The sequence below is a fragment of a genome, unplaced genomic scaffold, assembly GCF_019419815.1.
Source record: "Pyrus x bretschneideri cultivar Hongxiangsu unplaced genomic scaffold, Pyrus_bretschneideri_v1 Contig34, whole genome shotgun sequence".
NCBI classification, from domain to species: domain Eukaryota; kingdom Viridiplantae; phylum Streptophyta; class Magnoliopsida; order Rosales; family Rosaceae; genus Pyrus; species Pyrus x bretschneideri.
The window spans coordinates 1,768,322-1,840,410 of record NW_025999657.1 but is presented as its reverse complement, the minus strand read 5'-3'; the positions used below and the strand labels follow the sequence as shown (position 1 = coordinate 1,840,410).

Genomic DNA, 72,089 nt, shown 5'->3' with positions numbered 1-72,089 from the left:
GCCTGAATGATCAATCATGGAGGCATGGGTCGCATTTGAGTCACTTAAATTTTTTGCAATGTACCTACAAGACGTTAAGATTACGTTCAACCAACAACAACACAATAATGACGGTGGTGTGAGAAGTGAAAAACTTTCTGTTTTTGCCCAAATTGCACGATCCTTTGACGAACCAATCAGAGGAAAGTCTTTTAACAAAATGGACATGGAGGTAGCAAATTGGTTTGTACTTAACAATTGTGACAAGACAATTACCTACCTAGATGAGTATGAAGAGTTGATGAAGCGGGATCATCCATCACATTTATATGCTAAGAAGCACCATAAATTGTTTCCTCGTTGATTTCGTGAAAATGTAAGTGGGTCGTGTTTTGGGTTATTTGCATAATTGTAAATGGTAAACTAACACGTCAACTTTTTATCATTAATTTAGGTGAAGAAATTGAAGGACATGAATTCGCTTGCTTACACTGAAGAATTGTACAACTTGGCTATTGGGCCCCTAAGCATAGAATTGTACTCCGGTCATCATGTAAATGGCATCAAGTTCTTGGCAATTGATCACGATGACAAGTTGTGTACGCAAAATAGTGGGGTATATGTCCCGGGTACGAGCGACATTGCAGACATTGATTTCTATTAAAAACTGACAAGTGTTGTGCAATTGCTTTACAAAGACCACTGTCAATTTATCCTGTTTAAGAGTCACTGGTTGGATACAAACCCAAGTGATAGGAGCATATTCATGCGACTTAATTAGCTTGTTCTCGTGCATTTATGTTGTGTTTACTTAGTTATTTTAGTGTTTAAGGCCACTTTTGTGTATTTTCAGATTATAAGGCCAAAGTGTGCAAGAATATGCAAATTGGAGTCTTTTGGAGCGAAAGAGGAATGAATGAGTTGAAGACTTGAAGAAACGACGAATTCCTACTCAAACAAGGATTCCTACTTGAAGTAGGAAGGTTAACCCTAGGTTTCCCGTTTTGGTAACCTTTCCTAAACTTAAACGTCCGTATTTTCTAGCCACTTTGAAGGCCTTGTAGGCACTTTAGGACACAAAACAATGGCCCTAGCCCAATTACACAACCTTGCCGTGGGTTTTTCCCTTCTCCCCTTCCCTTGCCGTGCAAGGGGGGGTATTTTAGGCCCATTCTATGCACCTAGACCCTAATATTTTTCCTTGCAGCCACCTTGCCCTTTTATTTGTGAATTAAACCTATTTCCTTCCCCTAATTCCAGCCATCTTCCACACCTTTCCAACCTAGCCGCACCCTACATGCATTAATTAGTCATTCTTTTCATATTGCAGCCACCATCATACATATTCCCCTTCCATTCCATACACTTTCCACCAACCTAGCCGCACCCTTTAATCATTCACCCTAGCTGTTACTCCCATTCTCTCCCATTAATTAATTCAGCCACCATCATACGTATATTCTCCCATTCACTCTTCATGAGTGACACAACCATCACAAAAGAACCATTCAATCCGTGCATTCCCCTTTCATTCCAGCCATCTTCCACACCTTTTCCACCATTGCCGCAGCCATCCCCACCCTTCCATCCACCATACAAACCTTCCTCCATCACTCCACCACCTTGCCGCACCACCACACTTCCATAAATCCATCCCAAAACCAGAAAATCATCCAAAAACACCATTTAACCTCACTGCCGCAGCAAGGAGAAGAAGAAAGAGGGACTTAGACGCGCAGAAATTCAAGTGGATTCGTTGGGCATTCTAGGTGTAATCAATCCTTTGTGCTTTATGTTTAAATTCAATTGTATTTCTCTTTCTGTGAACATGAGAGGCTAAATCCCTAATTAGCTAGGGGGTGATTCGAAACCATGTTTATGCTTGCAATATGAATTGATTACCTTTGGTTGGAATTTCATGAATGGTGAATTCAATTTGTTTAACTGCTTGATCGATAACTTATTTGTGTATGTTTGTTGAGAGTGCACGCTTAATTTTCATGCATGAATATGACGCTAGAATATAAGTGAATTTCACCTTATAGTTATGAACTTATATTCACAAGTAGTGGAGGTTGCTTATAAACAATCGCGTTAAATGAATTCCTGGTAAGAGTATCATGCTTTTCATAGTTACAAATGCCTTGTCGATGCTTCTGATTTCCAAAGAACGTAATGATTCTAACTTGTATCTTTATCATGTTGTTCATATAGAGAACTTGTTAGGAATAATTTGGTTGCGATGCATATTCATCTAATTCAATGATTCTAGGGAAATCTGAAGGTTAATTTAAGCGGACCTAATTAACTTGGAGTGTCGAGGTTCATAATTCATCGAAAGACCAACTGAAAATCAAATTGTATGCAAGTGTGACATGTGTGGAGAAGAACCTTCTAGCTAGCATTCATCCATATTTTCATCACATTCATATTTACATTCTGCCTTTAAATTACAATCTGTGCATTTTTTTAATTTCGTCAAAAACTCAATTCCCCTTTACTTTGGTGTCCAATTTAGTTAGAAAGTGTCTTAGTTTGTGTTTTTAAGTGTTTTGATTCAAGTTTTTACCCAAATTCGTCCAAATTCACCAAAGTGCTCAAAACTGCCCAGAAAGTGTTTTTAAGGCAGTTTTGAGTGTTTTGGTGCTGTTTTGAGTCTTTTGATTTGTTTTAGTGTTTTTATTGTTTAGTTTTGCATTCTTTGAGTCTAGTTTAGTGTTTTAACCTTTGTTTTACGTTTTTGAGTCAGTTTCCAAGTGATTTTGCAATCCCTCCTAATCCCCGGTTAAGAACGATCCCTACTTATACTTATACCACAATTGTCACAAGAGGGTTTTAATTTGTGTGCTTATTTAATTCGCATCACCAAGTAGGTTGGAGATGTTAAGAGAGACGATGGTTTGCTATCGGTCAACACTAACAGATGTTGGTATAACGACAACCCCTACATTTTGGAAACGATGGCCAAACAAATTTTCTATACAGATGACCCTAAAGGTTGGAGAGGATGGAAAGTAGTTCAAAAGATTGAGTACAGAGGGCTGTATGATATTCCAAATTGAGATCCTGCTGACGATGACAATTATGGTGATGTTGCTGACGAACAACTGGAGACGTCAACGGAACTTGGTGTAAATACACTGTGGGATATGACTATTGTACAAGAACCGTATCAAGTAGCTGGAGATCCTGAAATTGAAATACCGATCGACTCCATTATGATTGACCTCAGGGATCTACCGCGATACAATGCACGTGCGAACGACGATGTTAACGTGCTTACAAATGAGGAGGAATGAGAGACTGAATCTGATGAAAATGATGATATTTATTCTAGTTCAGACAAGGATTAATGATAATTTGTGATGTAAATGTAATGATATTTATTGAATGGTATTTATTTTATATACAAACAAAAGTTTTCTTCAAAATTTGTAAAAAAATTAATTAAACAAAAAAATTAATTAAATTTACAAATATGCACGACGACATTTTGGAAGTGTTTATCATGCAAACATGTTAAAATTTGGTTTTTTTTTTTTTTTTTTTTTTTTACCAAAATTGGGCTCGTTTTTATTTTGGCGCCTTCACTCTTCTATCTATCTCTCTCTCATTCTCTGCATGCGAAGCTCAATCTTATCTCTCTCTTTCTCTCAATTATGTTCGAACTCACTTTCCTCTCTCTTTCTCTCGATTCTCTCCAGTCTCTCCCTCTCTCACTCTCATCATTCACTATCTCAGTCTCTCCCTCTCTCCCTCTCTCCCTTTCTCACTCTCTCTCGGTTTCTCTATCTCTCTATCACTCTCCCTCCCGCATCCGCCGCACTCCAACGCCACACCATATCCCCGCCGCCGCAACATTACTAGGTAAGTACCCAGTATCTCTTAATTCACTCTCCCTTAATTCAATTATTTAGTAGTGCACTTTTTCATTTTTTTTCTGTTGAATTGTTTTAATTAGAACATTTAGGGATTTAGGGTTCGAATTGGGAATCCCGGGGATTAGAGATTTAGGGTTCAAATTGGGAATCTTGGGTTAGGGTTTTTTAATTGAGAATATTGGGTTATGGTTTTTGAATTGACAATATTGGGTGATGGTTTTCGAATTGGGCAGGATGCAGGGTAAATCTAGTTGCTTTTTATGGAAGTAGGTCTAATATGTAAAATATATGGAGTTTATATATATGTGCATGATATACACGAAACTACCACCTACAGCCTTGAAATTCAGATATTTGGTAACATCAGTGTGAATGAATTTTCCATTGAAGCTAAGAGAAATCGAAGGCTACAAGTTTTTCATCCAGCTTATGAGTCACTTGTATCCTTACTAAGTTCTTTTTCTTAGAAGCTTTAAAAATTGTAATTCGTGACATCAATTTCAAACACCTATTAATAATATCTGCATGTAATGTGTGTTGTTTTCTGAATGTAATGGTACCACTACATATTGAATTGTTCTCATGATAATTAAGTGATTTTACCAAGCTAATAGTTTAGTTTGTTAACCTAGGATTCATCTAAAGAGAATCACATTCGTTCTTTAGGGTTGTTGATATTTGTATATGTGTTCTGCTTAGTGGTTCTCCAGAGAAATGATTATCTGATATAGGATGATTACCGTTTGTAACATAAATTAAATGGGTGTGCAGATATTGGGGAATTAAGATTCTCATATATCATAAAAAATACATTATTATGGGGAAATGGTCAATTATCCTAAAACTAAGCTTCAACTTAATGAAATACCATATCACATGCATTTTTACATTCTTTTATTGTACTAAACTTTGAGAAACTGAAACTATTGATAGGTAAGCTTTCGGATTCAATATCCTCAAGATTATTAGGTAAACTGAAATTATGTTGAATTGTTCGCATGATAATTAAGTGAAAATATGCACAGAGGTTGTAAAGAATCAAACTATCAGAACGACATAGAGATGCAAGTATTATGCAGAATAACATCATGAAATTACTCTCATTCGTAAAGTTCCTTGTGTTTACCACAACACGGTATTCATAAGTTTCTCATTACTTGAACACACTAGGATTAGATTTATTTCCATTTTCATTCCCTAATTCATGACTTTTCTTGTTCCAAGTAAGAAAGCATGCCATAAAAAACATGTAAAGAGTTAAAGCACAAGATATGCATGTATGCTACCCTTTATTGATTCGAAGATGCCCAAAATCGACCATTTATGAACAATATACACGGCCTTGAATCAAAAGTCCAATTACAACCCCACGCCACCCCCCCCCCCCCCCCCCCCCCCACACACACACATACATATATATTCATCATTACCTTCAGCCAGAATAAGTACATGTTTGCCTTCTTCCATCATCATCGATTCCTTGCAAGTTGCATGGCATGTTCCATAAGCATGATGGGGAAGGTGGCAGTGCCTATTCTTCTTTGTTCTCTCGTGTGGTTGATGTTGTTTCAAATCCTAGGACTTATGTCAACCAAGAATGTATCCAAACCAAATTAACTAATTAATCTATGGGTGAAAAGATATATCTTATTTTGCTTCAAGGTAGGATATTTTTTAGTATATCCAAACCAGATTAATTAGTTAATGTTAATCATTATTGACTTCCTATAGATGTCAGTTTCTCATTTTCTATATGATGGTAACTCTCTGGTATTCATGATTTCTGCCACTTTTCTTAGCCATAATTTGTTTTCTTTAGCTTCTTGGCTATTAGTAGGTCAAAGTAGTGGAATGTAACTTTTTTATTTATTGTTTTTATAGATGTCAAACTTAATTTTAAATTGCCGAGCAGCTAGTAGGGTCAATCAAACACCTTCTCTAGTAAGTAGTGCTGTTGCCACCTTCCCACCTGATATGGGCACGATGAGTGTCCCTCCGGTCATGCCTTTGGGTCCAACGGTGTGTATGGGTCATGCATCATTGACTTCTTTGGTGACGCATCCTGTACTGATCGCCTGGAGGACTCATCGGCAGCCTTGGAGTTCTGAGGAGCCTGAGCAATATGGTGAGGCTTCCTCTGTCCATAGAAAGGGGTCCTAGACAGGTAATGCATCTTTCTCACAGTATAATCGAAATTTTGAAAGTTTTTTTGTTGTTGTGAAAAACGAACTTTTAAATTATTTGGTTTTTCATGTAGGTTCATAAAAAGTCATTAGTTCCAAAATACTGTCAAGGAGGATACTGAAATCTGTTAGTGGATGACAAAAGAAGATCCCCAATCTTCTTTAGAAAAAGTTGGTTGATAAATTCTTTGGTTACACCTCTTAAAAAGTTATCTTTCTTATTCTTTTCTTTTCTCTTTAGTGAAAATATTTAGTATATTTTTCAAGTTACGAATATGGTGTATTAAAATTTCAAAGGGATGAGACTACTCACATCCATATTTTTCTCAACTTACTTAATTACATGTGCAGTCCAATATGTGTGTAGTTTCTTCACAAATTCACGGCCAGTGTTTCAATTAGAAGTGAAAACACTTGATACAAGTTATAGATTTTGTTTTAAAGGTCCCTAATTGGTATAAATTGTTTGAATTATTGGGTGGATGTGTTGTTTTTGTTTTTATATTGTCTGTAGGTTTTAGGAAATGTTATAGTTTTAGGGGAGGTTCTGCCAATTTTCGATGTAAAATAGAATTCATCTAATGTTTACTTTGTTTATTTGGTAGTTCAAAAAAAAATAAAAATAAAAAATAAAAACCCAGGGTCCCATGCAGACTTCTTAAGACATCACAGATCACTCGCACCACGACTGAGAAGATCACCATTACGTGGGATCCTTGACATCATGCGGCTACAACAAAGGAGCAGCACAGTGCGTTGGCCAGCGACATTGGCTCAGTTATTAAGAATCATTACCCCTTCCTGTGGGAATCATGGAAAGTTGTCCCACCTGAAGTCAAAGAAGTCGTTCTTCATGAATTATCGGTAAGTATTTTCAACCTTAAATACTAAATTTTTATTAAAGTATACAACTTATTATAAATTTTAACTATTATTTATTTGTTAAGTTTTGCAGCATCACTATGAGCTCACGAACCTCGATGTCAATAAAAACCAGTACATCAACGACCTTTGCTCTGGTAGGTTCACTCAATGGAAGAGCTACCTCCACAAGCTTATGAGAAATATGATGGTCCGGAGGTCGCTCTAGCAGTTGGGTGCCCTATAAAGTTAGTGGACCGTCGGGATGAATGAGAGTGGCTCTGCGGCCATTTTCAAGACAAGAAATACCTCGTAAGTATAATATGTATTTTAATAATATTTAATCAAATTTTTTATATTTTTAAATAATATTTTAATATTTTCATTAATTTGTTATAAATATCTAAACTAATACGTTTTTGTTAATTCAACAGAAAAAAGCGCAAGCAAACTCGATCAATCGGTCGAAAAAGAAACTTCTTCACTGCTCCAGCTCACTGACGCTTCTCTTATAGGTTGGAGGAGCGACGTAAGGTAACCATATATTTATTTTAAGTTTTCATTCTTTTTACTCTCTATTACACAATTGGTAATCTATGTGTTTATATCTTTCTTTTTTTTTTTTATTCAAGGGGTCAAAGTTTCCTGAGATTGACATGTTCAAAGAGGTGTACGGTCGGCCTAGGGATAAGCTGACAAAGCAACTTCATGTAAGTTATTCCAATTTTTTAATATTCAATTAGTATTAATATTAATTACATGTTTATTAAAATTAATTTGTTTATTTCATTTTTCTAGTCCACTATAGTGGAGAAGGGCTAGACCGTTCTGGAGAAGGTGGTTTTCCAGCTTCCCCTAGAGACCCCGATCGTAGAGGTGCTTCCCCTAGAGACCTCAAATCATGACGGACACACTTGATCATACCCTACGTCGTAGGCATGGGAATGTTCACCGGGGGCTTGGGAAAGCCTGTCTTCGTGACCTATCCGCTTCATCCTCCAGGCAGAGATTAGAAGAGGTCGAATCGCTGACATCTGAAGTGGTGGACCTAAAGGAGCAAATTGCAGCCCAGTAGTCACAGCTTGCAACCCAAAGCAGTTTGATGAACCAAATTCGCCTCGCCCTTCAAATCTCTAGCATTTGGTTCCTCGACGTTGAACCACTTCCAGCAACGACCTCTCAGCCCCCGCCGCAGCAGCTATGGCCTCCCAACCCCCTAACGCAGCAACAACACCACCAGCAGGCGATTGTGATGTGGACAACTACATATTCTAGTTTTTTTTTTTTTTAAATTGTTTTCAAATTTTAAAATATTTCTTTTCGTTGTATGTGCATTTTCAATAATTTTTTAACTCAATATTCTTCTTTACATTTTTTGTTTTTAATTTCATTAAATTAATTTATACATAAAACAATATTATCAACATTTAAAAGGGAAAAATAAATAAAATTTATTTAAAAAAATTAATTTTAATATCTTACTGCGATGCCCTTATGTCCGTCGCGCAAGGGTCTGGGGGTCGAACCTCAGTTTCATCACTTGAAGTATCACACACAACGAATACTCATTCATCGCTCTATGTTTCACGCAATGACCACCAAATCCGTCGCACAACATTCATTTCGCACGACAAAGCACTTTCCTCCGTCACGCAATGTCTAATGTCACGACTTTTGCACGATAGAATTTGCGCTACGTCTTCTTTGTCACCCAATGTTTCCGACGACCGTATTTGCCTTTGCGCAATGGATGTCCCTTCGTCGTCCAAGGAGTTATGCTTAGTAGTGGTGGTTGATGTGCTGGTGAAAACAATGGTGGTGGTAATGGCGATAGTGATGTAAGGTTAGCAGTTCTAGTGGCAGATGTTCATGGTCACTTTGTTCCCCATGGATAAAATGTTTGTAGAAGGATAAATAGTGTCAAAATTAATGAGGGTATTACATGAATTATAAATATTCATTAAGGGCTAAACTTTGCTTTTTATAAAAGGAAAACTAATGAAAAGGACTTCAAAACTTTGAGTTTTAACCAAAAACCACCAACTAACTTTATTTAATGATAAGGACAAGAGAAAAAAAAATACCTAACAAAAGCACGTGCACGCCCTGCATCTTTGTCAATATGTGATCCACCACTTACAGAGAAGAACAATACGAGGAAGGATTTTTTTTCAAACCGTTAGTCGGTAGTCTTTTTCCAATCAAAGGTCCATCTCTCTTCAAATCTCTTAGAATTCAACTCTATTTCAATCCCCAATTTCCAAACATCCAAATGGACCTCAAGGTCTTATTGATTCAAGCAAATGAAGTTAAAGTAACAAAGCATGCGATTTCCATACACCTATGTCAATACGTGATCCGTCACCATGACAATGATGATAATGATCTTCCTGCTCATTAGACATATCTGAATGGATGGATCCCATCATTCGCATCCCCATGTTGTAGTTAGACATTATCTCCACCATTCGCATCCCCATGTTGTAGTTAGACATTATCATCTAGTGTTGGTGGGGCTATTCGGGTAGTGCTAGTAAACTCTTGTGATGTCCTCTTCATCCTCCATGATTTAATAAGAATTACCTGCTCCTAACTCCAACCACTATGTTGATGGTATGATGGAAATTCTGATCCCAAGAGGAAAGCTGCTACTACCTACTGACCTTCAACTTCTTTTATGTGGATGTCTTTGTGGCAGTTGTAGGCAAAGCAGTTGAGGCCCTTGAGGGCTTCGATGGTGCCTGCTTCTCCATTAGGCATGAATTCGCCACATCCATCTGTAGTAGTCCCTCTTATGGTTGCTGCATGGTTCTCGAGGCACTCCTTGTACCTCATGCCATTGTTCCCAACTATTTTATTATTAAAAGTATTGTGTTTGTAGGGCACAACATTTGCATTTGGTTGAGGAGAAGAGGAAGCCGCAGATGGGTGGACAATAGAAGAAAATTAAATAATTGGTGTAGAAAGTTAAGAAATTGAAGAGATATAGAGAAAATTTGATGAGTATCGAAGAAAATAAGGTGAGAATGTGCCGAGAAAATTCAAGAAGATGAGAGAGAAGAATGTAGTACTGTTAAGTTTCATAAATAGTGTAGTATCGTTAAGTTTCCTAAACAGTGTAGCACTATTAAATTGCATAAACAGTGTAGTACTGTTAAGTTTCATAAACAGTGTAGTTAGTTTTATAAACAGTGTAGTAAGTTTCATAAACAATCTAGTATCGTTATATTTCATAAACAGTGTAGAAAGTTTCATAAACAGTTTGTGTGAGGACACGTGGGTGCACACGTCAGATTTTTTTTAAATTCTTTTAATATTAAAATTATGTCTTTTTCATTAAAATTTAAGTTCTTTTGTCCCTTTTATTAACATTTAAGGGTTTGTCATTGAAATTTAAGTCTTTTTAATTAAATAAAGTTATAGCATGGTTTTTTATTAAAATAAACTTAGCCCAAGTTCTTTTCATGAAAGTTCTCTTTCACAAAAGTTGTTGTCTAGATGTCATTTAAAAATGAGCAAGATATTTTAATTTTATTAAACATTTTTTTTATTGCTTACAAATAATAGTTAGATTACGTGCTAATCTACATTTAAATAAAATAAAATTTTTATTTTTATTGATCAAACGATATTATCTACAGTATGGGAGTAGGGAAATATGCTAAGTCTCACAATGGGCTAACAATAATATGGCTTAAATTCGCCTTTGGTGAGAACTGAACCATACTACTAAGTGGCATATAAAATTTAAATTAAAATAGAAAATAAACAATTTGTTTTTGTTTTCTTGTTAATAAATTAAATCACAATATAAATAGTTGTAGCCAATATTATTCCTCCCCTAATGTCCCTAAATTAATGCAGGCAATTTAATCTGCCCCTATTTTGTATGTAATCCACCCCTATGCTTTTTCACTAAATCCGCATCTAATATAAACTACTTTTTAATAGAACTTTCTTTGTCAACCAAATAAGAGTGAAAAGACTATTTAGTCTTTTATAACAGGAAAATGATGGGTAATAATGTAATTTCATAAAACCAAATTTTACTGTTTTTTATTGAAAATTCACATACATGTGATTTTAGCATATCTAATATTAAAAATTAAACCCCCACCCCTTGTGTAGATACTATCGTTATTCAAAAAATAAAATAAAATAAATAAAAACCTTTCTTACCACTCCCGCTCCCACGTTCTCTCTCCCCCTCTCTCCTTCCCATTTAAAAAAATATATATATATATATATTCACACACAAAATAGGTAGGCATATGCTAATGTAAATTAATGGGGGCAATGATTTTCTTTTGCCCCTAATATTCTGCCTCTAATCATCACTTTTCCTTAATTTAGAACCTAATTAATATCTCATAGCCAATAAGCTTCAACCCTAAGCAATTCAAGAATGGAAGTTAACTTCCATTATGTTGTTGAAGAATTCTAAATATTGCATGTCAATATTGATAGGGTGGTGATTTTCAAACACTTTTAATTAAATTTTTACACACTTCTTTCTCTATACTTTTAATCATTAGATTGAATAAATTAAACAAAAATAAATAACAATATTAAGCATGGATGTGTGAGAGACGGTCTCTCCTATATATTTGACCACCCCTAAGGGTAGTGTTGTGAGCAGAGGCGGATGGAAGTAGGGACCAAGGTGGTCCCAGGACCACTCGAAGTCCGAAAAATATACATGTGATCTTTCAAGGATCTTCTGAATATTTGGTATGGGTCCCTTTTGTGCTTACTAAATGTTTGTTGTAATACATGCTAGGCATATCTCGACAGGTTATATCAACAACACTCGACAAATTCTCTCTATATCATCATTAGATTCCTTCGGCATATGCCGCATTTGTCGATATGTGTGCAACATGGTTTGGCTGAATTTTTTTGCGCACTTTTCGCTCTGTTTCTAACTAAAAAACTTGTATTTAACAGTGCAACTCTCCAAAGTTCAAATCTTGGATCCGCAACTGGTTATGAGTGCGTTGAGAAATTATGTAAAATGAAACATATCTTGGCATTGCTACTATGTAAGCAAGTCCTACTAATGCGAAGATCTTTACGTGATCTAGGGCTGAGCCCAACCAAGTATTACCGTCCTCAAGTTTGACCTATTTAATATTTTTGGCTTGCTTTTTGTACATTCAATATTAGACTAAACCCTAAAAAAACCATTATTCTTACAACACATTTAATCATGAGTTGAGGACATGTATTTTTTTATAAATATTTTTACGTGTCAATGAACGATCGAGCCAAGCTCAACGTATTTTGAGCTATCTTACAAAAAACATTTAACTGCTCACGATCTTTATGAGTTGAACATATCAATGTTCAATCTTGACTTGTTTTAAAATCGAGCCAAACTAGGTTTGACTTGGTTCTTTCAAGTGCTAAGCTTTGACGAGCCAAACACGAGCCGCATTGCAAGCTCGAACTGTTTGGAGCCGATATATAATTCTAATGTGGACTCTGACTACGGCTATATATGTATTCAACCTGAATACTCATGGTACCCATAAACCCTCCTTTTTTTCTCTTCCTATATATTCAGCTTTGCTAATTAATAGCCTTGCGAGATCTCAAGTACTGGAGTTTGTGGGTCTTCAATCTTTGCTTAATAGCTTTAAGACCATTGGACGAAGGTCACTTTTCTCCAGACCATGATAACCCTAGTTCAACTATCAAATTATTACAACAACGATCTAAAATAATAATAAAATAAAATAAAATAAAACAAATCCGAAAGAAGTACAACATTACTCTACTGCCACTGTTAAAATGATAACTTACTGGATAAAGTCCACAATTTGGTTCAACAACCAAAAACCCTAGTTGGGGGAGTCAATCCCTATTTTCATTGTTAATATGGTAAGGAGTGAGCATCTGGTCAATGAGTTATGAGAATTTTTATTTGTACCTATATAATTTCACTCCATATTCAACTTAAACTCTAAATGTGAATTGCTTTTTTTACTCTATTATGTAATTAGCATAATGTACAAGATGAATTAACAATTAAACTAAAATTTATCAATAAACCTCTACCCAATAATCAAACCTTATCATTACCCAAGCTTTCTCTTGCGTTCTATTCTAGCTAAAACCTAAGACGTTCTGATAGAGAGAAACAAGCTCTTTTTGACAGATGGATGGTAATTTGGAAGTTTTGGATCCTTCAACTAATTAATGTATGGATCGATTTATGCAAGTTTTTTGTTTGATTTCAATTATTTTTGTTTAGGGTTTAGGAGTGTACTGCCTGCAAAAAATTAATTCGTTAGCCCAAGTTTGTGTTATGCCCTACCTTTTGACGTGAGAAAGAGGAGAAATTTTTCATTGTGATGGGAACATGGGTGGTACACCACGTGTTTTTATGTAAGTGGTGGGAAATTTTATTTTTTAAGTTATTAAGTTTTTAACACACATATCCCACCATTTGTACAGTGACACGTGATGTACCACCTCGTATGCCGGTCACACTAAAAAATATTTCGAGACAGAGGGAGAGTTGTAAAGGAAAATGGTCTTTGATTGGTGGGATTTATTCTAAAATTAAGGTTGCAGCTATGTTATTTTCCATGGAGCGCATGCTTCATTCTAACGTGTTTTTGTTTTGTAAATGAAAAAGGGTCTTTGATTGGCGGGATTAATTCTCACCAATTCTTATTTATTTCAATTTTAATTTCGATTAAATCATGAAGAATAAATATGACGAACTTGTTAAAAGGAGAAAATGCCAGAAAAGAGAGCGTATGCCTTGATTTTGAGTTTTTATATTTTAAATGGGTATAAAAATAAATTTACATATTGATTTGGGTTTGTGAGGGTAATTTAGGAAGTAAGTTTGTGTATAAAAAAATATTGACTGTTTAAATAAAAATAATATGGGTATAGAAAGTAAGTTAGGTGTAGAACGATGTTTTACGGGTTTAAATAAAATTTGTGATGAGTTATCATATCTCTAGCTTATAGGATGGACAAAACGGCCTCAAAAATACATTATATAACCTTTTTTTTTTTAGTATATCGACATTTTTACACTAAGGAGAGGTTGAGTTCAGCTAAGCCACATCATGGACAACTTAATTTAGTATCGAATTCACCATCCACGAGATTCGAACCTAAGACCTCTGTTGTGTTCCTTCCTAGTGCAAAAATATGGTTAGTATAATGGCACAAGTACATGGACTGATTAGACCTTTATAAATTACTAACTTTGAAAGAACCCTAACTAAAGAATGAAAGTAACCAATTGAGAGTAGTTTTTGTGCTGTAAACTTAAATAACTTAAAATGTAAGAAGAATGTAGCAACGAATAATATAGTGATGTAGAAACAATGGAGATGAGGCCAAGGATTCGAATTCACCATTACAAAACTGATTCCATGTTTATAAAGTTATGCCGCATTCAACTACCAACCTGTTTTCTGAGTTCATTTTACATATATATGATCAGCCATATGATGTGTGGTTTTGATCAAATTCTCCTAATTTGGAACCTAATTGGGATGTTCAACTTCGGTTCCTAATTAAGAGTCTTTAGCATGCAACAAAACGTTAAAGAACCAGAGAAAATATATGGCAAGATGTTTGCATAGCATTCTCTTGATTCATTCACATGTCTACCAAGATTAAGCATGATGTTTACTATAATCTTGATTAAATGATTTGTAGTTAACGCTAATGGTGATCAAACATTAAAATCAACAAACAAATTAACATTAGATTTAGTGAATGAAACAAGAAGCAGATTGATAAACTGAATACTTTAACTTAAAAACATGGATCAATTTCGCAAGGCTACATCGAAATCCCTAGCTATGAACTTACACATCATGTTCAAGGAAATTAAAACAAAAATACACAACATGAGTGTAAATAGATTCAGGAGAGAGGAAACCCTTGAAGCAATTCTGATGTTGAACTTCTTCAAGAATATCTTGTCAGAATGAGTCTTCGGTGATGTTCGAGTGTATAGAATGGGTGGAGTTTTGAGTGTGGATGAAAAGAGAGAAAAATAGTGACTAGAGTTGTGAAATTCGCTCAGAATGAAAGGTGTGTGTAAAAGTGGTTGAAAGGCTAGGTTTTATGATGTTAAAGAGGCTGTTATAGATTGCCAAAACATCCCACTAATTGGGCATTTAATTCCCACCTTTTTTTGCTGTTATTGGTCTTATAAAGAGCCATATTCATCGCCTTATTCAGTTTTCACTTTTAATTCTTTGTCTACATCAGCATCCCTATTCAATTCTCCACTTTTAACACCAATTTGCCTTATTTGTCCTCAATTGAGCTCCAAAATACGATTAGTTGCACACTAACACAAAAGAGGGTAAAATGCAACTAATTTAACTCAAAAACATCACAAAGGGACTTGGAATGGATGGTATAAATGTATGAAATATATGAGTTATCAACTTCTCACTTCCAAGTGAAGAGGAATACCACCAGACCATAGTACTAAGTGGCATTATATAACTTTTCAAATAACAAAATTTTTAGGTAATATTTTCAACGGGCTAGAAATTCTCATAAAACAATGGAACAAAAACTAGGTAAGACTTCAAATTAGTCATGCATAGAAAACATATTTTTAAAAATGGGTTAGGAGAATTATTTTTTCATGAATCATATAACATTTTTTTATAGCTTGGGCTATTTGGTTTCTTTTTTAAATTTAATTTTTATGTTTAAAAAAATGATGAATATAACTAAATTAGTTGATTTATTAGTTTCAAAAACAAAAAATTAGATTCAAGAAGGTTACCAAACAAAGAAAAGATGTGGTTTTTTGAATTTGGTTGTCCCGACGGCTTCAATGATTAACTTTTAGAAATTTTGTAAACCATATGACATGATTGTTGATAATTAGATTATTATATAAGTGTTGATTAACGTGTTTATATTATATTAGTGATACGTCATATGATTTGTAAATTTAATTTAAAAAGTTAGTATACCTAGCATTACTCTTAACTTTTTATCCTTTTTCAATTGAATATCGGTGTTTGATGCTTGAAAATGAACAGAGGTGGCTAGGTAATAATGCGCTTTTAATCATATCTCAAACAAATTAATGCTTTAATTTCCTTTCATGTGGCTTAATAACCCCCAACCACACTGGCGGCTGGCCATATAATGTAAACTTTTGCTTTCCATATGTGAATCCTAGCAAGATCTAATTATCAAAAAGAGGAAACCTTTTTCGTTGAAGGGAAACCTAGTTTAGGAAATCAAATCTTTCTTCTTAGTCGCTAATGATATATGTTAAGCTACCTAATGATTTGTTGGAGACTAAAAACATGAGAGACGAGTTGGTTTAATTAGTTAACTAACCTAGTTTAGAAAACCAAAGCTTTGTTCTTAGTCACTAATGATATATGTTAAGCTACCTAATGACTTCATGGAGACTAAAATCATGAGAGACAAGTTGGGTTCAATTTAATTAACATATAAAGTGAAATCAACACATCTCTTATCTATTTAGTGGCAACAAATTGCAAGTGCAGTTGCTAGTCCCCATTAGAAAAAGTACAGGGTCATGTTACTTCGTCCCTTCCTCCCTAAAAAGTACTGGTTGCTACGATGCTCTCTCTCTCTCTCTCTCTGTAGGCAACAAAATTTTCTCTATCGTTCATGATCATAATGTTTGGCTACTAAAAGAATAACAACAAATCCTACTGAAATGAATAATGTCTAATTACAAATGGACACGTGACAAAATAATTAAAGAATAGAAAACTAGAACCAACATTACTCTAGAAATAGACACGTGTCTATTTTCAATTGGATTTTCAACAAGATTTGCTACTTTTCTTTCAATGACCAAGCATTATTCTTTGTTCATCTTCTCATGTAATGATCATTGTAAACCAATGGGCTAAAGAAGTCTAGCTATAGGGTTGGCATGTTGAAATCAACCAAATAATAATGAAACTCACCTTCTTAATCATATCCTACGTCTCAAATTCTCAATCATAACCTACGTCTAGTAGCCAACTGGTCTCCATAGAAAATGAAGATCTCTCTCTTTCTCTCCCTCCCTTTCCTTAATATTGATGGATTTTCTACTTTATCTGCATTAGTTGGTGCTTTAATACTTATCATAGTTAATTAAAGGGACTTTTAGATTTAGGGCTTAAATAAGATTATTTTTAGATTTAACTTGAATAGGTTTCTAAATTTAATTTGTCCTTAATTTTAAAACTTACCATATTTAAGTAATTATATCACATTTATGCTTTTAAACTTACCATCTGCAATTTAATCAAAATTCAAATTCTTATATTAAAAAATAGTCAACAACAAAACAAAAAACAATTAATATTTAAAATAAAATTAAAAAAAAAACTCATAGGTACGGAAGTATTCGTACATAAGTTTCGGTACATATGTATCGATACATAAGTTTCGGTATGGAAGTATTGGTACACAAGTATTGATAAGTAAGTTTCGGTACGAATGTGTTGGTACATAAGTTTTGGTACGAATGTTTTTGTATGTAACTATAGTAAATAAACATACATAGATACGTAAAATGGCATATACATATATATAGAGAACTTCATGTACAATGAAAAGAGGCTCACTAGGATGGCTCGGGAAGAATACTAGGTAACACGCCAAACATCGATATCCAAACCAAACCATTTTAACAAATCACCACCAGAAAAATTCAGGTTTAGCTTTTCTATTTTTCACAAGTTTTATTAAAATAGATCACTAGTATTTTCAATGAATATCCTGAAATAGGTTATATGTTTCCAGTTAATTAAAATAGGCTCACTAGTATTTTCTATGGAATAATACTAATTAACACTCACATATATATATCCAAACCAAACATTTTAACAAATCACCACCAGAAAATTCAGGTTTTTAAAAAAAAAAAAAATCAGCTAAAATCCTTATTTTCACCATCTCTTTTTCATACTTCTTTGAGTAATTTAATACTCCTCCATTCTAACCAAATTTATTCAACTCAAAAGGAATACATGAGAGTGAAAGAGAATAAAGTAATAAAGGGGCACTTTAATTAAGGATTTTTTTTTTTTTTTGTAGTATTTGTGCACGGTTAATATATATATTCTGCAACGGAAAACATTGAAGGGGGTATGCGGGGTGCTCCTTCGGCATACCCTAGCTCCATCTTTGATTGTGGATGCAAATTTCATCAAGGATAAATTGAAGATCACACCAGCAAAATAATTACGATTGTTAGGCTAATTGACAAACTCCTAAAAAATGAGGAAGGTGTTCATCAAAGGGCCTTGGATTCCTAAAGCCAAAATAAGTTGTGAAAGAAATTGAACTTGAGAGAGGTCTGAGTAGTACGTTGTGCTTACTGATGTCTCTTTGTTTGACTTAGCTATTTATAGGAGAGATTCCTCGTAGGCAACCCGATAGTAGGGTTGCATGCCATATGCTAGGCAGACCTTACTAAGCATACCACTTGAGCAGATCTCTAGTGGTAGGCAGTCTTCAGTAGATGGGCTCGCCATACCAAGGGACACCCAAAGGAAATTCTGAAGAGTCAACCTTTGCCTCCTTGAGCCCGTATAGAGCACAACAAGGAGGCAGGGGTAGGGATATCATGGTCCTAAAAATGACACTTTGATAAGTGTTGGAACCTGAAGAGTCAACCACTCCTCTTAGGATTTTGTGTATAGACGCTCACGACGTCAAGGATAAATATGTTATGTTGAGCTAATAGTTTATGTGTTGTTCTCCTATTGAATGTGCTTAATTCATATATATCCCCACATTAGTTATATAGCAACTGTATTGGTTCAGATTCATTGTTACCTGACCAGAAGTACGTATTGAGTAATCATCAAGAATACTTCATATACCTTAAAAATATACAAGCTATACTAAAAGTACCCAAAAGGCACTATACAATTAAGGGTTATCCAAGCTGATTCCTTCCCTCTAACAAAGGCATTTTGTTCCTCCACAGGCGACTCTATACTATTCTTTTTCTCCACCATTTTGTTACTATTATATTGTCTCTTATGATGTGTATAAATTAAAGACTTGTCACATATACAGGACCCAATATATGAAGGTTTCTTTGGCATCAGAACCCTGAGCATTAACAAGGTCAGAAATGAGGTCAATGAAAACATGGGTGACCCACTTACGAAAATAATCAAAAGCAAAAAGCTTGATCCCACTGCGTCCTACCGCCCTTCTGAGTGCAACTGAACTGCCAATCACAATGAAAAGCATAAGAAAATTTCCATTGTCGAAATGCTCTTCTTATTTTAATTAGTTGTGTGAATATGCCTACAACAGTGTGATATGTTATTATAATATCCAATTACTCTTAGTGCCACAAATTGTATCTTATCTCTCTTTCATCTCAGTTCGTACTCACTAGTAAAAAAAAATCCTTGCGCAACGAAAAACACATCGTCACTCAAAGTCACTTTGCGCGACGAAATTCTAATCTTCGTTATGCAAAGTCTTGCGCAAAGAAAACATCGTCGTGCAAAGTGACTTTGCACGACGAAATTCTAAACTTGCATGACAAAAAATATATCATCGTGCAAAGTCTTTACAAAAATAAATAAAATAAAATAAATTATTTTTTTAAATCTTTGCGCGACGTAATTCAAATATTTCTTTGCCTAAACCAATGTATTTTTGTTTTTTATTTTGTACGCATAACACTTAAGAAATTGAACTGTATATATATTTATTAAGTAGCTTTAAAGTTATTGTTGTTCAGATCAGGTTTTTGTTAGAAAAATATATTATTGTAGTTCGGATCGATTTTTGTTAGAAAAATATATTTTAAATTGACGATCGAATTAGTTCATTATATTCATATAGGGTCAAGGAGTGTAGCTGTAAAAATCATCAAAATCGGAGTTGAAATAATCGTTAAATAGTGATTTTTCGTTTATAACCAGTCGAAAAGTTTTGTCCCGTTACTTGATTTCTGAATGTTTATTTTTTGTGATTTTTGGTGTATATGATCTCGAAGTATATACAAACAAGTTTGACAGTTGAATCGTTAAAACTAGTTTCGTAGAATGCGTATTCCATCAAAACAATAGATTCACTAATACTTACAGTTTATTTATATTTAGTGTAAATATTTTAAATTGAAGATCGAATTTAGTCATTGTATTCATATAGGGTCAAGAAGTGTAGCTGTAAAAAATCATCAAAATCGAAGTTAATAACCGTTAAATAGTGATTTTTCGTTTATAACCGTCGAAAAGTTTTGTCCCGTTACTTGAGCTCTGAATGTTTGTTTTCTATGATTTTTGGTGTATACGATCTCAAAATATATACAAATAAGTTTGACGATTGATCGTTGAAACTATTTTCGTAGAATGCATATCCTATCAAAACAATAGATTCACTAACACTTAAAAGAGTTTATTTATATTTTCATTAAGTATAACATAAGATTCACTAGTGTAAATACTTTAAATTTAAGATCGAATTCAATCATTGTATTCATATAGGGTCAAGGAGTGTAGCTGTAAAACATCATCAAAACGGAGTTCAAATAACCATTAAATCATGATTTTTCGTTTATAACCATCGAAAAGTTTTGTCCAGTTACTTGATCTCTAAATGTTTGTTTTTTGTGATTTTTGGTGTATGCGATCTCGAAATATATACAAACAAGTTTGACGGTTAGATCGTTGAAACCAGTTTCGTAGAATGCGTATCCCATCAAAACAATAGATTCATTTACACTTATAGTTTATTTATACTACTTTCATTAAATATAACATAAGATTTTGTGGTATCCACTAGTGTAAATATTTTAAATTGAAGATCGAATTCAGTCATTGTATTCATATAGGATCAAGGAGTTTAGCTATAAAAAATCATCAAAATCGGAGTTAAAATAACCGTTATATCGTGATTTTTCGTTTAAAACCGTCGAAAAGTTTTGTCATGTTACTTGAACTCTGAATATTTGTTTTTTTTTTTGCAATTTTTGGCGTATATGATCTCGAAGTATATACAAACAAGTTTGATAGTTGGATCATTGAATGCTGTGTGTGTGTGTGTGTGTATTAAGTAGCTTTAAATTTATTTATTTTGTACGTACAACACTTAAGACATTGAATGGTATATATATTTATTATGTAGCTTTAAATTTATTATTGTAGTCTGGATCGGGTTTTTGTTAGAAAAATATATTATTGTGGGTTTTATGTAAAAAAAAAAAATAAAAAAATAAAATAAAAATTGAAGGGAGTAAAGTCACATTTTCAGTAAATTTTATTATTTTCTTTTTTCCTTGAATTTGGACGGGAGCCAAAAATGGGACGTGGGATTTTTTTTTTTAAGACTTTCCGCGACCAATTTTTCGTCACGCAAAACTTTGCGCGACCAAACTCTAAAAATTTGGACGGGCACCAAAAATGGGCCATGGGAATTTTTAAAAATTTTTGTTTTAGTGGTCGCACAAAACTTTGCGTGACCAATTTTTCGTCGCTCAAAACTTTGCACGACCAACACTTCGTCGCGCAAAACTCTAAAAATTTGGGCGGACAAAAACATGGGACGCGGGAATTGTGCGACCAATATTTCGTCGCACAAACTCATATCCTTCGTCACGCAAAGTGATACCGTTTTTAAAACCAAAATAACTCCTCCATAATTTTCTCAATGTCCTTCTCTACTCTTACCTCTCCTCTCTCTTTCCCTCTCCCCAAATCCTACCCTCTTTCTCACACTCACTCCTCTCACTTAATCTCTCTTCTCTCTCTTCACTGTCTCTCACTCTCACTCTCACTCACTCTCACTCACTCTCTCATCTCTCTCTCACTATCTCCTCTAATTCTCTCACACTCACTTCTCCCTGTCATTCTCACTCACTCTCAATCTTGCCAAAAGGTATATTCTCCCCAAATTTTAATTTTTATCATTAGTATGTGTTTTTGGAGTTAGTTTTGAGTTTGGTGCAGGGTTTGGGGTCGAGTATAGGATAAGGAGTGGAGTTTGGGGTCGGATTTGGGGTACACCAATTTTAGGGGAGATTACGCCAATTTTTTGTTATTTTTTTGTTATTTGACCATACATTTTTTTTTTTTGTAGGGAATTGTTTAGACTTTGACAGCTAAAGTTGAGGATTAGAACGCTATCGAAACATATCCCCCGCCACTACCACCACAATAGACTTGTATTAGGATTTTATTATTGTACTTTGTTAATTTATGTGTACATTTTGAATATATTATATATATTCAAAATTTGATCACTATTTTTCATATGCAATTTTATTTTGAATATGTCAATTTAAATTAAAGTAATTAAAAAAATAAAATCATACAATTAAATTAAATTTAAAAAGTAAAAATTTGAAAAATCTTGCGCTACCAAATATTTCGTTACATAAACAATTAATATAAGAGAAATAATAAAACAAAAAGTCAAAACCTTGCGTGACAAAATATTTCGTCTCGGAAAATATTAAATTAATTTATTTTAATTAAAATTTTTAAAAACAAAAAATTTAAATTTAAAATATTTCGTCGTGCAAAGCTTTGCGTGACATTATCTTCGTCGCACAAAGTATCTTTGCATGAAAAACTACTTCGTCGCACAAAGCTACTTTGCACAACAAAATACTTCATTGCACAAAGATACTTTGCGCGACAAACTAATTCGTCACACAATGATAAACTAAAACAAGACTTGAGAAAATTAGTATCAAGTCCCTAGTTTCTAGTGTTCATTGACTAAGACCTTAACAATTTTTAATACTCACACCCTTATTAATATATTAAAAAATGTTCCCTTTTTTAATATAAAATGTACCCATTTTTTATATAACATTCATTCAATCTTTTCTCTGATCCATATTTTAAACTTATATAGGTACACTCTATTTCGTTGATTTGAGAATGTATCCATGTCAAGTTTAATAGAAGAAATTTAATAATGTTATTAAGCCTAATATATTGATTTTTTTTTTTTTTGGAAAAATGTACCCCCATGTTTTGGTACAATAATTTTTTTATTAGTTTTGATGAACATACCCATGTATATTTGTATATATAGATATATATACACAATATATTGAAGAGTATAATCTATCTTTAATATTTTTAATCCCATAAATTATGAGTTTTATTTAAAATCTCATTAATATAAATAACTACAAATTTTATTTTTAATTTAAAAATATAATAACCTGGAAATACATTATTACATTAATGTCAAAGACTTCAATCAAAAACTAAAAACCACAAAGATTTCACTTAAAGAACATTGGTAGTTAGGAACAACATCCAAAGTGTCTCAAAAGACTTTGACTTTTAAATACAATGTATTCGTGCCAATTAGATTCCAGTCAGCTGGTGGCTATGCATCATGATATCACAGCCCTAATTTTTATGAGGTAATGGTACGGTATGGGTTTGAAATTAACCTGCAACGCCACCATTGACCATTCCCCTGCGAAATCCATGGACCACTTAATCCCAACCAAATATTCTCTAGATTTCGACTCATGATTTTCAAAAGATTATAGTTATGATTTGGAGTGGATCCTAATTCCCTTCCTCATTATCCTCAATGCCTATGCTGCTAGCTAGTATATTGGATTTGATACACATAAAAGAGAATTCTTTTTGACTTGTTACTACGTAAGAGAGAAAATGATAGAGAGAATTGTGATGATAGATTAGCTATTAGTGCACCACTAAAACCCTAGTGTGTTTTTAACGTTCTACTATTTGCTTAACTGCTAAAACAGATTCTCATGCATCCACTTTCTATCTGTTACTGAAAGCTACGGTACATGAAAGCCCTCTTGGGCTACTTGCAAAGCAATTTCATGGATTCCTATAGGTTGAACCCTTGAAGTTAACCAAATTCTCACAACAACCTTAAGATGATCAGAAGCGTTGTGCTTTATTCGAAGTATTGGATTAACTAATCCACTACGTAGAATATACCTGCTTAGAAATTGCTAAACTAATGGCCTAATAAAATCCTGAATTATAAACCCTAGCTAAGGTTATAAGATATAGCTACGAAAATTACTTAAAGTAGCAGCAAGCTAAATCTTGAAAGCTAATGAGAAATCGACGGATGATTGTTAGTCATATATGCTATGCTCAAGATGCTTGAATTTCATGTAGCAATCTATTCAATGTGCGAGATTGTTCTTTTAAGAGACTATATCATCAATCTGCCACATCGCCACACAGAGTATAAGGTCAACGACAATCAATAACTCAACAACTTAAGTCAAGATTATTGGGGTTGTTATCTTTAAGTGTAGTTAGCTTATTTTTGCTCACCACCATTTAGTGTGATGTATGCTCACCACCCTATTTATCACCGTTAAATTAGTTTGAATTTTGAGATTCGTGTAGTAGATATGCACAAATCTCAAAATTCAAACTCATCTAACGGTGATAAATAAGATGGTCAGCATACACCACACTAAATAATGGTGAGCAAAAATGCACTCTAATTTAGCTCATTTTTGCTCACCACCATTTAGTGTGATGTATATCACCGTTAAATTAGTTTGAATTTCGAGATTCGTGTAGTAGATATGCTCAAATCTTAAAATTCAAATTCATCTAACGGTGATAAATAAGATGGTCAGCATACACCACACTAAATAATGGTGAGCAAAAATGCACTCTAATTTAGCTCATTTTTGCTCACCACCATTTAGTGTGATGTATATCACCGTTAAATTAGTTTGAATTTCGAGATTCGTGTAGTAGATATGCACAAATCTCAAAATTCAAATTCATCTAACGGTGATAAATAAGATGATGAGCATACACCACGCTAAATAATGGTGAGCAAAAATGCACTCTAATTTATATCATTTTTGCTCACTACCATTTAGTGTAATGTATGCTCACCACCCTTTTCAATTATGTGTTATGTGAGTTTAGAGAAGTGTACACAAACTGAGTTGTAATAATCATTTTGTGCAATGAGAAAATAAATTTATATTATGGTATCAATTGCCACTGGCTTCGGGCATAATGGAAGTAGTAAGTTAAGGTATGAAGAACGGACACCCGTGAAAGGTTCTAGAATATCAGAGAATTTATGAACGCTCTTGCTTTTATTGATAACTAGCCTTCATGCACGCACTCAAGCACATGCAGAATGCATTTTTTAAATCACGGTGTGCTACTCGCGATTTACATGTTTTAAATATATTTATATGTGTAACTTGACAAAAGGAAAGTCAAATATTTGAAGTAAATGAATAAATAGATCATGCTAGAAGAAAACCCTCATAAACCAATTAAAGCAATTAAATCCACATAATAAAATCGGTCTCCATTGAATTTATATTAAGAATAGAGAAAATAATATTTAATAAACAACTGATTGAATCACATTATTGCTAGTCCATTGTGAGGTTAAACTCACCCCCTCCCCTTGTGTAGATAATATTGTTTGTTTAAAATAAAAAAATTGACCACTAATTTAATTACATTATTATCCGCGTGTGAAATACTTTTTTATAACTGGCACTACATGCCTCTTAAGATGTTTTGAATGTATTTAAAAATAGAGAAAATAATATTTAATGAACAACTGATTAAATCACATTATTGCTAGCCTATTATGAGGTAATAATTATAAAAAATAAAAATAAAAACTGTACAAAAAAATTTAATTATTAAAAAACACTATTAAAATAACAAAAATACATCTGTTACATTTGATGCATTATTTTGGTTTGCTTTTGAAGTTTTTTGTGTGAGGAGCATTTTTGTCCAATTCTTTTTTTGTGAAGCTTGTGACACCAAAAAACACTATTTATTGGGCCATTGGCTTTATATATAAACATAGAATGAAAAAAATGAATGAAATTCAATCCTAGTTGTTTAAATAGTTCTACAAAACCATAAAATCGAAAGGAAATAAAAAAGAAAAGTAAACAAATACACAAGATAAATAAAATCTGTTTTTTACCCACACACACCCACACCCACTGAACGATCTCAAACGCCCAAAATCAAACTGAGTTTGTGGAAAAATCACATGCTTCATTTGTCTTATATCTTTCCCTTTTCGAAAAGATTTCCTGGAATGAGAACAGACTCCGACAACTCGAAAAAGCACTATTAAACACATAAAACACTATCCACGTAGGAAATCACTATTCACGCCAGAGTTCACCAATCTGAGCTACTCTTTAATCCCCTTCTTGAAAAGAACTTGACCTAGAGTTATATAGGTACAACGGCACATCATCAAGGTGAAAAGCATAAAGATCACTGAAAGTACTAAATTAATAGGAGTAGGATTCTCTCCCCTCCTATTTTCATCCCATTCTCTTCCTCCCCTTCTCTCATACATTGTTTTTTGACTTATTGTCTCTACAAAAAAATAAATAAATATAAGATGTTAACGTGGTTTAAGCGTGACCGTTCAAATAGGAGGAGAAGAGAAGGGGAGAGAGATTAGAAGGGAAGAAAATCCTCATCCAAATTAATATCCCCATTGTTGCTAGCTAGCAACTCCACCACATAAGCATTGTCATCAATCTTCTTCAAGATCTTACACATGGCCAAACTTGCGTGGCTTGAAGAACTTATTGTAGGTACCTACCGGAAAAACTCATTCTTCAGAAAGACCATGACGGAATCGTCCTCTAGGAAAACTTGGGAAGGCCTCTGCTTGCTGGAGAATCTTTTTACTAGGGACCCAATTTGCACTCGAAAGTTTTGAATCATCCATTTGTTCAATTAACAGGTTCGTTTAAGTACTAATAATTATATCGTTCAATTCAGTCTACAAGGCATTGAAGTAATCAGCAAGTAAATGATGAAATTAATTAGTAATATTGGTGTAAATATATCGTTGTATAAAATAAAAATAAAAGATAAGAGTGTTGTTCTCCAAGGCCTAATTAATAAATATTTTGCACAAAGCCGTCTTCTTAACATCAAAGCTTAAACATGTTGTAATGAATCAGCACCCTAGTCAACTGAAAGTTATAGTGGAGAGGGCCATGGTCTTGTACTGTACTTGATTCAAGACTTTACATTCCTTATGTGGAATAATACTCAAAACAATTAATGTAAAGATAAATGTAGATGTAAGAGCAATGTTTAGGAGATCACATCATAAAATGGCATAAACTCAATGGTTCACATACATGTACACATTACTTGACATATCAAATGATTTTTCCATATTTAAAACACAATCGTGGTAACTTTTTAAAACTTCTCTCCCAGTGTGGCAGGTTACCACTCGTTTGGTACCTTATACAAAATTTTAAATTGACTCTAAACATATTACCTCCACTAAATCATTTTTGAGTTGATCATATAAGATAGAGCATATCGATCAGGATCTTGAAATAAAAATAAAAAGCGGATATTGACCAATCAGAATTCATTAATTAACACTTTGTTTAATTTGTACCAAAATACATGGATATCTATTGATGCTGGTCACTACAACTGTATCAGCAGCAATAGTGAAAGACATATTATATCCTGTTGAGGAATCAGGTCCAATTATTCTTGACACTGATGAGACTGTGTGAGGAAGGAAACCTTTCGGCTTTTGCTGCTTTATGAAAGTGTTGGAATGGATGCTTGTCACATCTTTTCAAAGTTTCTGGTGATGAGGAAATTCCAAAAGATATATTGGGTCAAAGTCCCTCTTAATCTTTCAAAATGCTTGCGCCTTTTTCTATCTTATTCTGCATGCTCTCTCCTAGAACACAAGAACCAGATCTTTGGGGCTACTTCTTATTGGGACACTCAAAAGATTTTATATATATATATATATATATACACATATATATATATATATATATATATATATCTATATATGTTTGTATACATGTTTAGATAGGTCCTTTAAGGAAGAGATTTTCTTTTTTTGAAAAAAATGGGGATTAGTTGTGAGACTCGTTCTACATCGAACTTTAATGATTCAACACATCTATTTTATAAGTCTCGATTTATAAATCATCCTTGCACAAATTCAATTCGATCAAAAACCATTTGCCTAATTAATTATCACAATAAAATTTCATTGTTTCTTATAGAACAAACAAAGTGTTCGTCAATTTCTTTGAACTCAATTAGATGTCTCATATATTTCCGATTTGGCCAATATTTTGCAAGAATGATCTAAGAAGTGCAACTTGAAAAATAGACAGTTCGGATCATTAAAGTTTGATATAGTGTGAGCTCCATAAGGACCCCATTTAAAAAAAAAAAAATAGAAATCTGTTCCTCTAAAGGCCTTCTATGTATAAATATGTGTGTGTGTGTGTGTGTGTGTGTGTGTGTGTGTGTGTGTGTGTACATACACTGTGTAGTGTACGTATGTGTGCATTAGAGAGGGAAGGGGGGGGGGGGGGTGTGGGGGGAGGAGGGTTTAACGGTCATTTTAAAACTTGGTGCATGCTTTCACTAAAGGTAGGGACACTCATTTGGGTTCTCACATTTCAATCTTTAGTGAAAGAATCAAGCAATAGACCATTGCCCAAATGCATATTTAAACCCTTCACACCCAGCTGTCACATGGAAGCCAAAGCACTTAAACTTATCGTAAGTTGTAGCACAAAAAGCATGGCCACCACCACCAGCCAAACTACAGCACCCAGCAACAGCACCACCGCTGCTGCCGCCATTTGCTTCTCCAAGTATCTTCATTCGCTGTCCCAAACACCCCACAGACTTAGGAGGAGAATGCTTGCCACATGGACCCCTGACGAAGAGCTGAACCAAGTGAGGCAAAGGTCAGGGGCAGACATGAAAAGGAAACTCAACTGGTATGATTTGATGGCCCTCGGCGTTGGAGGAATGCTTGGTGTTGGAGTCTTTGTCACAACTGGACCTGTCGCCCACCAGACGGCTGGCCCTTCCGTTTTCATTTCCTATATCGTAGCTGGAATGTCAGCCCTCCTTTCTTCCTTGTGTTACGCTGAATTCTCTGTCCAAATCCCAGTTGCAGGTGGTGCCTTTAGTTATCTCCGATTGACCTTTGGTACGTACATACGTATGAAAATTTATTTAATTAGCCTACTTACTAGCTAAATATATAAATATATTCTTCAGCTTCTTCTTTGTTAATTACTTTCATTTGTATAATGAAGGAGAATTCGTGGGTTACTTTGCTGGGGCTAATATACTTATGGAGTACGTATTATCAAACGCCGCTGTTGCCAGAAGTTTTACTGAGTATTTATCCTCTACATTTGGAGAAAATGATCCAAGGACATGGAGAGTAGAAGTGAATGGTTTGGTAAAGGGATATGATATGTTGGACTTCCCAGCTGTTGCTGTTGTTCTTATTCTCACTCTCTGCCTTTGCCATAGGTTACATGATCTTCCTACCTATAATTTTTTTTCCCTTCCTTCTACTATATATTATATTTTACTTTCCTATTTTCATAATCTATGTGACCAACATTTTGCAACTGGCAAGAACTTTTTTAGAGTATTTTACACTAAAAAAAGTCCAAATATTTATCACTTACCATTTATTTTATTTTAGTATATATTACCATTGCATATTGATAATAATTTCTCAAGTGTTATTTTTTATTTTTTTTGGGCTCTCAAGTGATGGTATCTTTAATTTGTTTGAGTGGATCATGAAAATGATGGGTGATTTATATTAATTTCTTTTTTTGGATTAATAATGCAGCACAAAGGAAAGCTCCCTGTTGAACTTAATTATGACAGTCTTCCATGTGGTTTTCTTTGGATTTATTATAATTGCTGGTTTCTGCAATGGGACTACCAAAAACTTGATGAAGCCAAAAGGAATTGCTCCTTATGGTGTTAGAGGTGTTCTTGATGGGGCAGCTAGGGTTTACTTCAGCTATATCGGCTATGACTCGGCTTCAACCATGGCGGAAGAGATCCAAAACCCTTTGACGAGCTTGCCAATTGGAATCGTTGGTTCCGTTGTCATCACCTCTGTGCTTTATTGCCTCATGGCCTTGTCCTTGTGTTTGATGGTTCCTTACAACAAGGTAACATTTTTTGTTAAAAATGAGTACTATAGGCAAGTGATGGATTCGCCCTGGTGGATAGGGCTTTTATGTTCAACGCATTATGTCCAAATTTCAAATTCTCCCTCCTTTTAGTCTAACTTAGATTAGTATTTTCGCTGTATTTCTAATGAATGATCTGGAATTAATCGCTGAAATGCATGGATTGATAGATAACAGAAAAAGTGGCATTTTCGACGGCATTCCAAGAAATTGGTTGGGGATGGGCAAGCAATGTGGTAGGGGCTGGTGCAAGCTTGGGGATTGTCGCTTCACTTTTGGTAGCAATGTTAGGCCAAGCAAGATACCTTTGTGTCATTGGAAGGGCCCGGCTGGTGCCCTCATGGTTAGCCAAGGTCCATCCTTCAACTGGCACTCCATTGAATGCCACCCTTTTCTTGGGTAATTTAGTAAACCTTTGACTATATTCGCCGTGGGCGTGTAATAACTGTCACGCTTACGGGAGAGTTCAACTCTTTTTATACTTACAAGTACTCATCTTGAATTGATTTTTAAGTGTTGAAAATGCACCCCTTTGGTCATATAAGATAAGGAACGGTTAAAGAAAAAAATAGAGTGGAAAACCGAACAAACTGATGAATAGCCTTTGCTCTCCTAAATATGATGCAGGACTTTGCACAGCATCAATTGCGCTCTTCACCGACCTCGAAATAGTAATAGAAATGATCTCTATCGGTACGCTCTTGGTGTTCTACCTTGTGGCGAATGCTCTCATTTACCGGCGATATGTGATCATTAGCAACAACCCTCCATTTCAAACTCTTTTGTTCCTCTTCCTCCTCTCATCAAGTGCTATTGGCTTTTCCATGTCATGGAAGTTTCAGCAACAATGGTGGGGACTACCACTTTTCGGGGTGTCTACAGTCACCATCATTGCCTTCTTCAACTACGCCGTTCCTTGCGTTCGCCATCAGATAGGGTGGTCGATGCCATTCATGCCATGGCCTGCTGCACTGTCCATCTGCCTTAATGTGTTCCTCATGACGACACTGAAGAAGTTCTCGTTCGAAAGGTTTGCAATATGGACATGTTTCATAACGCTGTTCTATTTGTTGTATGGTGTTCACTCAACCTATCAGGCAGAGGAGATGGGGAGTGGTGAGGATGAAGTGAATCCAAGCTCGGCTGTGCAACAAACTAAGCTAGACAATATGCAAGTACTTTGACTAAATTATGTAATATCTTCTTTCTTCTTTATTTCTATTTTTTGCTTCCTATAGCAGTTTTTGTGGTATTTAAGTTTGGGTTTAGGAGTTCCAATCAAGCAAAAAGGAATTCCAATGAAGCAAAATAGCAAAGTTAATTCTGTATGAAATTACCGTATTAAAACAAAGAGTAATGGAAAACCAAAGTGCTGTCTATGTGTGTTGAGGGATTCTCGGACAGAAGCTTCCGTGACACGTCATTCGCCTGCAACTGGTTCCCACACCAGCCTGTTTTGGAGGAGTCGAATGAAGGTGGGATCACCTTATGTGTGTGTCTTAAGCGGATTATGACATACATGGGAAGCCCCTACCCAAGAATTTTTTTTTTTTTTCAAAGCAAGGATATGATGTACCTTTTTTTTTTTTTCTGCGGTTTTCCATATTTGCTTCATCTGTAACTATCATCACAGAAACTCTTAATGGGAGCGGAAAAAAGATGATTGGGATCACTCAGCAGGTAAATGGTGGACACTAAACTAAAACAATATCATGGTCCAAGGATAAGAAAGGGGGGGATTATGAACCTCTAAGAAAAAAAGTCAACTTTTCATGATTTAATTATTTTTAACGTATTATTTATCTTTTTCAACTCTCAAAATCCCTCTTACTGTTAGAACAAAATCATAACCAATGAAACTACAAACACATCAATGGAGAAAAATTATTTTGGGTTTTTATCACAAATGGTCCCCAAAATTGATCCTCACCATCAAGATAGTCCCTGAAATTAAAAATCAATCAATGTAGTCCCTGAAAATAGATGTCGCAAATCAATATGGTCTTTCCGTCACAATTCTGTTAAAAATTTCGTTAAGTGCTGATGTGGCACATAAATGGGTCCCACAAGATTTACAAGTTTTTATCACAAATAGTATCTGAAATTGACCCGCACCATAAAGATAGTCCCTGAAATTGACCCACACCATCAATATGGTCCCTGAAATAGAAAATCATTAAATGTAGTCTTTGAAAATAGATGTCGCAAATCAATATGGTCCTTCAGCCACAATTCTATAAAAACAATTGTTATGTGCTGATGTCGGTTTAATAATTAATTAAAAAAAGCTGTCTAAATCTTTTGTGCACAATGGAAATTTTTATTTTTTTTTTTTCTTATTGTAGGGCCTACTTCGAAGAGAGCTCTCTTCCATAAATTCTCAAAGGCACAAGGTTAACCAAGGCCTAAGAGGGGGTGTGGAAATAGTTTTTAACCAACAATGGACGCATCTTGGTTATAATCTCATTATCTCAAGGTAAATCTCGTCGTTCTTTACATCACCAGACCACCAGGGAAGCGCCAAACAAGCACTCCAAGATTAAGGTTGTGAGGATGTTGATCGTCCAAATGTTAACGGCGATGTCCCAAAAGTCGTGGTCGATGGGCCAAGCCGTCACCAAAAGTGATCTCGATCCAGGTTCAATTCGGTGAAGGGTGTCGAAGTGTGTAAAGATGGGTGTATAGAGATTTTTTTTAGAGAATAGAGAGTGAAGGAGGTATAGAAATACGGACTGAGATTGGAGGTGATTGCAGGACTGGGTTTTTGGGTTGACAATTTTTTTATTAACTATAAAATTATTAAGCCTATTTGTAATTTTTTTTTTTTTAAATTTAATTAGACTTGTGTGACCTATTTATGTGTCACATAAGCATATAATAGAATTTTTGACAAAATTGTGACGGAATGACTACATTGATTTGAGACACTTACTTGAGGGATTACATTGATCAATTTTCAATTTCAGGGGCTATTTTGATGTTGCTAGTCAATTTCATGGACCATTTTGATGTCATGGATTAATTTCAAGGACCATTTGTGAGAAGAAAAAAAAAACTTATAGGGCTCATTTATGTGTCACGTCAACACTTAACATATTTTTTAACAAAATTGTGACGGAATGACCACATTGATTTGTGACACCTATTTTCAAGGATTACATTGATTGATTTTCAATTTCAGGGATCATTTTGATTGTTAGACTCAATTTTAGGAATCATTTGATATAAAAACTCAATTATTTTTTACGAATGAAACATGAAATCAACATTTCGGAAGTTTCACAGGAGGTAAGACTTCGTACTTTTCATTGTTTTAGTAATTTCAATGACATTGGAAATTATTTAAGCCTGCTTTTGCTTCCAAAAATACCTGCGTTATTTAAGCTATAAGCCCGTGTTATTTAAGCTTTTCTAATGTACTTGTGGATATTTATGAGTTCAGGAAAGGGATCCTCTCCAGATCCCTTCCACCTAATCCTCATGAGCCACAAATCCGGACCCTTGAAATTTGATCCAACTACTAAAGTTATTATAACTTTTAATGAGGCCCCTTGTTTTTAGCCGTTGGATTAAATTTCAAGGGCCCGGATTTGTGGGTCATGAGGCTTAGGTGGAAGGGATCTGGAAAGGATCCCTTTCCCTAATAACCCTGCATGCAATTCTCCAAATGCCTACTTAGGAAGCAAAAACAGGCTTATCGTAACCCAGGAATAGCTTAAATAACGTTTCTATTTTATACTATAAGTCATAGAAGTCAGATCATGCAAACACAAGAGCTAGAATCTGCTCAGTCTGTATCGCAGTGTTGCAATTTAATAGGCTTAAATTAATGAGTAAATTGTAGCAATGGTCCCTTAACTTTAAGTCAATTGGAGCAATGGTCCTTCAACTAAAAATTCATTACCATTGGTCCCTCAGCTCATCAAAACGTGCAGCTATGGTCCCTCAACTAAAAATTCATTACCATTGGTCACTTAGCTCATCAAAATGTGCAGCTATAGTCCCTCAACTAAAAATCAATTACCATTGGTCCGGCAACTTTAATCCAACTGGAGAAATGGTCCCTTAACTTTAACCCAATTGTAGTAATGGTCATTCCAACATAATTCATTTTGACAAAATTCCAACGAAGTTGACGAAAATGACCATAGTTACACATTTTGATGAGTTGAGGGACCCCAATTGTAGCAATGGTCATTCTAACATAATTTATTTTGATAAAATTTTAACGAAGTTGACAAAAAGAATCATAGCTACACATTTTGATGAGTTAAGGGACCAATGGTAATGGATTTTTAGTTGAGAGACCATTGCTCCAATTTGATTAAAGTTGAGGGACCATTACTACAATTTACTCTAAATTAATTCATAGAAGGCCTTTCTTTCTTCCTAATACCCTCTTGTGATTAGTTTGATCCAAGGTGAATCGTAGGGTTCCAGTTAAAGCTCCAATCAAAGAGGTACTACCTTCAATGGATTATTTTGATCCAAATCTTGATGAGATTATCCGTGTGCTTTATTTTTCTTTTCCATTTTGATGAGCTTATTGGGTGTATTAAGATTATTTTTAATTAAAAAGCAAATGCGGAGTGTACTAAGTATGTTAGGTTATTCGACAATATATCAAGGAGGCTGAAATGCCTATGTGAGTCTTTCCGACTTCCGAAATGGTGAAGTGTCGTGGCGAATCCACCAATTGGTCCCCTTTTTAAGGAAAAAAAAGAACCCAATGTCAGAAATGTTAATATAATAAGCCTTAAAAGAATGTATGAAACAACAATTCGAGGGTGAAACAACTTAAACTTGTCTTCGGGCTTTAGCTTTTCATTCCATTTTGTAAACCGTTGTATGGTACATCCTTCCCAACCTTTCTCTATCCTTCTTCTCTATTTGGTTATCAAGTGAAAGTTAAGACATGGGAAATGTCCAACCATTCAAAATTTCAGGTTTCAAATTGTGTCAGGCCAAGTTCGTTGAGTTTCAAATTGGGCACCTTCATATTATTACCATAAACCCTACATGATGTAGGTTAAGCTTGATTTGATTTGTAAATGCACTTTCGAGTTTGGTTGTAAAAAGACCGTACACCAAACGATCCTAAAGAACCTAATCGAACCTAAATTGATATGATGGTTGCTTTTAGTTTTATAGAACCTAAACCAAAACACACGTTTCTTTCACCAAAGGGCCAACTTTAGAAAACACAAGAACAGGATTGAGGGGCACACGGATCAGTCTGGCGTCTGGAGAACCAATGACTTGGATGTTGAGAAGGTTGTGATTGACTATTTCAGCTCCCTGTTCCAAGCCCGACCTCAACCCCGAAACATGAACGACGAGGTGACTGCTTCCTTAAGGTGTAAAGTTTCTCCTCAAATGAACGTGGAGCTTGACCGGGAGTTTACGGAGGAGGAGATTAAGCTTGCACTATTTCAGATGCACCCTACGAAATCCCCAGGCCCCAATGGTATGTCACCCTTATTTTTTCAAAAGTATTGGCACAGTGTTGGTGAGGATGTGACTAGAACGATTCTCTCAATTCTTTCTTCAGGCCGAATTCTAAAAAAGTTATGTTGCCTTAATCCTAAAGCAAAAAAACCCTCCTGAGATAAGCCAACTACACCCAATTAGCTTATGTAATGTCCTCTATAAGATATTATATTAAGCATTGGCGAATAGGTTGAAAGGTATCATGCCTCAGATCATCTCCCAACATCAAAGTGCATTTGTTCCGGGTCGAGCGATAGCTAACAACACCATTCTAGTTTCTGAGATTGCTACTTTTCTACATAAGCGAAGAATAGGGAAGAAGTGATACCTTGCACTTAAGCTCCATATGAGCAAAGCATACGACAGAATCGAATGGAGTTATCTTTAAGGCGTGCTGGCTCAGTTGGGCTTCAGTTTGAAGTGGATCAAGCTAGTTATGATGTGTGTTTCCTATGTCTCATATTCTTTTCTTGTGAATGGTTCTCCCCAAGGTTATGTCTTCCTGAGTAAAGGATTAAGGCAGGGAAATCCTATCTCTCCTTACCTCTTCCTATGCTGTACAGAAGGCCTATCGAGCTTAATTGAAAGAATGGAAATGTCAGGAACAATTCAAGGGATATTTGTCTATCAGTAAGCACTACCGATAAATCAACTGCTATTCGCCGATGACTCCTTCATCTTCACTAGAGCTAGGAGAGCTGATTGTAATGTGGTGAAGGATATCCTAGCGTGCTATGAAAGGACCTCGGGTCAGATGGTTAATTTATCGAATAGTGCAATATGTTTCAGCAGTAATGTTAGAAGAAGTGAACAAAATCTGTTGGCAGACTTACTGGGTGTGGAAAAAGTCGAAAGGCATGAGAAATACCTGGGCCTTCACACCTTCGTTGGAAGGAACCAAGGGACATGTTTCAACCATATAAAGGAGACGCTGTGGAAAAAACTCCAGGGATGGAAAGGCAAGACTCTTAGTGCTGCGGAGAATGAGATACTCATTAAGGTGGTGGCTCAAGTAATTCCATTGTATTCCATGTACTGCTTCCTACTCCCAAAGTACTTTTGTGACGAATTAAATCATCTTGTGGCCTCTTACTGGTGGAATGAAGTGGAGGGAGAGAAAAAGATCTACTGGATGGCTTGGAATAAGCTTTGCCTTCCAAAATCAGAAGGCGGGCTTGGTTTTCGAAATCTTTATACTTTTAACCTCGCCCTTCTTGCAAAACAAGCGTGGCATATCATCTCTGATCCGTCTTCTTTAGTTGCAAGAATGCTTCAGGAAAAATACTTCCCTGACTCTTCATTCATAGAGGTTGTGGTTCAGCCGAACGCATCATACGTTTGGAGAAGTATTAGTGCAGCTAGGGAGGTAATCAAAAGGGGCCCTACATGGCAGGTTGGGGATGGGATGAGCATTAAAGTGTGGGGAGATTGATGGATACCTCGACCTTAAACCTTTCAATCCTACTCTACAAAGCCTGCGGATTCTAGAATTACCTTCATTCGAGATCTGATCACAGAAGACACGAAATGGAATGTAGATTTGCTCAACGCGATCCAGCCCACAGAGAAGGTTAAGCTAATACGTGTTAGGATATAAGTGTGTGATATGTGTGTGTGGAGGATATAGCCATGTGTCACAAATGTATTGGTGGAGTTAGTTAAGAGTGTGGTATTTATAAGACAGGTTGGTCACAATTGAAAGGAATGGAAAAAAACAATTGAAAGTTTCCCTCCTCTCTTTCTCTCTTTGTTTGCTTTGGCTCTTCGATACTTTTCCTCCATTGTTGCTGCACACTACGTATAAATACATTGTTGACATGGTATCATCGCCAGTCATGGCTGACGCCGTCGTCTGACGATCTTGCCGATCTCGGTGCTTCCGCTTTTCGTCGCTCTTTCGGTAGTGTTCTCTCGGTTTTCTTCTTGTTACAATCGGTTGCCTTCTCAAACCCTAACATTTGGGGTTTCTTGGAGACTATTGCCATTCGTCGTTTTGGTTGAAGGTATCAGTTGCGTTTCTTGATTTCTTGCTTCTGTTTGAGAATCTTGGTGTGGATTACAGTGTTGCGAATCTTTGATTGTTGATTTGTCGAAGATTGTCGGTGAAGTTGTTAATTTCTTGAGGATTGTTCATTTCTTGCTTATGTTTGTGAATCTTGCTGTTGATTGTGGTGTTGATCGTTTATCTCGACTAGTTAATTGTTGATTTGTCAAAGATTGTTGATAGTATTGATTTCTTACGGTTCTTGCAAAAATTGTTCGTTGGTGATTAATCATGGTGACGTCTGCACAGTTAGCTCTTACTCAATCCCCTATTTCCTCCCTCATACCGAGTGTTGGAAATACTGTTACGGTCAAGTTAGATGATTCTAACTATGTTACTTGGAACTTTCAAATTGAATTGCTCTTGGAGGGCAATGGCATTATGGGATTTCTTGATGAGTCTATTCCCTGTCCTGCCCAACATAATGCAATTGAAACTGCTACTGGTACTGTGATTGATACCTCATCTCTAACTGATGATTACAAAGTTTGGAAAATTCATGATAGAGCTTTGATGACTCTCATTACTGCCACTTTGTCACCTGCTGCCTTATCCTGTGTTATCGGCTGTCAAAGTTCCAAGGAAATGAGGGTTAATTTGAAAGAACGATTCTCTAGCATGACTCGAACGAATATTGTACAGCTGAAGATTGATTTACAGAACATTAAGAAAGGGGTTGAATCTATTGATCTTTATCTTCAAAGGATCAAAGATAGCAGAGATCAGTTAGCTGCGGTTGGTGTAAACATGTCTGATGAAGACATTGTTATTGTTGCTCTGAGAGGTTTACCACCAGAGTACAATACTATAAAAGCTGTTATTCGAGGGAGAGAAAACCTTGTTTCCTTGAAGGAACTCAGGTCGCAGTTAAAGGCTGAAGAAGCAACACTTGAAGAGGGCTTTAAACAGCCACTGATGACTGCAATGTATGCCACTAATTCAGGTTCTGTGTATGAGTCCGGTGGGACATCTGGTACTAACTCTTCTACTTATCAATATCTCCCTGGTTCTCAAATGATGCAAGGTGCTCCAATGCCTAATATGCCACAGCTGGTTCAAATGCCTAATATGGTTCCACTGGGTCAAGTACCTCAGTACACACAATTTCAGCAGTTGCCTCTTCCAGGACCGTATGCTTTTGTATCACAAACTGGATCTGGGACTTATAATAATTTCAGGGGGAATAATTTCAAAAATAAAGGCAAAGGGCCGAAGTTTAATGCTAGATTTCAGGGTTCTTCTCCCACAAATGTTCAGGCTCAAGCTAATTTTCACAATGTTAGCCCTCAATCATCTTCGATGCAACCTTATAATCCTTTGTTAATCTGTCAGATTTGTGACAAAAAGGGTCATTCTGCGCTTCATTGCTTTCAACGTGGGTGTCAAATATGCAATCGAGTGGGTCACACTGCGGCTACATGTTTTGATAGGGGAAATTCAGCAATGTCTCCGCCTCTGTACTCTCAGCAGTTTCAGGCATCTGGTATGTCCCAGCCTATGTACTCTCAGCCGTTTCAGCCGTCTAGTTCCCAGATTCACCCTGTGCAACATATGAATTCCAAGTATATGAACAATTCATCTATGGCACCACAAGCTCAGTCTCCTATGGCTTTCACTGCAAGGACCAATCTTTCTCCCTCTGCACCACAACAAGAGTTTTGGTTGCTTGACTCGGGTGCAACCAATCATATGACCTCCGAGTTGTCCAATTTGCAAGCCTCTACTTCATATCCATCTAATGAATTGGTCACTGGAGCTAATGGAGAAGGTTTACCTATTTCTCATATAGGGCAATCTTGTATTCCTACTCCTTCTCATAAATTCCAGTTAAACAACGTGCTTTGTGTTCCGCATCTATCTCAACATTTACTTTCTATGTATCAGTTATGCAAAGACAATAACTGTCGCTGTATTGTTGATGAATTTTCTGTGTGTATACAGGACAAGGTCACCAACAAAGTACTCTTCCACGGACTAAGTAACAATGCCGTTTACCCTCTTCCCTTGTTCAAACCATCCAGACTTCAACCTACAGCATATCTTGGACAGAAAGTGCATGCTACTCTTTGGCATTGCAGATTGGGTCACCCAACCAATTCTATAGTTCAGTTAGCTCTTAGTAAGTCAGCTATTTCCTTTCCTTGTAATTCCATACCTCAAACATGTATTTCTTGTTTGAAAGGCAAGTTTACCAAATTGCCGTTTCCATTAGTAGCAGCCAAATCCAATGTACCCTTTGAAGTCATACACACGGATATGTGGGGACCTGCACCTGTCATGTCTATTGAAGGTCATAGATATTATGTGTCCTTTGTCGATGAGTGTACCCGATATACATGGATTTTTCCCATGATAAATAAAGCTGCAGTTTGTGATATTTTCATTCAATTTCATGCTTTCATTCACAATTTCTTCTCTGTTAATATCAAAGTGTTGCAAAGTGATGGTGGTGGGGAATTTGTTGGGTCTGTTTTTCAAAAGTTTCTCAAAACCAAAGGCATTTTGCATCAAATGTCCTGTCCCTACACTCCTGAACAGAATGGGTTGGCTGAAAGGAAAAATAGACACCTAGTTGAGACTGCAATCACCCTACTTCAGCAAGCATCCCTTTCCTCTAAATTTTGGTTTCATGCTTGTGCCACAGCCACTTATCTTATTAATCGAATGCCTACTCCTGTCTTGAAAATGCAATCTCCTTTTGAAGTATTGTATCACTCTCCACCTCGCCTTGATCATCTCAAGGTGTTTGGGTGTGCTTGCTATCCTACTTTGAAACCATATAGACCAAATAAGCTGGCACCAAAAACCACACAGTGCATATTTTTAGGGTATGCAGCTCACTACAAAGGGTATATTTGTTATGATATTAAAGCTCATAAGCTCATTGTCTCTAGGCATGTTGTCTTTGATGAGGATAATTTTCCCAATGTACCAATGCATTCATCTAGTTCACGATCACATATGTCCCACTCTCCGGTTCCTCATCCTAATACTTTTCAGCATCCCTCTCTTATTCCTATTCCCTTTCCTCCTGTTGATTTTATACCTCCCCATATGCCTGCCACTCATAATGTTACTCAATCCTCCCCTTCAAGACATGGTGATCTTGTCCCTGATTCCACTTCTTCCTCTGTGGATACATGTTCACCATCAGTGGAACAGTCTGACATTCATCCTGATGTCACTGTTTCTTATGTCCCCGAACTACAACCTGTTTCAGTGTCTCAGATTCCTACTCATCCGATGCAAACCAGGTCAAAGTCTGGCATTTTCAAGAAAAAGGTCCTTCTTGCTCAGGTTCATGTGTCTTCTGTCAAAGAACCACAATCTTTCACAGCTGCAGCCAAGTCTATTGAGTGAAGGACTGCCATAGAAGAAGAAATGGCAGCCTTGGTTAAACAGAAAACATGGCAGTTGGTTCCCCTTCCACCTAACAAGAATTTGGTTGGTTGTAAATGGATCTACAAGGTCAAAACCAATCCTGATGGTACAGTTGCTCCATACAAGGCCCGGTTGGTGGCCAAAGGTTTTTCCCAAGAAGCAGGTCTTGATTATTATGAAACCTTTAGTCCTGTGGTTAAGCCAACCACAGTGCGGCTCATGTTATCTTTAGCTGCAACGAAAGGATGGAGATTAAAACAGCTTGATGTTAAAAACGCGTTTCTGCATGGTTTTCTTGATGAAGAGGTGTATATGTGTCAGCCCCAAGGATTTATTGATCCGGATCACCCGGAACTTGTGTGCAAATTGGAAAGGTCTCTCTATGGCCTTAAACAGGCCCCTCGAGCTTGGAATGAACGTTTTACCAGGTTTCTTCTTACCTTGGGTTTCCAGTCTTCATATGCTGATCCTTCTTTATATGTGAAGCATGATGGACAGTCTGTGGTTGTCTTATTATTGTATGTTGATGATATAATTCTCAGTGGTGATGATGAGACTAAAGTTCAAGCTGTGATAAATCAATTGACTAGTGAATTTGATATGAAGGATTTAGGACTTCTTCATTATTTCCTCGGTCTTCAAATTGAATATCAGACTCATGGTTTATTTGTGCATCAATCCAAATATGTTTCTGATTTACTCAAGAAGACCAACATGTTGGATAGCAAGCCTTGTACTACTCCTTGTCATCCAAACCACAAGCTACTCAATCATGGCAGTCCTCCCTTTCTCGATTCAGGCCTTTATCGGAGTATTGTTGGGGCCCTTCAATATTTGACATTTACTCGACCGGATATCGCTTATTCAGTCAATCAGGTTTGCCAGTTCATGCACTCTCCTCTCGAGAGTCATTTTGTTGCTGTTAAACGAATTTTACGATATCTCAGAGGTTCCATGTCTCTTGGTTTATGTTTTAAACCTGGTCTGTTGGATATTAAAGCCTACACAGATGCTGATTGGGCGGGTGATCCCAATGACAGAATGTCCACCACGGGGTTTGTCGTGTTTTTGGGGTGTAATCCTATCTCGTGGAGTTCTAAGAAGCAGCATACTGTTAGTAGATCCTCCACTGAAGCTGAATACCGTGCTATGGCGACCACCACTGCAGAGGTGGTTTGGTTACAGTAGTTACTCCAGGATTTACATCTTCCGTGTCCTGATATTCCTCTTCTTCACTGTGACAACATCTCTGCCATGGCATTGGCCACGAATCCTGTCTTACATTCAAAAGCCAAACATATAGAAATCGATTGTCATTTCGTTCGTGAACGTGTTCAGCAAGGCTCCATTATGTTGCAGTTTGTCAATTCTGCAGATCAGCATGCTGATATTTTCACCAAAGGATTGTGTTTTCCTTTGTTTAGTTCTCATTGTAACAATCTTATGCTTGGTAGTACCTCCCATAAGATTGAGGGGGAATGTTAGGATATAAGTGTGTGATATGTGTGTGTGGAGGATATAGCCATGTGTCACAAATGTATTGGTGGAGTTAGTTAAGAGTGTGGTATTTATAAGACAGGTTGGTCACAATTGAAAGGAATGGAAAAAAACAATTGAAAGTTTCCCTCCTCTCTTTCTCTCTTTGTTTGCTTTGGCTCTTCGATACTTTTCCTCCATTGTTGTTGCACACTACCCTTCTGTTGAGTGTGCGTCCAACAAGGCATCAACTGGTTTGGCATTTTGATAAAAAGGGTTGATTCACTGTAAAAAATCCCTATCATGTGGCTCGGAATTGGCTCATCCCTCCATCTTTGTTGGCACCTCCTCATCACCCACCAATCCTTTTGCTGTTCTGTGGAACACTATATGGAAGGCTTGTGTCCCTACAAAAGTGAAAATGACGACATGGAGGATCCTATCAAATATCGTCCCTACGGATGAAAATCTTTGAATGAGAAGAGTTCCCATTGATCCTTTGTGTGTTCTTTATGGTTTGGCCTCGGAATCGTCTTATCACCTAATGGTTGAATGCCCCTTCGTTGTTGGTATTTGGCGTTCCTCACTCTTAACACTCTGAATTTCTCACTGGAATAGATGCTCTCTAAAGGAATGGGCATTACTGATGGTTCAGAATCTGGGGAAACTTGATTTCGAATGTTTTCTAATGCTACTTTGGGCAATTTGGACGGCAAAGAACTCAAAGTTCTGGGGTGAGGCTTCAAATCCTCAACCTATGGCAGTAATGGGTAAAGCAATGGATTGGTGGCAGGACTTCCTGCATCTAAACAATTCTCCTTCTCAACAGGATGTCCACGGTGCCCATGCACGATGGTCCTGTCCACCATCCGACAGGCTGAAGATAAATGTTGATGGAGCATGGGATAAGGAGAACTGCGAAAGAAGTGTAGGAATCATTATCAAGAATGATAAAGGTGCTTTTGTAGGCACGGCTACTCGGGTGATTATGGACGTGTTCTCTCCCATCCAGGTGGAAGCTTTAGCCATGAGAGTGTGTCTTGAACTGGTGGTTGAAAGGGGCTTAAGCAAGATTAACATTGAGAGTGATGCGCTTCAGATCATCTCGATAGCAAAGGAGTATTCAGTGAATGTGTCTCCCATGGGGCCTATCATCGAAGGCATCAAATTCTTACTGGCTATGGTCACTGAAGCTTCGGTTGCCCATGTCCACCGTCAAGCAAACTCAATTGCCCATCGATGGGCACATTTTGCCCTCCACGATGGAGGAAATTGTACTTGGTTCAATGAATCTCCCATCATTATTAATGATCTTCTGATGGAGGACATTTCTCTACCTTGTACTAAGTTGTCTTTCCTCAAAAAAAAAAAAAATCGAACCTAAAGAATTTACATTTTACATGCAACACAAAATTAAAAACTTGGTGGAGATACAATTATATGTAGTTGCGGATTTGTGGCACTATTTTTTTTACACAAGCTTTTGTGAAATACAATGTATTTTGACGATCCGAAATATCTATCTTCTGCAAAAGATAGACAAATTCAAAACCATTAAAACATTCATTTGCAGTAAAGAAAATAGTCGAGTACGGTTGTACAAATAAACCCTAAACAATTAATCTGACGGTCATATGATTTCAAATTTGGATGGTTTTTTATAAACATGGTTTGAGGGAAGGCCTAAAAGATTGACATTTTGGATTGTTGAAGTACATTACGAAGTGTACCCCACAAAAAGTTGTGTCAAAATATAGTAAAAAAAATGTTGTCACGGATCCGTGTATATATATATGTATATTACGAAGTGTACCCCACAAAAAGTTGTGTCAAAATATAGTAAAAAAAATGTTGTCACGGATCCGTGTATATATATATGTATATGTATGTGTGTGTGTATGTATTGTGTGTGTGTGTGTGTATGTATTGTGTGTGTGTGTGTGTGTACGTGTGCGCGTGTGTGTGTGAAATGAATGGAAAACATTGCAGAAGCAAACCAAATGGAAATGAGTGTTTTAGGGCTGATTGATTAGCTTGCAAGCAACCATATAATACAAGAGAAACAAGTGAAATTAACACACCTCTCTGTCTCAACACATCTGTCTCGGGTGTGCTTCACCTATCTATCAGTATCTGATCGAAACACAACCATTTCAATGATGGAAGATTAAATGAAAGCCTTCTGCAAGAGATACCCCAAGCGTTTTATAGCCAAAACCGACTTCTAGAACGCTCGATTTGGCTGATAGGTCACATAATCCCACAAATCTACCAACTTACATGTTCAGAACCGTGAATCAGTGAATCAACGTACAAGGTTCAAAAGAAATCTACCATAGTTTCTCATCACCCTACAAATCTGAGTTCTTGTTATGACCAGAGCAACTCTTTCTTCTTCAAGGCACACATCGTACCATATATATATATATATAGTTCTTACTCTAATTTTCCTACACAAAACATAAATCCTAAATCATTCATTAATCTTGAAAGCAAGCTTACATAAACGAGCCTCCGCTCTGCTGCTCAGATCACTCCATCTACGAATCGTCAAGCGAGACGACTTTCATCTTCTTCTTCTTGGTTTCCCACAATGCATTCACACAAGCATCCACCATCTGCTTCTGCGATTCCATTATCAGCTGATTTTGCTTCATCTCCATCTTCATTCTCATCTTCGCCATCTCCCCGGCCATCTCCATCTTCCTCTTCTCCATCTTCACAAACACTTCTCCCAAAAACTCTATCGAAGACGCCATCGCTTCAATCGGATCATCCATCCCTTTCCCAGATGAACTCCCACCTAAATCTTCAATGCCAACGCCATTAGAATGCAAACTCCCTTTGAATTTCTGATTAAATCTGCTCCCTGAACCAACTCCATTGCTGCCACTACGCTTCGAGATAAGCTTGGGATTAAACTTGTCGTTACTTTTACCGTAACTCTTGCTCCTAAAATCTGAAGGCCAGAAATTCCTATCCCCCAATGATTTTACAGGAAAACCACTACCACCATCACTTCCTCGACTACCATATCGATCAAAACCAGCTGAAACTCCTGAATTCGGACCTCGAACAGAATTTTTGACCCGAAACCCACCTCCGAATCCGGAACCTTTTGAGGTTGTCTCATCTGGGTCACTCAAATTTGGATCAGAATCAGCTAAATACCTGAAACTTTCATCATTTCTGACCCGAAACCCACCTCCATATTCAACAGCGATGCGGTTTTCCGGATCTGGGTTGGACCCGAAAACCAAAGGAGAGTCGCATTCCAAGTCGATCATAGGCTGAAACAGATCAAAGGAGGAAAAAAAGGCTGCCGGACCTATGTGAGTGGAAGCGCGCTCTTTCTCAGTCCGAAAGCGCCTCCGGAGCTTCTCCATCTTGTGACGGCACTGTATGGCGGTCTTGGGGGGAGAGACGAGGGGGCATCGGTCGTTGACGGAGGACGCAACGGAGTCCCAGTCGGCAGATTTGAGGTTGGATCGGCCGAGAGCTAACCATTGGTCCTTGTAGAGGGAGATGAGGGCGTGGGACTCGTCGTGGGTCCAGCAGGGTGGTGGGAACTTGCGGGGTTTGGGTTCGGTGGGTGAGGCCATGGTGGGTATGAAACTCGGTTCGGGTGTAGGATAAGGAGGAGGAAGAGGGAAGGGGTGTAGGTTAGGAGAGGAATGGTGGAGGAGGTGGTGGTTGTGGAGGGCATTGTAGTATTAATTTGGGGGAGAGAGGGTGGGTGTGATTGGGTAATGCTAATGTGCGCAGGTGGAAACAGGATGCAGTCTCTGTCGAGGGGCTACTCCGCCTCCTGGGTGAGCCAGCCAGCCCACTACTGTCTAGTGCCTACTGCTACCAAAAAGTTGGTGGACAGGCGGTGGTGCCTCTCTCTCTCTCTCTCTCTCTCACTTTAAACCACCTCTTTCTGCTCACTCCTCTCTCTCACTTGAATTAGTTTGGGCCTTGAGCTGGGCCTGAAAAAGCAGTAAGATTCGAAATTAAGAGGTTAAAAAGACAAAAAAGGGAGATTGAACCCGACGTGAATCGAACACGCAACCTTCTGATCTGGAGTCAGACGCGCTACCATTGCGCCACGGATCCGATGTTTATAGTTCCTTGCACATCCTAATATATACTAGTTCCGTAGGATGAGGATCGTCCTCCAATTCTCTTCCTAAGAGCAACTCCACCCCTATCCACTTTGTGCCAGCACCCAGCCCATTTATCCACTTAATTGAACAGTAACAGACTCAATGAACAGTAATAAGCCAAAGCATCTCCACCCCAAAAAAAAATGTGCTGGCACCTAGTCTAAAAATGCGCTGGCACAAACGATCTCCACCCCTACAAAATGCGCTGGCACCCAGTCCATTTAAAATATTAAATAATTTTTTTATAAAATAATAATAAAAAAAAAAGTTTTAATTTCGGATAGGATTTTTAACCAATCTCGTCACGCCACGTGTCATTATTCGAACGTACTATTTTTTGAATAGATTTCCGCTAAGATTTTCAACCAATCCCGACAACCCACGTGTCACTTCCTGTTTACAATAATTTAGGCAAGATTTCGATAAGATTTTTAACCAATCTCGTCACGCCACGTGTCATTATCCGAACGTACTATTTTTTTAATAGATTTCCGCTAAGATTTTCAACCAATCACGTAGTGCCACGTGGCATTGTCCAGACCCTCATCTTCTTTTTTTTTGTCCATATAAACCCTACATCCCTACATCCATCCTCACACTAAACTCAATCCTTTTTTTTAGCTCAGAATTCTTCTTTATCGTTTTCAAATCTTGAGTTCTTACAATGTCTTCTTCAAGGAGAGCGTATAAACAGTTGCAAGAGCAGCAGAAAAGGTTGTTGGCACAACAGGAAGAATTGGTCAATCTTGACCAAGATGGAGGTGGAGATGAGGTCTTCGCAATGGAAGAGGATGAGGATGATCACCATAGAAGGCGGAGGGCCTCACATTCCCGCCGTATCATGCAAGCTATGGGTCAGATAGCCAAACCCGGACGTGCGGCAAACATCGATAGAAGAAGGGAAAGACGAGGTAAAGATCTCTTGGAAGATTATTTTATTCCCAACAGCGTTTACCCTGATCATGTTTTTAGACGTCGTTTTAGAATGCAACGAAGTTTGTTCGCTAAAATCATGAGTGATGTTTGCAACCATGATCCATATTTTGTGCAAAAAGAGGATGCTTTTCATGTGCTAGGTCTTCTTCCTGAGCAAAAAATTACGGCTGCCTTGCGAATGCTTGCATATGGAGCATCTGCAGATCAAGTGGATGAGATCGCAAGGATGGGAAAAACAACAGTTCTGGAGTCCCTGATGCGGTTTTGCTCTGCAATTGAAGCCCTCTACACCAATGAGTACCTTCGGCAACCCACGCCAAGGGACATGCGAAGGCTTCTGAGGAAGGGTGAGATGCGAGGCTTCCCTGGCATGATTGGAAGCATCGACTGCATGCACTGGACATGGAAAAACTGTCCAAGTGCGTGGCAAGGAGCTTATGGCGACAGAAAATGAGCCAAAAGCATCATTTTGGAAGCGGTGGCTTCTTTTGATACATGGATTTGGCATGCTTTTTTTGGTGTTCCAGGAGCTCAGAATGACCTAAATGTCCTTGCCCAATCTCCAGTGTTTGACGAACTGCTACAAGGGCGTGGGCCGAGATGCACATATTGGGTTAATGGTACTAAATACGAGGGACCATACTACCTTGCAGATGGTATTTACCCAAGGTGGTCAACATTTGTCAAAACAGTGCCACACCCGCAGAGTGAAAAAGATAAACACTTCGCAAAGTGTCAAGAAGGGTGTAGGAAGGATGTCGAGCGTTGTTTTGGCATCCTGCAAGCTCGTTGGGCCATTGTCAGGAGTGCAGCTAGAATGTTTGATGTCGAGGCTCTTCGATCCATCATGATGACGTGTATTATTCTTCACAACATGATTGTTGAAGACGAGTATGATTATGATGCCGTCGATGAATACGAGCCGGATCCGATGAACAACTCAAGAACACAAATCTACTATGCTCATGACCGGACCGAAGATCCTGTGCAACACGAGCCGTTGGAACGGGATGGACGTTACAATGAATTGATCGTTCAACGATACACTTCATTGCAAGAGCCATACTGGCACATAGCCCGCCAGAATGACTTGATTGACCATCAGTGGAGATTGCACGAAGGCGAAGATAATTAAAATAAGGCTTGTGGTTGAAGAATAAAGTGTATTGTTTTTTAAGTGATCTTATTTAGTGTGTTTGCTTTTTTTTTAAGTTTAAATGGTGAGGTTATGTAATTTTATTTGGTGTTTTAAGTTTAAATGGTGAGGTTATGTAATTTTAAGTTTAAATGGTGTTTTAAGTTTAAATGGTGTTTTATGTAATTTTATTTGGTGTTTTAAGTTTAAATGGTGTTTTAAAGTTCTAAAAATAAATAAGAAATTAAATAAAGTTCTAAAAATAAATAAGAAATTACATAAGAAATTAAATAAAGTTCTAAAAATAAATAAGAAATTAAATAAAGTTCTAAAAATAAATAAGAAATTACATAAGAAATTAAATAAAGTTCTAAAAATAAATAAGAAATTACATAAGAAATTAAATAAAGTTCTAAAAATAAATAAGAAATTACATAAGAAATTAAGTAAAGTAGTACAAATAAATGCGAAATTATACAAAGTCTGTGGAGTTAGGATATGTGGTGCTAGGATCTTGGTTGCTAGGATTTCTGTAGCTGGAACCCCCTTGACTTGTTTCGGCATCTCTTGCACGCCTCCTTCGCACGACATCTCTTTTTTCTGATGTCCAAAAATATTTTGAATTCGGAGACAGTCCTACTAGAGACTTGTTCATAGTGTCACGATCTGTTTGAGCCATCCTTTCTTCTCTAAGCATCTCATTCTCTCGATGAAGTGCTTCTCTAATCATCTCGTTCTCTCGATTAACTATTTCTCTTTGTCTCTCAGACGCCGCATCACGAGCCTCAGTAGCTGCAATAATTGCTGCCACAGCAGCAGCTTTTTCCTCATCTCTAGCCTTTTCCCATGCCATGTTCATTTCACCTTGACGAGTAAGTTCCTCCATATATTTAGTGTAGTCATTTTTGGAAGAACTACCTTTTTTCTTTGATGCCTTTTTACCTTGAGGCCTGAGGGACTGACGAGTCGGTTGGGTCTCTGGCACTTGTTCAGGTATCCCTTCCGTGTCTTCAAATGTGTTGGCTTCTTGTTCGGCTGTGTCTGCTTCTGGCGAACTGTGTAGACCCATACCGTGCATGACAACTTCTGGACCGGTTGCCACAATTTGGTATTTAGGGCAATCTTTGACAATTTGCCAACATTCCCATTTGTTGAATGATTTGTTATGGTTCTTTGCATTGTAGAATGTTTGTGCTTGTAGTGTCTATAAAAATTACATAAAAATTACATAAGAATTGTGGAATGCATAAAAATTATATAAAAATTACATAAAAATTACATAATTTGGAATGCATATTACATAAAAATTACATAAGAAATTAAATAAGAATTGTGGAATGCATAAAAATTATATAAAAAGTACATAAAAATTACATAAGTATTTGGAATGCATATTACATAAAAATTACATAAGAAATTAAATAAATTAAAATAATCAAATCGGGTGGAATGCATATAAATAAATAAAAATATTGTTACCTCATCCGCTAAACTTGTCCCACTACGCAAATTACCAGAAGCATGAGAGAGGGCGTTTTTCCAACAAGTAAAGGATGCGTTGAGTTTTTTCCAACGACCTTGAAGACCTTGACTAGATCTGGCATCTTTTCCATGTACATCATTGAACGATTTCGTAATTTTACTCCACATTTCTCGCTTATCCATCTCATTACCCGTAATCGGGTCATGAGTAGTGCAAACCCAACATTCACACAACGTAACATCTTCACTGAGCTTCCACGAAGTCATTTTTTTCTCTCAAAGTGTACAAAATATTCAAATGTAGAAAGTGTAGAAAGTGTAGAAAATATTGAAATGTGGTGTAAGGTGGAAGATGAGGGTTAGGTATTTATAGAAAAAAAAAATTAATTTTTTAAAATTTTTCTGTATTTTTTAAAATTTTTTTGACATTTTTTAATTAATTTTTAATAAATTTTAATGTTGTAATTAATCGGGACCGTTGGATTTGAAAAATAATCAAATCCAACAGCACTCATTACGCCACGTGGCCAACGGTCAAATTTCTGACCATTGGGCCTTTTTTTTTTTTTTTTAAAAATTTTTGGTGAAATAAACGTGGACCGTTGATCTGTGATCGGACAGTCCAATTTAAAATTGAAATTCAAATTTTTTTTACCGTTGGAAATCCAACGGCCTAAAAAACTAGCCGTTGGAAATCCAACGGCTATGAGGAGGCCACGTATCCTTCACCCCGGACGACTGAAAGTTGCCCTGCCGCGCGGGCCCCACCGCCTGCAAAGCTGTCGGCTACTCGCGACGCCTCCCGCGTGTTGTGCACGCGCCAGAAACAGATCGGGGAATGGGTCTGTCCATTTTGGGCTGGGCTCTTGACTGGCACGGGCTGGGTGCCAGGCAAGTTGGCGGGCTGGAGCACTTTCCCTGCATGCCGGGCTGTTATTTGGACTTGGTGCTGGGCTAAAAAAGCTCCGGTGGAGCTGCTCTAAGAATCTTAGAGATCAATTCATCTTAGCCGTTCATTGTTCATCGTACATCGTGCGGTCAGCTTTCGTTAAGTATTGTTTGTGTTCAATTTTAAATAAAAAAATCAAAATAATTTCTTGCCTCAAGATGACTAATGAATGAATAGGATAAACTAATCCCTAGGATTCTCACCAATAAGGATTCGGATAGGATCCTATTTCGTTGCTCTGTTATAGTAATTTCCCTTGTTTCGGGTGAATGTTCTTGTAGTATGTTGTTTCCTTTTGCAACAATGCAATTGTAAATGGATAATACTAGGGAGACTAAATTTTTAAACCAAATTTCCAAATCAAATGATGTGTCAGAAATAGGAAATAAGCACATAAAATCAATACTACGCAATAATCTAATCATCAACTTCCACATTATTTGGTTTGTAGTTTAAATTTTGATCTCTCATAGCCAAAGTTTAGAATAATTCAAACTAAGGTGAAAGTTGGCAGGCACATTTTATTACCAACTGCCTAGTCTACACGTCTATATTTTCTTCCTTTAATACAAATAGGTTTGAGATTTTGATACGAGTTTTTGGTACGTTAACTAATTATAACCAATGGAATATGAAGTTATTTATCTATCGTTCTCTACAACTTCTTCCCGATGAGCTCCAAAGTTTGCATACCCTCTAAAGAATAAAAATGGACGTTGTATCTTTCGAACTATGCTACTGAAGGGCACAAGGCACAAGTAGAGCCATTTTTTTCAATAAAAGCTAGGGTTAACTAGTAACCGGAACCGGAATCCCATCTCCGGTATTCATGTCAATTCTTAATTTCAGATTGTGCCCTTTTTGTCATAAACACCATCCTGCTTCATGTATCAGTTTTTGCCAAGAACGGTTGCAACGAGTCATTTATTTGCCATGCTCGACATGACAATTTACATGATAACATAACACGCTACGTTGATACAAGACTTTGAGTACCACAGTGTTATTATTTTTCAGATCGAGGCAAAGACTAAAGAGAGGCATTATGCCATATAATATAGTTCATTACCTCTTCGATCGCTAGAAAAGAAGAAAATATTTCTCAGATTTTACAAGTAGGAACATAAAATTATCTCCAAGAAGCAACAAATCGATGAAGTTATAAAAGCTTACGCTGCAGAAGTGCCATTGACCTTGACAATCATTGTTAGGTTTTAACCTGTCATTCCTCAACCAATCTGTTATCCAACCAACCCATGTGACGAAAAACCCTGCCTGACGCACAGCTCTGATCAAACGGGGATCTGTGCCCCCATCCTGGTAATTATTGTCCGTCTACCAGGTTTGTTATGAGGATTACGAACTTCACACAATTTGACAAGCTCTGCTGCGTCCATTGGATTGTCTCCAGTAGCCCCAGCAGCACTAAGGAAACCAATAGCTTCATCTACTCTCTCTGCAAATTCCACGTACCTATCCTCGGCCAGGTAAAATTTACTCAGCAGAATAAAACTCGTCAATGTGTATTTTTTCACACCAACAATTTCTACCAGGGCACGAGAATAGAGAATCTGGGTCACGTAAAAATGGTAGCAGAAACTTCTAGGTGTCTGACTCCACCAGTATTTGCAAATGATAAAGAACTTAATTTTACCAAGGACACAACAGAGCTTTAATTATACAAGAAGAACCAAATCTTTGCAATCTGTTGCACGCTCCAGAACATGAAGAGTATAACCGACAACATTTAAGACTACCGATATGGTGCTCGACTTGTATGTAGCTTTCTGGGTCAGATGGAGATGCAAGATGCCTAGAAGTGCTGGCTAATTGCCAGATAGCCAAAAGATATGTTGCAAGTGTTCCAACATGAAAATCAAGATATGATTTATAACAGATACCTGTTTCCTTGCTCACTATGCTCTAAAAGTCCAGATTCCAATCTGAGACTCTCTGCATGGCAGCATACCCACCAGTGGCAAATGCTCTAAGGAGATTCAGTGTGCCAACAGACTGGAGGTACGCTCTGAGTAACCTTTGTGGATCAGGTCTTCTAGATTTCTCATCAAAAGCATCACCGTTGACATTGTTTCTCCGATAACTTGGGAGTTTCACACCATCTCTAACCTCAAATGGTTCAGACCTAGGCTTTGCAAACTGGCCGGCCACTCTTCCAACCTGTCATATAAAGTAAATATTAGATTCTGTAAGTGACGTTGCATATGCTGGATTATCGGGGCCTGTCTAGTGACAGAACCCAAAGTTAAACACAGTGAAGCAACATAGAATTTGGCCATCATGTGAAGGGTTCGACATAAGTAATAAGATACTTATACCAAACCAAGTAGAGGCCTCCTCCATACACAAACACGCAGAAACTACCTGATCAACTGAGTCTGAGGGAAGTTCAACTTGCCTTGTGTTCCTTTTTCAAGTAAGTGTATGGGAGATAGAAACCGGAAATGCTTCCTTTCAAAAACTACTATGCATGAGACAAACAGCACAAAAACAAATCAGTAGTTCAAGGAAATGCCAAAACAATGTTACAGTAGAATTCTTGGACCATTTATTGGATCCAGTGGCAAGTTTCCTGATAAAAATAAATAAGACAATCTAAAAATAGGCTTTCCATGTTATTAGTAGGAAACTGGGAATGTGGGTTTGCACAAGGGAGTCACATCCTAGCAAACACAGTACTAGTTTCTAATGACAAGGGTAGTCGCAATCAAAATCCTCGGTGTTCAACAAGTTTCCTCATAAATATCCTGTGCTTACAACAAATTATACAATGAATTGCCAAATGAAAAAGAATTAAACCCAACAACAATATTCAAATGACAAAATCGTAAGCTAAATAATCACTGCAATGATACACCAATGAATACATTAGATATGTATTATGATGACTGCTAATCTTCATAACAGGTTGGATACTTGGCATCAAGAAAGTCTCTGAGAGTGCGAGCAGCTTCTGACCGCCCATTAGTTCCGCTAGCTTCTCCACCGGCATAAGAGCGAGTTCTGCCAAGCTCTTACACCCATCCATTATGGCCCTGTAATTTGAATCTGTAACACCAGGGAGTCGTCTCAAAAACTCCACCGCAGATGTATTGTAGTTTTCAGCCCTGAAAATTTACAGCACCCCCTCAGATTTACATTTTGAGTAAGAAGTGATGAACAAACAAACCAAAGCTCAAGTAATGACGAGGCATTCCATGGTCAGGTCAGTGACTCAAGTATTTGACAGGGAACGACTGATGTGGTTCTGCTAATACAATTCCCTCTCACGGAACACGTATCACTGGTGACTAAATATTTTTATCACCATAAATATGCACTGATGATTTTATTTTTATTGAATGAAAAAATGCATAAGGAGGGCCCTGTGTAGACCACGTGCTATGCTAAAAAATAGTTAGTTCTCCCTATGCCTACTCTAGGAGTATGAAAGATTTGACTACAAGCTTAAGAAGCTACGATTACAACATGCAAAAACGAGTTGCATCTCACCTCACATCATCCTCCACAATTCCATCTTCAGAGGGTACACCAACTCTAGTTGCTTTGCTCTCATCAGGTTCATCCTGATTTGCCTTAAGAGTAGCAAATATGTCAGCAGTAGCATGCAGACTGCGAGACCAAATGATTCGCAACCGGGGGAAGTGTAGAACAAGCAACGACAGCTTAGATATAATACTATTTGGTGTGACATCATCACCAATATCACTTGCGGACTGCAACCAAATATCCAGCAACATATACCATCTTAGCATTAGGCCGACCAAGTAAACAATCTCTAAAGATATGATTCAGATTTACCTGAAAGGAGAAACTTTTATCCTGTGAAAATTCAATCAGAAGAACAGGTATTCTATAGTATCGAACCATTGTTTCCACTTGGTGATAAAGACGACCTGATGTGAAACTCATAAAGAGATCTTGGATACTCTTTCTCTCCACACATATCAGTGGAGAAAGGATATAATCCCCAACTTCCAAAGTTACGGGTATTATGCGCATGCCTTTCTGGTGAAGAACATTTGGAAGGCTGCTCATGAACTCTCTCATATCCACTATGACCTGAAAGATTGAGAAGTCTTAACAAACACTGGCCTTCTAGTAAAGGAGATACAAAATATAACACATGATCAAGAATGCACCTGCATTTCCTTCTCAGCAACCTTTCTTCCCCCCGCTTTTCTGGTTAAAGAATTTTGGGATGACAAAGCTTGCGGTTCTTGGGAAGAATTCAATCCCAAGCAGTTCCCATCCTGATGTCAAATTGAGGAGAGACGCACAGATATAGAAACATAAGTATCACGCAGATATCGACTGTAATATTCAAAATTCATAAAATGATTCAAGATACATTGTTGAAAAATGCTATACAGACAGACAAGTGCCCACTGGGAAATCAGTCTTTAAGTACCACATATTTAACCCAGTAGTGTATGCTTAAATGATTATAGCCAAAAGAACAAATACATAAAACATACATGCAGCTACGTATTAAAAAGAAGAAACTACTCTTCCTTGTATACTCGGGAGTAGCTTAAAGAAATTGTAATAGTGCAGTAGTTCATACGGTCCATGCAGAACGCTAAAGGTTGAGCACTATGAAATAAGTATATAGAAATCCTAAACAGTTTTCATAATCTCTGTTTGGTTTACTGAAGAGAATTCACATTTCCAGTCGTGAGTCTTAATTATAATACTGCAATATTAATACCAGAAATGGAATGTAAACATTGATATAAATACCAGTACATTTGCAACAAACAGTCCCAAAGAAGATTCTCCATAGGAAAAGAAAAAATCAAACCTGGTCAACTGGTATCATCATTAGTGACTTCTGCCTAATCAAAGATTCAAACGCTCCATTTTCCCTTCTTATACTCGCCTCAAACTTTTGCACCTCAGAAGAATCTTCATAGAAAATAAAATAAACTTTCAACTTCTTTGAGGGGTTCTCAGCTTTATGAACTTCAATTTCTCTGACAAAAGTCATATCTGGGTGGTAAACAATGATAATAGAGGGTCTCAAAATGTCCAGTATAGGTTGACCACTTTCAAGAGCATAAAAGTGAACTGGAGGTAGTGGCTTAGCATTTATTGTTCCAGTTGAATCCGCTACTCCAGTATGCTTCCTCAACACCCCTTCATCTACAGGGTCAATCTGGCATGTAGGTTCAGTAGAATCAGCAGTCACCACCTGATTGAGTTCATATTCTTGTCCTTCATCCTCTGAATCCGGTATAACAAGATCATCAGGTATGAATTCTTTTTTATCATTATTACTGGCTTTATTCCCAAACATTTAACCTTGGCAAGGCTGTTTTTGGTCCTTACTTTTCCCCTACCCTTTCCACGTCCTTTGCCACTAACAAGAAGAGGAGGATTAGCTCCAACAGCATCATCTTTTTCGGCTTTCCTTTGAATTTCTAACGATGAAGCCAATAGCACATCATGTTCCTGGTTGTTTCCACGGCCAGCTTCTGCATTCTGTGGGGATTTTGAAGGAACTACTTTTCCCCTTCCCTTTCCCCTTCCATGTCCTCTCCCACTAACAAGAAGCTGAGGATCATCTCCAACAGCATCATCTTTTTTAGCTCGCTTTCTAATTTCAGCAGCTGCAGCCAAAAGGGCATCGTGTTCCTGCTTGTTTACGCTGCTAGCTTCTGCATTCTGTGGGGGTGCTACGTGAACAACTCCATCTAGAACCCCAAAACCTTTGGGATTCTTTGATTTCTTTTTATACCGTGTATGCAAGTCACGGAGCTCTCCCTTTCCTAGCAAGTAGTTTTCCCATTCCTCCCGCATGACCTTCACAAGAAAATACACCATCAATTGGTTGATAAGCTTTTATATAAGCTTATGCATAATTGATTCTGAAAAGCCAATTGATATTTAAATAATAGAAAACAGAAATACAATCTTAGACTGCTTAAAGAGTTGCAGAAAATGTGTGGAACCATATAATTAACGATATCCTTGCACAACAATGCCCAGAAACCTATTCACAAATGCACTTTCCTTAAGAACAAAATGTCTTAACATACGAGTTATAATTTCATCGAAATTAACATGAGCTTGTGTGTTTGAAGATTTAGGTTAAAGTTAAACCTCTAAACAATCAAATCAAGACCACGATTGCATATCCTTTGTGTTGATTCTCAAAATACTAGCACCTATTTGTCAACAAGACCAAGCAAGCATGTCAAACAAGCAGAAATCCCACTTAATCAGCAGAAGTGTCTGAGATCACCACAATTGCAAGTCTCCAGATTTCATTTATAGGACAGTTTATATACAGTACAAGTCCAAAGAAACAAAGTTAACCTAACACTTCAAATTGAACATAAAAATTTTAAATTTTTTTAAAAATTAAGGGCAAAAAAAAAACCTTCTGTGGTCCATTGGTGATGAAATCTTCAAGCTGCATGCATGAACGTTCATCTTTGCATGCCACTAGAACAATACCACTATAATCGTCATCACCTTCAACCAAAAGTTCCTCTCTTGACGAAGCCTGTCGCCTTTCCTCTTCTATCTCTTCAAGAACCTCCTGGAATTAAATTAACACATTGAAATGTTGATAAAATTATTTTATCAACTTCACTACCATCCCTATGGCCATTCTAACAGTAACAATAGAATTAAATGTGACAACTGACATAAGAAAGAAATTAGGGTTCAATCACAACTATTAGGTGTTATGGTACATTGATCAGCCAGGCTGTGCATTCATGAAAGACGAATAACAATATAACAACATAGAAATGGGAACTCACTCACTCACACGTAAAACCTTCCACTTTGGTGCCTCCTCTAAAACTTCATCTAAAACTATCCTACTACTTGTACTGGTCGACGATGTGCCTCCAACTGTTACATATGCAAATAAGAAAAGTTCAAAAAACACAATATAAAAACTGAATAACACCACACACAGTAATAATTCCTCACCTTGCTCATTATCATCATCCCCTTTCAGTTTTCTTTTCTTGCCTTTCGAACTTTTACTCTTATCACTTAATTTCACACCATCTGATGTCACAAACCGATACACCCTTTTCTTTGAATACTCAAATATCTTATAGCTTGACTCTGCAAATATCCAGACTGATCGAAAACTCTCTGACACGCGTAGTGTATCCAAGTATTTCAAATAAGTTACCGCATCATATCTACCGAAACAAGAACATTTCATTAATCGATTGCCACTACTGACCCAAAATGTATTTCTCCGAAAACTAAAGCTAAAACAAAATCTCAAATACTAGTTGAATCGTATCGGCCTTATCAATCAAAAACACAAACCCAATGCAAGTACCTGACAAGATAATCCAAGAGCTTTCTAAGAGTCTTTAAATCGGAGACGAGCTGCTTAGTCTTCTTCCCCAAGGTATGCCAAATGGGGTCCAATTGCCTCCTCACAATCTCATCAAACGACTTAAACAACCCGTTCTCCACCGTCAAATCCTCCACATCAACCTTATTGGTCTTCCTCATCTCCTTCAAGCAAGCATCCATCACCTCAATTATCGCCTTCTGAATTCCCACCATGTGTTTGGTCATTGGCACCCGTATATCCACCACCTCCGGCGGCTGCCTCTCCAGCTCCTGCGACACATCCACATGGAACCTCGGCCAGAGGTGCATCTTCCGGAGGTACAAGCACTTCATAATCCTCTCCGCCTTGGCAAACCCAGAAACCATGGAATGGGGTTTGTCAGAAAACGCGCGAACAAACGCCGTTTTGTTGAGGGAGCGGAAAATCCGGACGATAAATGCTTCGGTGGAGGTTTCAGTGAGGGAATGAACGGTGGGGATGATGATTCCGGCGATTTGGGAGGTGGGTAATTTGCTGGTGAGGAGGTCGACGATGAGGATGCGGGGAGTGATGAAGAAGACATTGGAGGAGGTGTATAGGGAGTGGCGGTGGTGGGAGGGGAGGTCGGCGGAGATTTCGGGGATGGGGTTGGGGTGGAAGTGGTGGAGGAGTTGGGATTTGAAGAAAGGTTGGTGGGGGGAGAGGATGAGGAGGGTGCCCTGAGAAGGAGTGTGGAGGAGGAGGAGGGCGGCGATGAGTCTGGGGAGGGAGAGGCCGGAGGAGAGAACGACGAGGCCGCTGCCGTTTTGAGGATCGTCGAGGAGTTCGGTTATGATGTGCTCGTGGAATTGGACCATTTCGGGAGAGAGAGAGAGAGAGGAGTCGGAGAGTGGAGGGAGACCAAAACCAAGCTTTGAGAGGGTTTTTCAGGGTCACGGACTCACGGGGGAGTTCGTATGCAACTGTTTGGAGGGGGTTTTGACCGTTTGGGCGGTCAACGTTAGTTACCAAATTGCCATTAAGGAGATAGATAATTCATAAGAAATCACAGGATATTTCTCTCGTTACGTGACAAGTCATGTGATAAGCTATATAAGATAATTGATGAATAAAGAGATTCGAATTATGGGTTTATATTTGATGAAATATACTTTATGACCATTTCGTTCATTTTGTTATAGTTAATTCAGACCTATTCGGCTATTCCACATGGATACCATTATGGCAGTGTCACTCGCATATATTGTCCAATACGCTATGTTTGGATTCAAGATTTTCAAGTTGTTAAGAGATTAAAGTCAAATTAGAAGAAATGAACCATAAAGAGTTAATAGTCAATATTAGAAGATTCTCTATACCAGCATTACAAAAAGACGTAAGAAGAATTTGCTAATTCCTCTTATATGTATCAGTAATGCTCATATGGAGAATTTTCTAATCCTTTATTCATTCCTTACTAGTTTGACATCAATCCCTTGAGATTTGAAAATCCATTGAGAGTAAAAATCCCTAACCCCAAACATAGCTAAAGAGTTTTAGAACTAAATTGGTATCAAAACCTATCCATCTATGATGGTTGGCGGGTCGCTTCAAGCATTTGATTTTAAAATAGAATTGAACCGTTGATCTTTCTTGATTGAATTCTTGACCATGCAATCAGTTTTACTTGTTTTAATTTTCATTAAAGTTTTGTGTAAGTCGTGTAAGACCTCGCTTTTGGAACTACATTTTAAAATGGCTAAAAACGCTTTTTTGTAAAATTGTTTTTGGAACAAATCTTTTGAAAAACTACAAGTGAATTTTGTATAAGCACTTAAAGTGTTTCCTACAACTAATAATTTTTGCAGGAAGCACTTTAAGTACTTTTGGAACCTAAAAACATTCTCTGAAAGCGCTTTCAGTCATTTTAAAAAGCACTTCCAAATGAGCCTCCAGTTTAACAAGGAAACACTACATTTTGTTTAAGTGAAGTGAAACCAGCAAGACACAAACTTCGACAAAATGAGAGAAAAGGCAGGAAAACATAAACAGCAACATAAGCAAAAACCTGCCTCTCAACATTTCCATGATCAAACGATCTAGGTATTATATCTCATATATGTATAAAGTTTAACTTAGAATAATAAGATAAAACAGCGTCGGAAGGGACTGATTTCATCGTGTATAAACACCAGTATTGTATAGATTCTTTTAATTTGATTTCATGTTTGCAGTGAGATCTCCATGACTCGTCTTGATTCTTCGCAGAAGCAAGGGAACGGGCTTTTCCAAGACGGTCACATTGATACTGTTCCAAACCTCTGGAGTGGTCGGAAGTTGAGCAATTTTCTCGGCGATGTTCATGTCTTCTGGAAGAACAGAAGCAAAGACAGTGTAGTCTTTTTTCCACTCTTCGTGATTTGCTAGGCTTATGAAAAATTCTGGGCCAGAACCAATCCACGCTATGGAACCCCTTCTAATGGTCGGGCAAACTTCAGTCGGAATCTTGTTAAATGTGCCTCCTTGGGCTTCTAGTGTTCCTTGAACCAGTGCAAATGGAGGGCCAAAAGGAGTCTATCAAATTCACACAGGAAAAGTTATCAAATTAGTTTATTTCCCCTGTTCTTAAGTGCAGTATTGGGATTGCAAAGCGTACGTGGCCCTTCTCCCATAAACTAGCATGTATTCAGATGCGAAAGGGCATTCAAGGTAATAAACAACACAGCAGAACTAACAAATGCATATCATCAATTTTAGACTGAAGTCAAGCAATTTAATCAAGCCTTACATTTTTTATGTGGTTTCCTTCTGAATCCCATGATTGCCCTCGGCTCTCTGCACGATAAAACTGGCAGCCTGCACAATGGCGCAATGCCAACAACTCAAGAATGTAGGCTACAGAATGAGGGGCACATTCAGGGAAAAGCTGCACAAATTAATATATAAAACTAGAAATTATTAGTGTATGTCATAAATCAAACAAAACATAAATGAAGAACAAAAATATGGCATTTGCTGAGTGGTAAAAATCAGCACTATGTGTGAACTGCATATCCCTACAACATGCCAAACGACAAACTCCACGTCTTTTTTAAGTGAGAGGTATACAGCTTATCAAATCGTAACAGCAAGTAACACAAGATCAAAACAACAAAACGTCAATGAACAGATATAATTCGGTACATTATTCTTTTGGGATTAATAAATAACACTTTAGTATATCCGAACATGAGAGATTACAAAATCATATCATTTAATGTGCACATATACCACATCATCTCAATTTACACCAATTTTAAAAATACTGTTTTTTTTTTCTTTTTTCGTTTTTGGTTATTTTTAAGCGAAACAAAAGGCTTAAATTTTTGAAGTTTACTTTTCAAAAGAATTTGTTGTTTTGTCAAGGGAAATTTCTAATCTTGATGATGTTCTCTCATGTTGTTATTCATTCATTGTTAAAACAAGAGGGCAAGAGCCATAAACAAGAACCGAGTTTCACGGAAATACCGAATTTTTAGCAATGTCTACGAAACCTCTCTTGAGTTATTGAACCAAGTCAGAAATATAACACAAACATAAATTCATGTACGCAAAAGTTAACTCCAGAGGTTGCACTCTGACTGGTGCATTTTAAATTTCCCTCTGGCCATAACGATTCATGTTCCATTTGCAAATAGCATTTTCGTCTATTGTATCCAAAACGAAATAAGAAAAAATGAGTTAAAAATTCTGAAGGCACCAACCCTTACTTTTATATGAAGAGTTCCATATTCTGTTTCCAAGCCAACAATGCCCTAGAAAGAGAAAAGATAGGCACATCAATAGCATATTAAGTTGGTCATACCATCATACAACCAATTTCTGGAAAACCAACAACAAACGAAGAAATCAAGATACATAATCTACAAAAATGGTTGACTTCTGACTACATAATCTACACAAGTAGTATATTAAGTTAATCATACATTCTCTGTTGACTGCTCGTCAAACTCCAATGTCAAATTATTGTTGATCTCTGCATTACTTTTTGTAGTGGAGTTGTTAAGATGATAAAAGCTACAATGATGCTTCTGCCCCTTTATCTAGAGAATCGAACCTTTAGTTTCATTTCATGAAATGCATGTGGCACAAATCATTAGGGGAAAATGCAGAAATTTTGTACAAAGAAGTTGGTAAAACTTAATGGTTTACTAGGCATGCCTGTTTGTTGCACAAAGAAAGTTAAACATTCATACTATACAATACACATACAACCCGCTATCCTCTTTGTCTAAATCTTTCTAGCTTCATTTCTTATTTTGGGGAATTTTCGATTATAAAAGTGGCAATAACTAGTCAAGTAAAACAAAGAGACAAACGAGATAGAATTTTCTGGCAGACTGAAAACAACACTAATGCACATGCAGTAGCTGAGAAACTAGCAGCAGCGGGACATGCGCTCAAGATGAGCATACTAGAACTAAAATGAAGGAGGAAAAAAAAAGGTTGATAGGCATATTAGTCAAACTTTTACATTTGCATTCCATGTGCAAATTGATAGGCATGAATGATGTAAAAAATCCTGGATGTAAAGATATCAAGTATTCTTTCTGTTTTATCTGAATGAGTCTTCAATTGCTAAAAAGTTTACTTTATACTTAGGGATTCTGATATGAATCTAGATCGTTAGCAAGATCAGAATTAGGTAAGTTCTGATCTGCACAAAAGGCGTGACAACCTGATGAGCTTGTTATCCCTAGAGTAACTTTTTTATCTGTTGTAATGAGACTTCCATTATTGGGTTACCCATATACTTTAGATTGATACAATACAAACCTCTGGTAAAATGGCCACCCGAAATCATCATTGAAATTGAGATCTCATTCAAAGACAAAAAATCAATCACTTATCTAGAGTTTTTTTTTGTATATTATATGAATCATCTGATCTGCAAGGACCATGATTGGGAATTATTTTATCTTCTTCTCCAAGGAAGAGGTAAAACACGATCATCTTGAATTTGGGATAGCTACTAGAAATCTTAGTTTAAGACTGGATTTGTTATCAAGGCCCAACAGAAATTACATGTTTTCCAAAACCCCACTATAAGCTCTACCCATATACGTTCTGATTGCCAATTGATACGTAACTAAATCTAGTTGCCTCTTATAGGAACTGATATAATGGAAATTCCATAAACTCCAATAGTTCTACTGATTAACATTCCATGTGGGAACAAATCAACTTAAATATGACTACAAGATTCAGTATACAAAGGTCACATTAATTAATAAAAACAAATGCTCCCCAAACTTCCATACCTCTCCTTTCCCAAAGATGAGTCCAGAAGTCCACATAACTGTTTCCCCTACTTCCTGGCGCTGTGGTGCCAATGTATCTTTCTGTTTCTTCAACCAGCACTGAAGTGACAAAGTTTCAACCAAAAAGAAGTTCAAGTTAATGAACTGAAATATGGAATAAATTTGACAAAACATAATCCAAAGATGCAACCTTATCAAATAGGAAAATGCAGACTAATTATTCTTCAGACTTTGAAAATATGCTCAAGAAATCAATTACACAGATTAAGACTTATTGAGCTTATATAATGCCATCCAAATCAAAACTTACACATAAATTGGATACATTCGTCGTAAACATTCGAAATTAATAATCAAAAGTTAATTCATTTGGGCAAAATTCCAGTGCCCAGATTCAAATTACCTCACCAAATTTGGAGCCGCAAGCCTCCTTGTTCCCACAAAACACCCAAGAATCACACAAGCAAGGCCCATCAGTCCCAGTACACATGGATTTACACGCCTTGCAGCATTCCTCAGAAGAACTGAACTTAAACTCAGAACCCCACTTCACGGCAGCCCCCCACAGCTCCAAATTCTCAGTCCCTCTGCAACATCCGCCACCACTCTCCCCCTCCACCCCAACGCCGCTGCCCTCCTCAACCAACGTCAACGACTCGAGCTCCGAGAATGAAGAGGCGTCATTGGGTTTAAGCACCGCAGAGACGAATGTGTAGACCAGAGCACAGGAAACCAAAACCACCAAGAGGAGGACGAAAGAGAAGTAATGGGTGGCTTCTGGGTCGTTTTGCTTCCGACCCATTTGAGAATTGGGGGAGAAGAGTGAGACCCGGAAGGCGATTTAGGGTCTGTGGTCTGGATTAAGGGTAAAGAATTGAGCTTGGAGATTATGGTGTTGACTTTGGACAAGGATTGATCGTGGAGAGAAAGAGGGGAACACCAGAATAGGGAACTGGGCGACTGAGTCAATGTTATCGTTGTCTTTTTTAATTTCGTTTACAAAAGATATGTTAGCTAATTGCAGGGGATCATTGTCATTTTATATTTTCTAAGGTCTGTTTAAGGACAAATTTATGGGGGAAGTGATGATTAATGAAAAAAAGAAACCTCATATGTTATAAGGATAATTGTGTTCTAGTCATTGGATCAATTAGTTCTTGTGTTTTTAAATTGACCAATTTGATCATCGTCGGTTAGAAAATGCATAAACTGCTATAAAATTAAAAATAATAATAATTACTCTCCTCCAACTTCCCAACCTCCTCCTATGGTTTCTCCTCTCCTAGCTTTCTTCGCCCCCCCTCCCTCTCCCCCCCCCCCAAAAAAAAAAAAACTGAAAAAAAATTGTATGTCACAACCTTAATAATTTTTCATATTGGAAGTTTTATCTACTATACATATTATTTCTTATTAATTTGTATTTTTCTATAAATTTAAAATTAAAAAAAAAAAAAGAAAGAGAAAGGGTAATATATGGCTCTCTCAATTGCGGTACGTTTCTCTTCTCCTAGCTTTCTTCCCCCCCCCCCCAAAAAAACAATAAAAACTAAAAAAAAATCTATGTCACAACCTTAATAATTTTTCATATTGGAAGTTTTATCTATTATACATATTATTTCTTATTGATTTTTATTTTTCTATAAATTTAAAATTAAAAAAAAAAAAAAAAAAAAAAAGAGAAAGGGTAATATATGGCTCTCTCAATTGCGGTATGTTTCTTGATTATATAGTAAGATACGAGGTGATCGGGTTAATTTTCTCAAGACTACAATGATGGAACTCGCATAGTGATAGCTGATGTCAAGGTGGATCCAGAGACACGTTCATCGAGTTGCATGCTTGTGCGGTTAAGGTTGTGGTTGGGTCAAGGACAAGGCAGATGATAAAGTGGGTTTGTTTAATCTATTTTTTTTTCATTATGAAATTATAATTTTTTTTCTATTTTAATTCAAAAATATTTTTCTATATTAAGTTGTAATATTTTTTATGAACTTTTTAAATAGAGATTGGATGAATTGTCCTTAATTGACTAACGGAAATAAAAACAACGACTAACTGACCAACTGAAAATATTCGAACTAAATTGGCCAAATGACTGTAACAACTGAACTATTTGACATTTAAGCCAAAAAAAAAAAATCCAGATCAAATATTAGACGATAAGTTTGCATATGCCACATGATCTTTAAGGGTTCTGCATCGTTGGAGCTAATGTGCCACTTCAATCTTATTTTAGGGTACTTGACCAATAGGAACCGAAACTTCCGTGTGAATAGGAAGTCTTATGCTTGTAAACTCAAAAAATTTAGTAAATTTTTAAGGTACGTCTGGAAACTCAAAAAAATTTTAAGGTACGTCTGGAAACTCAAAAACTGAAACTCAGCAGCTACGCTTATTAGATAGGATCCGCAAAGTTCATCTTAAAGGGCTAAAAAGCCAGTTTGAATTTCTTCAAGCGCTTGTTGTTTCTTTAAAATAGGAAATTTAAAACATGTGCGTTTGCCGGGAGTCGACCCCGGGTCTATTGCTTGGAAGGCAATTATCCTAACCGTTGGACTACAAACGCTATTGATGTAAGGACTCTCTGTTTTTTATAATTTTAATGACTTTGTACAGCTCTCAGATCGTCACATTGCCTAGAACAAAATTTTATAGAACTCTCACTTCACATAGTATAGGAGCAGATTTAGGTCAGATGAAGTCGCAATGTAGGGACTTTAATTTTTTGTAAGAGTGGTATGACCAACCACTGATCATGTTGCCCCATCCAAAATGAACTCCTAATTAGAAGACCCACTAGTGATAGGCAAGTCTACACACTTGTTATATGATTATAATCAACTCGAGAAAATTGGAACATTGGTATCTAAACGTTGATCCAATTGAAGTTTTGGTCCATGAACTGAAACTTTATGAATATTGATTTCTGAACTTGTCACAATGTGAAGCAATGATATTTTGAGCAACGCCACTAGAACTCCTTCTCTTGTTCGCCTTTTACAGCCTTTTATTTTGGACAAAATGAATTTGTAGCTCAGGAAACAAAGCTCAATGGGCTAAAACCCTGGGACACTACTCCAGTTTTATCAATCCATTCTGGAAATATCATTATTATTCAAAATTTTATTAAATACTAGACACTTTAAATTATGCAGATCATGCTATCTGATTTGTGAAGATAAAAGTTCCACAAAAGTCAAAAAAAAAAAAAAAAAAAAAAAAAAAAAAAAAAAAAAAAAGGGCATTGTGGATCCAAACATGTCCAAATACAATCTACATACAATGGAAATAACTCAATCCCACTTCAATATGTTCAAATTATTTGTACAAATGTGTATAGCATGAATGTGATCAACACCATAAATGTGAGATGTCCAAGGGAAGTATTTTTTATGTGTGTAAACAAACTCTAAAAAGAACAAATCCTTCCGATATCATGCTCACGGATAGCCTGAAAAGCTACCACTGACATCGACTTCGGCGTCCAAATCAGTCTCTAGATCATCAGAGTCAGACGGCCCAGCAACAGCTTGACCGCCTGCTTTCGATCCACCTTCCCCTGGTGTCCTTGCCTCGCATATGATCTTATTTATTTCTTCAATGCTCTGTTTAGGCTGGTCACGCTCCACTACCGCGTAGTTTGTTCTCTCAACCTCAATTAGCTCTTTCGGCAGATTTTTCAGAAACCAAGGGTGCTTTTTTATCTCAGGAAGACTGATCCTCTACAACGACGATATGACAAGGATTGTCAGTGCTGTTTCTTACATTTATCTCCATAGTCCGTACATTGTTCTTGTGCATCGAGTGAACACAAATGAAACAATAGAAACCCATGTTACCTTAGAAGGGTTGGCAACAAAAATACGAGAAAGTAGGTGCTTGCAGTCTGCAGAAACACGTACATAGTCGGGTATGGTGTACTGGGAACTCATAATTCTCTGTTTCAGAAGTTGCAATGAATTGATTGTTGGAACTAAAAGCCAAAACCCTTGGAATTAAGATCACAATGTACAACTATCACGTGTGTGTGTGTGGGATGAAGGTGAAGCTCACCTCAATGGTCTTACGAAAGTTTCTAGGATCTTCAGGATCCTCAAAAGGATATTCTCCCACCAACATCACGTATAACGTCACACCACAGGACCAAACATCTGCAATCTACCAAGTTGTACTGACTTAGAAAGCAAATATATGGTACGTAGTATGATTGTATCAGTTTGGATGATATTATGTGTAAGCTACTACATGATCAGAACTACTTTTGTCCAACATATAGTAAAATCCCACAATATGATTGAACTTTTGAGGCTGGTTGCAGAAACAAATGGAAACTAGATACCTTTCCATCGTATTCCTTCCGCGACAGAACCTCTGGAGCAATGTATGCAGGCGTTCCAACAGTTGATTTTGGCTGTGAGTGCAGTATAGCAGACTGCAAGGTAGTAAATAATATAAATTTACATATATATATATATATACACATATATTATACATATCAGGCAAGTAGATGCTAACCAAAAAATTCTTTAAGTGGGTAAAAAAGACTACAGAGCACCAGAATAATCCGCGTAAACTGAACTAAACAAAGTTTATTCAACAAGAAATTCATAATAACCTTGGAGTATCCAAAGTCGCATATTTTAAGACGTGGTGAAGCACTGCCATCCAAGAGTGTGTTTTCCAGTTTCAGATCCCTGTGACAAATTTCCTGCGGTCAAATTACACCCAAATGTAAGAAGAGAAACTATAATTCTTAACAGGAAACATTTGGTTATGTGTACGCATATCTTTCTGTGTTTGTCAAATATAGATATACCATGGCATGACAATAACTGACTCCGGATATCAGCTGTTGGAAGAAAAACCTTGCCTGTCATGAAGGGCAACTACCGTCAAACAATCAGTCAGAAAAACTAACAGTTGCATATAGTTTCGATACGCACCAAAAAGTAAAGGAATTTGAATCAAACATGCAAATAAACTAAACAAGCTAACCTCGTCTTCGCTAAATCTACCAGCAGTGCATATCCTCTCAAAAAGTTCACCGCCAGCTGCATATTCCATGACAATTGCTAAATGACTTGGAGTCAGCAAGAGCTGCAGCCAAAAATGATTCTTTTGTTCATGTACAAGTTACAACGCAAGACTGCCTTATCCTAGCTCTACGCTATCACTTCCAGTTTGACTGATGATTATCCTAACCGAAAATTATATAATACAATGACATGCTGGGAAGGGAAAAACACAAACATGGAGACATGCACCCCCGGAAGTGCATGTAAATACACAGTCGAATCAATACAAAGTTATTGTTACCTCTTTGAACCTGACAATATTTGGATGCCTCAACGATCTGTGATTTATTATTTCCCTCTGAACATTCTCATCAATCTGAAACTCAGAAAGCCGAAAATGAATTTATATCCCTACTAAAATATATATTCATGATAGGTACGCAACGAGAAGAAAATGCTAGAAATGAATCAGATGACTAAATGCTATCCAAAATACACGTGCAGTAGACAATTAAGGCAATAGCTATGCATTTGAGCCCTAATTTGCATATCCAGCTTTAAGTAATGATAAAAAGGATATACTTATACACTTAGAAGTTAAAGCGATACAAAACACAATCATGTGCCAAAAAAGGTTGAGAGCACAACTCTCCGCATGATGAGAATTGTAGAGTCGGCACTACCTAACTGTAACTCAACATCTAAAATGCAACCGGAATTAGTCAAGTAGTACACTATCTTTATGCATAAATATTTCAGAAGCGTGCTTGACTTCACAGAAATATACCAGGCTTTACGAATACTCCATCTTTTGCCTTCAACTCAGACAATATTTGGAAATTTGTCATATCCAAACTAAGCATCTCTAACAAACGCAGCTATAAGGTATGAAGTTGAACATTTCATGGATCAGAAAAACAAAACAGTATCACACAACAAGAGCTAACTACATGAGACTTTGCTGATGCCATTCCTCAGGGGACTACATCGGTGATTTAGTTGGGGACAATATCGATGTTAAATAGCATGGGCAGTTGAGCCGTCTTTGAAACTTTAATCCCATCATATTAAATGGGAAAAGAAACACAAAATTCCAAACAAAAACCCAGTGACTCTTTTCTTTCAGCAGGTAGATATAAAAATCACAACCCTTAAATCATCCAAAAATTAAAATACATCACAAACTCTACAGCTATTAGCAGTAACATTTCAATTAAATAAAGTCCAAACATTTTAATTTTTTATTCAAACAATAAATAAATGAACTGAAAAAGGAACAAAAAAGAGAAAAGCAATGACCTTTTTTCCCCTCTCTATGTATTTGACAGCAACAAGCTCCTTTGTCTTCTTATCTCTGACCAGCCTTGCCACTCCAAAATTCCCAGAGCCAAGATCCTTCACTGCCTCATACCTCTCCTCCATCCCAATCCCAAACCCTCCAACAATTCAAGCACCAAATATCCCCAGGAGCAAAAAATAGAGAGACAAATATATCAGAACGAAAAGGAAAAATCCAAACGAAAAAATCTGTTGGAGATAAGAAGAGGAGACAGATTAGAAAATGGAGAGAAAAGATTGCTTCGAAGAAACAAGACAAGACCACGCGTCAAAAGAGCAAAGAGCTGGTCCTACTAAATTACAAACCCAAATTTAAATCTCTCTGGTACCATAAAGTCAGAGTCTTCTACGCATTTTAAATCGTACAAGTCATGTTGTTTTAAGAACGAGGATCTCATAATCTTTTTAATTATGTTCGTTTATTATACGTAACTAATTTTTGTAAGCTATTATTTATATTTAATTTTAAATAAAAAAATTTATAATCATTTTTGATCGTACGATATACGAAAAACGGATACGATTGGATGATCATCAAGATCCTCACAAAGAGGATCTGCAGAGGATCCTCATTCATGTTCCTCTTCGGATTCTCTTTGTGAGGATCCCAAAAATCCTTCAATCGTATCTGTTTATCGTAAACCATGCAATCAGTTTTTATCAGGTACTATTTATATTTAATTTTAAATAAAAAAATTTACAATGATTTCTGACTGCATGATCAAATTTTCTTTTTCAGAGTGCCTCTCGAATTGTAATAAAATGTAAGGACAATGTTTGCAAACAAGCTGCTTTCCACAGTTTTGCATTCAATTTTGAATATCTTTCAGTGGTCAAATTGACTCAAAATGAAATCGTAATTTGATAATTTATTTAGAGCTAACAACATTTTACATCATAAAGTTTTTGGGGTCATTTGCAAAATGAGCCACGAAGGTTTAATTTTTTACGTTTACACATCATGGTTTCTAAATTGTACCAAATTAAATCTCCGTCAACTTTATGATCTAATTAGACATTAAGTGCTAATGTAGCATATATTGGGTTCACATTTGTTAATATCATAAAAGGATTAGCAGTGAATTAGCCCTGAAACTCTTCTTCTTAATCAAGACTTGAATAACAGTGAGCATCCTGGAGTGACAAGGACTCATAGGGTGTGTTTGTTTGATCTCACTATCTTTCACTATACTAGACTAGATTAGCTATTAGGAAAATCCCGTGTTTGTTGCGTGTATGGACTAAAGTTAATGAGACTAAAGGGGATTCGCTCCGACTATCTCCCTCGCTAAGAGGTCTTAGCGAGAGCGCCCCGCGACCATGGGACTGCTAAGCCCTTCGTCCGGTCTGTCCTCATCTCCTCCTTGTCCACTCTCTGCTCTTTGTTTTCTTGAGCACCGACAGCCACCATCACATCACCACTCCCAACTTCAGCGAGATACACTGCTAGCCCAACACCAGTCTCTCCCTCTCGCCTTGAACCCAGAATTTCGAATGAGGAAGATCCCGCTTTCTCTGTCGTCTGTCCTGCTCTAGCAGTCCTTTGATTCACCTCCGAGGAATATCTCGTTCTAGCACTCCTTGATTCAATTCCTCCGTGTTTCTGAAGGTTAATTCTTTGATTTCCTGTATTTTTTTTTTGGGGGGGGGGGGGGGGGGGCGTGGTTTAATTTTGTTTGGTTGGTAGGAAGGCTGAGAAATTGGTTTCTATCGAGATCCAAGGAAAGCAAGCATCCTTGGCAATTTTTGGTAGAATTGCAGGGGAAGAAGAAACGAAATGAAAAGGCTTGAATTTGTTGCATGACAAGATTTTTTTTTGGGAAATCAGTGCTCAGGGATTTTTTTTCGAGAAATCTGGAGATCATGCAACTTATGGAACTCTCTAGATTGAGTCAATGAAAATATCTGAATAAAAAGTAATAAAATATTAATAAAATAATTAAAAAGTAGTAAAAAAAATATTTAGATTCTAAAAATAATTTAATCCATGACTTAGTCCGATACTGCACCAAATGCTTCACTATTATTGTCCTGCTTAGTCCATGCCAAGACAGTCCAGCTTAGTCCTTAAGCTAATCTAGTCCGAGATAATCCGATGCAATAAACGCATCCATAGGGTAATGAGCCATGGCCCTCCCTAGAGGTGTCAAACTTCCATCTTTGTCAAG

At 36.9% G+C, this 72,089-nt stretch overlaps 5 protein-coding genes and 2 non-coding genes across 7 annotated transcripts; 1 reads left to right on the top strand and 6 right to left on the bottom strand.

Moving 5' to 3' along the window:
* The first annotated feature begins 28,358 nt into the window (after nucleotides 1-28,358).
* On the top strand, nucleotides 28,359-31,663 carry LOC103937903 (cationic amino acid transporter 6, chloroplastic-like). The gene is made up of 5 exons (XM_009347881.3): nucleotides 28,359-28,900; nucleotides 29,010-29,232; nucleotides 29,564-29,894; nucleotides 30,086-30,314; nucleotides 30,543-31,663. Exons 1-5 carry the CDS (start codon nucleotides 28,435-28,437, stop codon nucleotides 31,097-31,099), a joined length of 1,806 nt encoding a protein of 601 aa, XP_009346156.3. The 5' UTR covers nucleotides 28,359-28,434; the 3' UTR covers nucleotides 31,100-31,663.
* Nucleotides 31,664-44,846: 13,183 nt separating this feature from the next.
* On the bottom strand, nucleotides 44,847-45,908 carry LOC125480559 (protein FIP2-like). Its single transcript, XM_048591515.1, has one exon. The coding sequence runs from the start codon at nucleotides 45,906-45,908 to the stop codon at nucleotides 44,847-44,849; it is 1,062 nt and encodes a 353-aa protein (XP_048447472.1).
* A 424-nt stretch (nucleotides 45,909-46,332) lies between these two features.
* Nucleotides 46,333-46,404, bottom strand: TRNAW-CCA. The gene has a single exon. It is a non-coding gene; the product is annotated as a tRNA-Trp (tRNA).
* A 7,271-nt stretch (nucleotides 46,405-53,675) lies between these two features.
* On the bottom strand, nucleotides 53,676-59,247 carry LOC103937904 (DNA repair endonuclease UVH1). Its single transcript, XM_009347882.3, is given in 11 exon segments — nucleotides 53,676-53,924; nucleotides 53,927-54,081; nucleotides 54,467-54,690; nucleotides 54,776-55,036; nucleotides 55,117-55,227; nucleotides 55,779-56,263; nucleotides 56,266-56,779; nucleotides 57,360-57,521; nucleotides 57,756-57,841; nucleotides 57,923-58,143; nucleotides 58,290-59,247. Coding segments are annotated over 11 exon segments (3,135 nt in total). The 5' UTR covers nucleotides 59,147-59,247; the 3' UTR covers nucleotides 53,676-53,865.
* Nucleotides 59,248-60,355: 1,108 nt separating this feature from the next.
* Nucleotides 60,356-64,639, bottom strand: LOC103937905. The gene is made up of 5 exons (XM_009347884.3): nucleotides 63,972-64,639; nucleotides 63,569-63,667; nucleotides 62,018-62,062; nucleotides 61,057-61,194; nucleotides 60,356-60,842 (listed from the first exon to the last, which is right to left on the bottom strand). Exons 1-5 carry the CDS (start codon nucleotides 64,368-64,370, stop codon nucleotides 60,480-60,482), a joined length of 1,044 nt encoding a protein of 347 aa, XP_009346159.1. The 5' UTR covers nucleotides 64,371-64,639; the 3' UTR covers nucleotides 60,356-60,479.
* Nucleotides 64,640-66,062: 1,423 nt separating this feature from the next.
* On the bottom strand, nucleotides 66,063-66,134 carry TRNAG-UCC. Its single transcript has one exon. It is a non-coding gene; the product is annotated as a tRNA-Gly (tRNA).
* Nucleotides 66,135-66,830: 696 nt separating this feature from the next.
* On the bottom strand, nucleotides 66,831-70,124 carry LOC103937906 (serine/threonine-protein kinase SAPK3). The gene is made up of 9 exons (XM_009347885.3): nucleotides 69,883-70,124; nucleotides 68,885-68,959; nucleotides 68,564-68,665; nucleotides 68,385-68,438; nucleotides 68,184-68,276; nucleotides 67,908-68,000; nucleotides 67,622-67,726; nucleotides 67,408-67,506; nucleotides 66,831-67,290 (listed from the first exon to the last, which is right to left on the bottom strand). The coding sequence occupies exons 1-9, from the start codon at nucleotides 70,003-70,005 to the stop codon at nucleotides 67,009-67,011; spliced, it is 1,026 nt and encodes a 341-aa protein (XP_009346160.2). The 5' UTR covers nucleotides 70,006-70,124; the 3' UTR covers nucleotides 66,831-67,008.
* Nucleotides 70,125-72,089: the final 1,965 nt, after the last annotated feature.

Excerpts from the sequence above, each read along its gene's own strand:
- LOC103937903 (XM_009347881.3), top strand. The coding sequence starts at position 28,435 with ATGGAAGCCAAAGCACTTAAACTTATCGTAAGTTGTAGCACAAAAAGC. Across the intron at positions 28,901-29,009 it reads TTATCTCCGATTGACCTTTG|GAGAATTCGTGGGTTACTTT; the intron begins GTACGTACATAC and ends TGTATAATGAAG. Across the intron at positions 30,315-30,542 it reads GAATGCCACCCTTTTCTTGG|GACTTTGCACAGCATCAATT; the intron begins GTAATTTAGTAA and ends AATATGATGCAG.
- LOC125480559 (XM_048591515.1), bottom strand. The coding sequence starts at position 45,908 with ATGGCCTCACCCACCGAACCCAAACCCCGCAAGTTCCCACCACCCTGC.
- LOC103937905 (XM_009347884.3), bottom strand. The coding sequence starts at position 64,370 with ATGGGTCGGAAGCAAAACGACCCAGAAGCCACCCATTACTTCTCTTTC. Across the intron at positions 62,063-63,568 it reads TCATCTTTGGGAAAGGAGAG|GGCATTGTTGGCTTGGAAAC; the intron begins GTATGGAAGTTT and ends TTCTCTTTCTAG. Across the intron at positions 60,843-61,056 it reads AAGGAAACCACATAAAAAAT|ACTCCTTTTGGCCCTCCATT; the intron begins GTAAGGCTTGAT and ends TGAATTTGATAG.
- LOC103937906 (XM_009347885.3), bottom strand. The coding sequence starts at position 70,005 with ATGGAGGAGAGGTATGAGGCAGTGAAGGATCTTGGCTCTGGGAATTTT. Across the intron at positions 68,960-69,882 it reads ACATAGAGAGGGGAAAAAAG|ATTGATGAGAATGTTCAGAG; the intron begins GTCATTGCTTTT and ends TCTGAGTTTCAG. Across the intron at positions 67,727-67,907 it reads GGAAGGAATACGATGGAAAG|ATTGCAGATGTTTGGTCCTG; the intron begins GTATCTAGTTTC and ends ACAACTTGGTAG.